Consider the following 65,643-nt stretch of genomic DNA (forward strand, 5'->3'; position numbering starts at 1 on the left):
CTTTGAGTTGTTTTACAGACCGGGTCAGGGCAGCTGCCTCCCCAGTCCAGGCGGAGGTGTTCCGTGACTGCGCCGCACGAGCCAGAGCACAGGTGGGCTCCAGCTACTTGCAGTTTCCTTCTCCCTTCTGATAACTCCGCCGCAAAGGGACAGACACGCAGCCCAGCAGCTCATTTGGGGACACCGCACGCATCTTTTACCATCACACAGGCTCTTTCTGGAACTCAGAGTAGCTTTGGGGAAAAAAAGGTACCTTTGTTTTTAGCACGATGGGTTCGCTGACAGGACGTGAAAGGAAGGTGAGAGAGAGACTTGCAGGTTCTTTTCAAACTGCAGCCCTAAGAGAGGCGACTGCAACAGAAGAAAGAAGGCTGTATTTCAGATCAGGATGAATAAGTCACAAATAATTCAGCCAAAAGGTCTGCGTAGATAACTGAAACACAGAACGTACCGAGTCAAGCGTCCACATGATCTGCTGAAGGCTTGTCCAGGCTTCAGACTGGTTTCAGATTCACTTGAACTAGCCCATGCTTAAGTCCCTTATGTCGACAAATTAAATGGATTTGTTACAAATTTTCAGCAAATTTAGGAATAGGGAGTTTGAAGTCAGGTTTGCATTAATGCGTTTTTTGGAACAAAACTCCTGCTATTGGTGTCCTGCGCTACTCTGCTCGTTGCTTCTACCCACACAACCATCCCGGCGGTGCTGCTGGCTCAACCGCCCTTTGTCGTAAGGGATGCCGGTTCCTGGCCTCTGCAATTTAGGCCACAGAAAGTTCAAAACTTACTCTGCGAGCTTGTTTCAGCACTCTGGGTACTCAGTGGGATAAGGCTTTGGGCAAACCTCGGGAGTGACTATCCAGCACGAGCAGCTGTCCAAAGAAAAGGTTCGACAGGAAAGTCCTAAGCAATTTCTACAAAAGAAGAAGATCTGGGTTGTAAAAATGTCTTCTTATAACCATGAGCAGCCAAAGGGACCTCCTTCAGCGGTGACTTTTGTTCCTTCTTCATAGGCACCACATCATGGAACAGCTTTTGTGCCCCCACGACCGCTGTGAAAACAACTCGATGCAGCTCTGGCGAAGTTCATGGCGTCTCTGCGGCCCCCACGCTGGGGGAGCACTGTCGCCGTGCCCGTGACACCGCTGTGGACGTCAACCTAGAGCAGGCTGGTTTTCTGCTCAAAACTTAAAATACAAGAAGCCAACTGACCCAGGAGCAGAAACCGCTCCCAGCGATCCAACCAGGGAAGACAACTTCTGCTCATAAATCCTTCATAGTAGGCAACGGTGCAGATGGAGTGAGAAGAGCTCCCTCCCCAGGGCTGTTCTGGTGCCATTATGTGCGCGAGGCTGGTCCCACTGCGGTCTCTCAGACTCCTGGTGCTTTAAAGAACGTTTCTTGGCTTTCTCTAACAGCAGCCACCTTGGCTTTCTGTGTGTTGGTCCTCCCAAAACACAGCATAGTGCTGACTGGTTTTTTAGTTCCCAGTTGAATCTCATTACCAGAGTGACTGGAGAAGTAACAAAGCCCTTATTGTACCTAGAAACTATTGGGATAAACGTTCAGCATCTCTGCATAAGAAGTCTTCAGAGCTCCTCAAGCTCTTAGCGCTAGGAGGAGGCTTTACACGGCCAGCAGTAAACCTCCTGCAGTGATCAACCCGTGCTTGCAACACCACAGGAAGGTGTTCCCTTCTGCCCCAGAGAGAGTGGATGCGTGGGTCCCGGTTGCTTCAGAAAAGTCCTGTGTATAAATCCTTCACCTCCTGGGCGCTGTCATGAGCACAGGTCTTATGATCTAGGAAAATCATAGGGAGTACAGCATGGGAGGATGAGCCGTTCCCGAGCACTTTGCATTTGCAGCAGGATAAGAACAAGTACAGTAGTTCCTGGGAGGCAGCAAACTGGGGAGTAGTTAATTCAGCTCTCTAGCTCACGTCAGACGACCCTTTATTTCCATAGCCACGGACCTCATTTGTTGTTGATCAGTTCACAAAGTAATTAAGTCAGTACCATGTTCCTGGGAACTTTACTCTGCGAATCTTAAAAACATGGAAGGAAAATACAGAATGATTTTTTTGAAGTCAGAAAAGCAACATGTTGGTTGGGAGCTGTAATTCGTGGCCACTGGCACGAAGGAGAGAAGAAAATAAAACTGATTTGTGCAACGCCGTAAGCAGCGATGCAATAACAGACCACTAAACATGGCAAAAATGGATAAAACAGAACTGAGTTGGAAACTTTCCAGCAGGTAAGTTTCTTCAAAGCACGCTATTACAGCGAAACTTGCAAAACTTACATTATTACAAAATACTGCGGTAAAATGTTAACAGACTTTACAATGAAACAAAATGAAATTAAAGGTGTTTTAAATGTTGCTGAACTATGAGACGGTGACGTCCTTTCTGCCCACGTCCGTTTTCACCATCAGCTACGGCTGTTAACAGCGCTGGTATTCGAACAAACTGGTTTTCAGGCGGGAGGCAGTGTGCTCGTTTGTGTTTTCGGCCATTTGAAGCGGCAGCCTTTCCGGCAAAAACAGCCAGTTTACTCAGGCAATGTTGTGGGCAGAGAGACTTTTGCCTTCAACCAGATGAGCTACATAAGGGTTTTCACTCCATTATTTACCTTGTAAATTAGACTCCGGAGGGGAGAGGGGGTTTCAGCTGTTTGAAATGCTGTATGCAAACAGCCTATACATTTGTCTCCCTTTTTTGTTTCTCTCTTTTAATATTAAACAGCATTTTTCACTGCTAGTTCTCTGCCTTAGGACAGAAAAGCAACACTTGCTAGAAACAAAAGAAAGGGAGCGGCAGCAGGGTGTGTCCAGTGGAAGGACAGAAGCTGATACAGAAAATCATTTACTGTCATGAGCGCACATGGGGTGCTGCACTTCATAAAACGAGAGGGAAGCATCGTTATCGTAGAGAGGTGGATCAATCTTCCTTCCACTTTCAGTGAACCTCCTCTTTGAGCAGCCGAAGAGACAACATTCTTTATTCCCTTTTCTTCTCTTCAGCTTGCACAGTAACTTTAAGCTTTCTCTGACACTTGCTTCCCAACTGAAGTAGACTTTTGCAGGATTTGGTAGTTTAAGGAAAAAAATATGGAGTAAATTAGCGATTAATGTAGTGGATTCTTGCCTGGGGGTTTTGGTATTCAGTTATGACTCAGTCCTCAAAATCATGAGATTGGCTTAGTCACTTAAATTTTTTTTTTTTTCCAGATACAAACACAGAACCCATTCCCACTCCCGTTATTTGGGTCAGACGCGGGCCAGCGTCGCTCTGCCAGCACACTGGCACATAGCCTACCTCTCACCTGCCAGAGCAACCCTTGGCACCCGGCCTTTTACACACTTTTGAGGCAAACCCACGAGTAATTCCCCCGGGCCAGCCCCATTACTTGTGTTTTTTCAGCTGCGTTTCTCCCCCACAGCACTGCCTCCCCTCAGCAGCACAGGCCCGCCCGTGCTACCTGGCCCAGGCTATTCCGCCGGGCCGACGCCCCCCGTGGCTGCAGCTCCAGCCGTGTGGGACCACTCTCCCGCCACCGACTCTAGAGGCGGCAGGCTCGCCTCAGCCTGGGCCCCGCCTCACGGCGGCCTCATGGCCGCCCGCCTCACGGCAGCTCCCCCGCCCCAGGCGATGCCTGCGGGCTGAAGGCGAAGTTTTTGGACAACCTCGCCCTCCTGCCCTCCTCGGGCTGCCCAGCTCTCCCCTCGGGGGGGGGGGGTGGCCCCGCGGCTGCCGCCGGGTGTCCCCCCCCCTCCTCAGCGCCCGCCGCTCCCCGCCGCCGGGCCCCTTCCTCAGGGCCGCCCCGCCCCCTGCTCGGCCTCCACTGCGCCTGCGCCACCACCGCCCGCCACGGCCGCCTGGCTCGCGCGCAAGCGCAGAGGCGCGCCCGCCCCTCCCCGCCCCTCCCCGGCGGCGCTGTGCGCAGGCGCAGTGCGTGCCGCTTGCCCGCCCGGCTGGTGCGTGCGAGAGAGAAGATGGCGGCGGCGGGGGCAGCAGCGTGAGGTGGCCGAGAGACGCCGAGCTCCCCACGGACGCGGGGCGCCATGGCTGTGAACAGCGCCCAGGTACTGGCCGGCTCCGAGCTGCCGGCCCGGGGCACTACGGGGGCCCCTGAGGGGCTCCGAGGGGCGGCTGGGCCCCGCGGCGCGGCTCGCCGAGGGGGGGAGCGTGGTGGCCGGGACTAGGCCCAGGGTGATTCTGCAGCTTCATTGAATCTCCTCAGGGCGGTGGAGGGGCCTCGCTGCCGGGCGGGACGGCAGCCTCCCGCGCTCCCGGCGGCGGCCCTGCCCCGCGGAGGGACCCAGCGTGCTGGGGCTCGTCCCCTCGCCGCGCCGGTGACACCGCGCCTTGGCGAGGGGGAAGGAGCGGGGGGGAGGAGGAGGCCTGCGGGAGTCCTTTGCGGGGGGAAGTCGGTGCGGTACCCCTGTCTGAGCCATTGCGAAGGGAGGATGGTTGGAAGGCAGTCGGTAGCTTGGGATTTTTTTTTTTTTTTGGGGGGGGAGCCAAGCGATTCTATAATGAGAAGGGAATAAGGAGATTTGTAAACTAATCCTGCCCCCTCCACCCCCCGCCCAAACACTCCATAAACCTCGGTGCATTGGGGTGCAAAGGGCTGGGTGTTGCAAGATTGCTGTGCATGGGGATGCGTGTGCAAATTCCCTGTCTCCCACTAACTAAACCAGCCAGAAGATTTGTGCACGGAGTAAAAAAAAAAAACAAAAAAACCCTGCAGTCGTGGTAGTTTTTCGCTGGAAGTTAAAAACTCGACTCCTGGTCTCATCTAGTGTGTGCTTCGAGCAAATGATTGAATGGGTTAAGGTCACTATTTCTTTCCTGTAAGGCTTTTCTCCCAAAAAGCTTTAAAGCAAAATGGTCAGGCAATGTGTGTGGTGCATTGAGATGTTTATTTGCAAGACTTCATACTACTTTGTCCTTAGCAAGAATAAAGTTTAATAGTGTTAAAGATAATTGTGTTAAGAAATCTTGTCTTTCGTGATGCAAAATATCTTTTATAAAATTTAAATGCTTTAAACAAGGTGATACTTTATTCTGAACTCTGTTTTTTTCTGAAGGATGGTTAAGGTACATATGTAATAAAGTTGTGCACTAGTGGCACTGACAATGATTTTTCTGTAAAGAAAAGTTTGTAATTGGTCAAAGCTGTCGTGACACTTCTTGTTCAGCTTGATTTATTTATGTTTGAGAGAAAGAGGGACGTGATTTTGTTAACGTGAGTTCTGAGGGCGGCTGCAGTTTCTGGAGTTCGTTTAGAATTTAAATAGTTTAAAACTTTTGTATCTTTCAACTTTTCTTTCAAAGTGGAGGAAACTCACTTAAGTTTGAACATTTTTTTTTTTTTTTACTGATCTAATGAATAATAGTTAGAGTGCACATATATCAAAAGGATTCGGTGTCCAACTAGGAAGCTGTTTTACTCATGGCTTTCCCCTCCCCTCAGTGCTAGACAGCAGTGCGTGGGGTCGGTTGATAAGACTGGGTTTTAGATTGCAGGTTTTTTCTCGATTTGGAAGAATTAAGGACATTTTTATGTCCATACTTGATTAAGTTGGTGTACCTTGAAACAAACAAACAAAAAGTTTAGCTGATGATTTAGTTTATGGCGAGCACTGCGTAACTGTAACTAAAACTAGGCTGTGAATTCATCTTTGTAGTAACTTGTACTACATAGATTATTTTAAATCAACCCCTTTTATAGGTAAAGGTAGATATTTAGGTCTCATGAGGATTGCTGCTTAAATTTATATATAATTTGGAAGCCAATCTGTAAGATATCTTTCAGTTAATGCTTTGTTCGTGTCGCTGAACACAGCTTATTTTTGTGTGTTAGGGGTTTTTCCCCCCCTGTAATGTAAACCGTTTATTTAAATGCTGTCTGGGCTTCATGTGAATACATATTCTAGAGCAATACAGTGCTGTAATGCTGAGGTAAGGTAACAATGGTTTGGACTTTTCTGGATGGACAGCCTGAAGATAAGTTCAGGGATGCGGTTTTACGTGGAGGTGTTTCCTTTTTTGATTTTAGGATGGTACTGTTGCAGATCGGTAGAAAAATTGGAGAGTTTTGATAAAAATTGTCTGCTCTGAGCACAAGACTAAATAACATTATTTAGTCATTATGTTCATGTCATAATGCAGAGTCCTGGGCAAAAGTCCTTAGTTTTAATGTGTGACTGTAATTTGAGTGTAGCATAATTGAGACATTTTTTTATAAGACAGGGAAAAAAAAAAGTCTTGAAGAAAATCATGCTGTTCTAATAGCTAAAAAGTGTAGTCAGATTTCTGCCAATTAATGGATTCATGTAATAGTGGGCAGAAATATTTCATCAGTCAGTCTGCACATGGTAACAAATGAATCATGAAACGTGACCGTATCTTGCGTTTTCAAAGGGGTGTTGATTTTGGAAGGCCGGCTAGTCAGCGAGCAGGCGTGTATGGTAACACAGTTTAGGTATTGCTGGTCGTTTGTACTTCTGTGCTCCATATCATTATTTCATAATCATTTAATGAGATATTTAAGTGTTGCTGTCAGTTTTCTGGGTGTGTTCTGAGTATATTCAAAATCTATAAAATTTTTTATTATTATTAAGGTGAGCTAGAAGTAAATCTGTTGTATCACTACAGGTTTTGTATGACACTACAGATGTTGAGCTGATCTAGCACTGGATATAGTTGAAACCATTTTTCATCAAGGTCATCTAAAAGTCTGCTTTATAAACAAAAAAAAAAGATTTGAAAAACTATTTCCCTGTTTGGAAAGAGTAATACTCTGTAGGAACTGTATAAACAGTTGTTTTAGCCACTTTTCCTATTGTTTTTCATAGAAAGAATTAATACAAATGCATCATTTATAAATCTTGTGAAAACAAGTTAAGCAGAAGAAAGGATACCATAGCAGAATGAATCATTTATGCTTGTTTTGTTCTTTCACCATTACTGTGGTGTCAAATGAACTCAGTGCCATTTTAAACGTACCATATTGCCCCAAAACCCGGCTGAAGTAAAAACCAGTAGAGTTTGTGTGCAGAAAAAGCTGAACAAGCTCATAAGCTGCTCATCCTCACCCAAGCCTGTGTCTGGCCTGGCAACCAGAATAACTGGAACTCTGAACATGGCGTGCAATCTGACTCCCTGAAATACTGCACTGCAAACTACCTCTTTTATGGCTGGCTTGGAGTCTTGCTCCCTGGCAGGGTGTAGTTTGATGTTCCCTTAAGCCACTGCCGTTTCTGGAAGGGAAAAAAAAAAAAGCAGCAGTCTGTAGGCATTTGTTCTGTGCTGTCTTTGCAGTGTATTGCCTGACGTTTGTGGGTGACCTTGGGTGGGAAATCAATCTGTCTCAAGAATAATCTTAAAAAAAAAAAAAGGTTGTTATGCAGCTGGATGAGTTTGTCGTGCTAGCTTGCTTGCATCCGTGCAGATGTGTCGAATGTTACAGTGTCTTTACAGGCAGGAGGAAACGTTTGGAGAGAGGGGAACGTGCATTCTGTCTGTCGGGTTCCTGAAATACGCTGAAAACTATGGGGGACGCCCTGACCACAAAATGAGAGGTGGCTCTGGGCGAGGGCTGCCGGTGGGTGGGTTTGGAGAGAGGTGTTTGAGTGTTACTGTAGCTGCCGGTTGTCCCCTGTCCTGCTCAGTTGCTCAGTTCTGTGTTTTAACGGGGTGAAGAAGCTGGGTTTGTGTTGTCCCGTCATCCTTACTCTCATCCTCTTTTTTTTTTTTTTTTTTTTTTTTTTTTTTGTGCAAGTCTCGCCTTCATTGCTCAGAAGGGGCTGGGGGTCATCCTTTTGCTGGAGCTTTTGCCTGTGCAGAGAGTCGTTGTTCTGGGCTTCCATGGTCTCGGGAATTTGGGCTGCAGCTGAAGCTGTGAGTTTAGGTAGCCAGAAGGTAGCATTTGCCTTTCTAAAATCCACACAGATAGAGTAGGTGAGTGTGGGTTGGCTAACTTTAAAAAAAAAAAAAAAAAAAAAGTCTGGGAAAACTGACATAGAACTTTAAATTTGGAACTATATGGCAGCATGCAAATAATAGAATGAAACCCACAGGTTTTGTGAATCACTGCTATTTATTCTGTGTGTTCTAGACTACAGCACTGATTCAAAGACTTTTTAGAATGGATCCAGCCATTTACCTATTAATAAATCCAGTTTTTTGTAGGCAGTTGCTTAGACACACTGCTTTTTCCATTCATATAGCTGCTAAAATACTTGTAAAGTTAAGTGGGGTTTTGTTTATAGGTAAACTAAGCAGGCTCGTTTCTGTTTGGTGATATATGTGCAACATGCTGTGTCGTACGAAACAGCCAGATCTGTTGTGATAGAAGTTGCTGGCCTTGGGCCATTGGATTATAGTCATTTGTCACTCTACTGCCATTTCAGCAATGTAGATGTTCATTTCCAAAGAATTAAACATGCTAGAACTGCGGTTTTTCTTTTTGATGGAAGTGTTTTATGTGTGATCATTAAACATACAACTGGGGATTATGGAACAAAGGGTTATGCTTCATAGTGAAAAAAGTGTGTGTGTGTACATGTGTGTGTATATATATACATGAACACTTTATAGTGGAATAGTCTTGATATTTTAAAATCGGGGTTCTAAACCCTATTTTTATTTTATGAAATCATAATGTATAAGTTTAAGACTAGGTGTTTTTAAGTATTCCCAGTAATGGTGCCATGTTGATTATTTTTAAAACACTTTAAAGGGTTTTGTTAGATTAGTGCTCATGTTAATATATTCATCAACACTCTCATAGAGTAAAACTTTGAAGTACGTTAGTCTTTTTCATTTTGTATTTGACTTTCTAATACCTAATTTAATTGCAGATGTTCTTGGTATTTTAAATACGTGTAGGAACTTTTCCTCCTTGTTTGACAGCGTAAAATTTATTGATCTTTGGTGTGTGCTACAAGGTCTGTTTTTCTTCACCTGTGGTTAGGTAGCAGGTAGCTTAAATCACAGTAGCCCTAACAAAGTTTGTGTGAGCCTTATTTAAATCATACACCTTATGAAAAAACACGTGTTAACATAAAATTAAGAGAGGCCTTCTTGAGATCCTATGACAGTCACAAGTGTTAGTGCTGTACAAACTGAAAGAAATATGCAGGAGTGCTTTTAGGAATTCTGCTGCTTGTAGGATTGAATGTGAATTTGTATCACGTATGGAAGTTTTAAAAGAAGCATTGTATGTTTTTTTGCATTGGAGTTACAGAAGGAAAGGAAAGGGTATGGATCAGCTTCCATTGAATGTAATGTTAACACAAACTGGAAAATCACTTAAGGATTCTGTAACTTTTTTTACTTTGTTAAAAAAGTAAACCCCTCAATTGGGGCTCAGCTTTGAGGTGGAAGAGAAAAATGCCCTACCCGTAAAGAACATATCTCTAAAGGTTGAGTCAAAAGATGCATTTAAAAAAACATACAAGAAAGCAGGTTTTCTTCAGAGAATTCCTTGTGTGAAATACTTCAGATTTGTTTAAACCAGCCTGAACGTGCTAGCAGAAATAACAGTGCTGGATTCCCTCAGTGCAGCGGGCATGTTTTTTCTTACAACGTTTAGAGCCTGCTGTAGTGATTCCCAGGTTTCCTGCCTCGTTTTTCGCCATGACTGTTGCAGGCTGGCAATGGATTTACCAGTGTAACTTAAAAATACAGGGGTTGTGTAGCATTCATGCAAAGAATGGCTTTTGTGGTGAAAATGTTTTGTCGTCTTGGAATGGGATTCCTTCGTAGTGTAGCAACGTGTACCAGTAGTGATTCTTACCGTGCCAAGGTGATGTTCTTATTTTCACGAGTACGTAACAGCTCTGCCATGCGCACGCATCTGTCTCAGCAGGAACATGTATAGAATATGCTCTTTAGCCTGTGTTGCAAAAAGACAGGCACGTGTTTTAGGTTGGCTGAAGATCACCTGCTACTACCATTGAAAACTCCTAGAATGCAGGTGACGTGACCAGTATCGGATGACAGGAGTGACTTCAGATGCGCTGACTCGCTGTGTGAACGGATCAGGACCAGATGCTGTACGTGGTATCAAACCACAGGTGTTCTCTGTCCTGGTCGTGTGGTGAAGCACAGTTCCTGTTGCATGTGGCTCGTGTTTGAACAGGCTGAGTGTAAGTTTTATAAGAGGGGAAATGAATTCAAAGCTAAGCTTCTTTACAAGGTGGGAGTTAAAGAAATGACTGACAGGAAGAAAGGGGAGCCAGAGGCAAGATATCGATAGTCCCTTTGATTCTTGCTGCAAGCGTTAGGATGGATGGAGAGGGAAGTGGGAAAAGTTCAGTTGTTTAGTTTAATGGTGGCAATGGGATTAATTGTATTTAAATAGTGGTTTTGGACCATGCTACTTAAATGGGTATTTGGTTAAAAATGATGCTATACCGGTACATAATATGGGATGGCCTTGTCATTTTAAATATGAGTACGTATGATAAAAGGAGAGGGAAATAAAGCAGAGAGGAAAAAGAGTCATTGTCAGCACAAGTTCCAGCTGAATTGCAAGAAGAAATTTCTCTGAGTTTCAGTCTACTTCAGTCTATACATTAAATCATATGGTCTCTAATACTAGCTAGCTGTTAGCAAAGAAAGTGAGAAATAGCGCTGTAATGTCCTTAAAGCATGGAAAACCTCACCTTCTGTTCCTCTGCTGCCTTTGGGGTACAAACCCAAAGCTGCCACTGTTGGAAATTTCTAGAGAGCATTGTAGTTAATTGATACCAAGTTGGAAAGAAGTCAAAGAGAACTTACTTAGGCAGTTCCCAATTCTTACTTTCTTCTTCTCAGCTAAAGGCTGTGACCATAGGCTGTTGCTCCTTTACAGGAAGTTTTAGCTTCCACAAATCACAGATTGTAAAAGCTCCATAACTTAAGACAACAAAAAAAGGGTTTGTGCAGTCGATGTGCTTTCATAGCAAGCAAGAGTGAGATACATACAATTGTCATCCTGGCATTGCAAGCGACAGAAAATGTAAGTGCAGCAGAATCATAAAAGTGTGAAAGAGGAGTAGTCAGCTTTCAGAGCAGAAGAAATAAAGCCGATGAATTTGCTCATGTCAACGGGTTTGCGTTCTTGGTCTTTTGAACTTTACCTGTGTTCAAACACAACACTGAATTGTGGTGGTCACTTTGTGTTGGTGTGAGTCAAAATGACTGTAAATACCAGATGCCGGCGTGTGGCGTTTCAGACGTTGCCAAAGACTCAGTTTCCTTAATTAGGGAGGATAAAGGCAATGGGCATGTGTTACACTTAGTACTAATGATTGGCACGTAAAGGCTGTTACGGTTTTCTGCTTTGGTGCTACATCCTTAAAATAAAGATTTCCTTGAGTTCTCGTCAGTGTTCACCGCTGGAATGATGTGTTAGGGTGGTTGTGCACGTTTTTTTTCCTTTGCTTTGTGCTGCTGCTAGTAATGGTGGGGACCACCGTCAGAGGTTGGAGTGCTCGATGCTCAGCAGCAGTGCTTGATTGTGTGCTGAGCTACACAGCATGTGCAGTACTTTCATGGTAGCGTGACTTTATAGTTAGTCTAAATTTTTCACATTTTTTTCTAGCCAAAAATCTTCGGGCTTAGCTAAGAGCTGAGGTATTTTATAGTAGTTTGGTTTGCAGACCAAATTTTGTATAAGTGTTTGTGCTTCAATTTATTTTCTGACAGCTTAAAAAAATAAAAAGTGCTTGTAATTACTGAACAACTGCTTATTGTATTATCTTTGAAGGTCAGCTTCAAGCACACATCCCATGTCTTTGCTGAGTAGCCAGAGGTTGCAATATTTGATAATGGCAGACATCACTAATTTGAGACTTAGTTCGGTTTGTGTTTTCAGTCTTATTTGCGAAAACAGCCATTTTGAACAATAGTATGAGTGAGTGATCATGTTTACCAGATGGTTTTATGATTTGCAAGCTTTTTTTTGTTGGGTTTGGGACCAAAGGAGGCAACGTACAGCCACACAAGCAGCATGTTCTTTCAAAAGCTGCCTAAAATGGTGTTGTTTGAAAGTGGAAAGTATTATAAATTCCCAATATGCAGGCTCAAATACAAGGGTGTGGTTTCATCGTTGTTGCTCAACCTTGTCAGCATTGCGGATTAGATGGCAATTTCCTAGTGTTTACATGGGGTCCCCTAAAATCCTCTTGCTCCTTTATACCGTAGGTGGATGAGGGAGAGGATAGAAGGTACTGGAGTTGCAGACGTGCTGGTGGAGGTGAGGGCTGTGGGCCGGGACACTGCAGACAGCAGCTGCTTCTGCTCTGTCCTTGCAGTGATTAAGCTGAAGGCCAGTGCTGCGTTGGGTTTGCCTCCCCTGCCATGTGTCCCTAGTCCCATTTGTAGATGGCTGGATGTGCAGGCCAAGGAGGTGGTGACTCCAACTCCTGTCTGGATGGAGGGAGTTGTGTACTCTGATCTCGGAGCGTTGTGGGCTTTGTCAGTAATAGTATGTCAGAGTATACTTGGGTTTAGTCCTTTTTTCCACCCTCGAAAAGCAAGAGAATTTCAGCGTCTTTAATATTGTAAAGGTGTTGGGAAATATCGTGAGTGCTGTGTTTTTCTCCTCATTCATATGTGTGAAAGGAATCTGAATGCTGACAGAACATCATGTATGAGGAAAGACGTGAGGTAGCGTTGCTATCAGTGTGTTCTTTTGAAATGAGCTACCTAAAAAAAAAAAAAATCTTAAAATTGACTATGTTGATATCATACATTAGACCTACTCCCATATTTATACCCAGTTTTTAATGCTGCCATTTAAAAATGTGTGTTTAATATGCTTATTATTTAGTTGCAGCAGTGTATTAATCTATGCATTCATTTTAACAGCTATCTTGCATGTACATAAAATTGTATTGCAGATACTTAAGCTCTAAAACTTCCTCAGGAGGAGGTGGCATATGTGTGGCTGTCCCAATTTTCATTTTGACTCGCACACCATTTCAAAATACAAAGTTGCTGACATGGGCAGTGCCAGATCCTCTCAGGTTTCCACCTACCACTTACCACACGTCAGGCTGGTGGAGGAGATGGATGGCTGTGTATATACTGAGAATCAAAACAGTCGATGGTGTCCTCAGTTGCTGTCTGCCAGGGGGACGTACAGCCTACATGTCTCACATGGTGGAGTAGTGGAAGGGGCTTCAGTTCCTGCAGAGAGAAAATAAGAGTAAGAACCTCTCTGGCATGACTGTCAACCTTCAGCAGTTACACAGCTTGGAATGTAGGAGACTGTTACTACATGGTGGTAGTTATGTTTTGTTTCTGTGATCCCCTTGAGCCATTGACCAATCATTGCGTTTCTCACAAGTTATCTGGTTTATTTTTGGCTGTTTCTGTATGAGGTTATAACCCATTTTTGGCAGGGCACAGCTCGCAAAGGGGAAAGTCTCATTCTTTCTTGCTCCTGGCCGTTTGCATCTTTTGCTTTACGCTGGTTCCTCATCTTCTCTTTACCCTCCTTCCCCTAGTGCAAAAAAGAAAAAAAAAAAAAAAAAGAATAAAAAAATAATCTAGATCATTTTCTTTTGGTTTGAGTATCATCATCTTGGTGATTGTTCAGTGTATGCCAGAACTGGCACAGAAGAGGTGGGATTGTGAATCCAGCAAAACAAAAAGGCGAATAAAACCTGTGTGGCCTTGCTGAATGGCACAATTGGTGCTTGGTTTTAACCATTGGCCAATGTTTTCTCTTACTGTCACCGTTAAATGTGTAGTGCCTTGCTGGGGTGGTTACTCCTGTACAAGCTCTGGGTATCATTAGCTTTTACATTGTCTTTTTTTTTTATTATTGGTGGCCAATGTCGTTTTGATAGGACTTTGCACCACATGTGGATTAATACTAAACTTTCTGGGTTAAATCTCACTCAGCTGTAGTTCTAAGTATTCAGCACTTCTGAAATTTAGCGTTGAGATGTGAAGTTAGGCCTTCAGAATAGAGGCACCAGTCCCAGGTAGGTGGGCTTGACTGTCTTCTGAAGGTGCTAATCTGTATTCCTTGTCAGGATGGAGTCCAGGTAGCTAATTTTTACCTCCCCTAATCTTAGCCATGTTAAATCCTGCCCTGAGTAATTGCTTGTGAAAAGCATTGTGTGGGTGACTTGTCTGGCTGTGGTGCTGTTGGGGACAGGTTTTAGTCTTCCACAACATTTAGCTGCAGTTATTCAGACACTATCCATTCTTCTCCTACTTTTCTTTATCTTTTAGCGTATTTTTCAGCTTGCTTGACAAACTGGAACAGTGATCTCCTTCCTGCCCAGGGTGGAGTTGTCCGCTGGGGTGGGTCCGTATTGATCCCGTGAGGTGTTAGTCCTCTGTGATGATGTGAGTAGTGGAAATAAGCAAAGAAAATATCAAATGTATGCAAACTACTGGGAATCAAATGAAGATACAAGCAGTCTTAATTTTTGTGCAGCTTTGCTTTTGATTACTTGATTTTAGAAGCATAATTTTTAGTGTAATTTCCTTGTCTTAAATAGTAGGGTGTCGTCCTGAATCTCGCATGCAGTAACTGCAAGGTTAGCACCTTTATGTGCATGGAAAGGGCACCTGCTATTCAAGCACGTGGAGCAGTTCGCAGGAGGAAGCATTATTAAAGGAGCTGAGGTACATACTGCTGTAACGGAATTAACGGGCCTTCTGACTAGCAGTAGAAGGATGATGTGATTCCAGAATTTTGGGTGATAATTCAGCTTTTGGAGAGGAGTGTGGTCTGGCAGGCACAGACCAGTTCTGTCCATTTACATTTTTTTTTTTCCTCTGTGCTGTCTCTATAAGTAACTTCAGCTCTTGCATCATCTCTTCGTCTAACTCTTGCTCCCCATCTTTGGCCTCATCGAGCCAGTTGCAGTCTCCTCACGTGCTTATGGTCAAACTTGTTTAATTTCTTGAAACTCAGGGTCTTGTGGCACTTTTTCTTCCCAGAGCTCTACTTCTCTTTTTTTTTTTCTTTTTGATAACCTCATCCAGGTCTAGATGTATTAGTTTTACTTTTTTAAATCGTGGGTTTGGTGGATAAAAGTAGTCTGTGACGGAAATGCAGGTATAGTAAGCACAGAAGGAGGAAGGCTTTGCTCTGCCCGGGCACTGCCAAGCTATCTCTGAAGCTAGCTAGCTGGAAGCCGTTGCAGGGAAAGCCTGTCTTTGTTCTGGTAGCCCAGAGCATCCTGCCTTGCTGGGATAGGAATGTACTGGCTCCTTGATACTAGGAACTGTGTGGATGGTAGAAAAGATAGTGCATGTGCTGTTCTTCCACCTGGAGGAATCAAGAGAAGCTCGTTGAAAATAATCCTTCAAAATCTTAGTTGCTAAAATACCTGCTAAATAAAGATTTTGTATGTCTCAGAAAAATGCTGATTTATACAGCATGTCTGGAATTTGGGTGCACTGCTGTGAGGTGTTCAAAGACATTTTGTGGCCAAAGCAGCGTTCTTTAGATGCAAAACTGATTTTCCTACCATGTTCCTAGAAGTTTGTTCTGCTGTAGGTATCTGGCACAAAAGGTTGCAGCCCTAATGATTTTAGTCTGGCAGAGAAAAAAATGACGAACACCAAGGTTTTTCTGCTGGGAAGTATTAGATAAAATTAGTAAGAGATTGTTTTGCCTGCCCCACCTATCATAAAATAGTAGTTAAACTGGCTGGATTCTTGAGTAACTTCATGTTCCAACCTCTCTCTCCTCAGTCCTTATCATGCTGTAGTGAATCAGAATAATTCAGGTCATAATTATTTTTGTTCTTCATTATAGGAAGAGTTTACAATTTGCACATTAGACTCCGTAGCTAGTTCAGTGCAAACAGAGCTTGCAGAGCTTGAACGAAGTGTGTTTGCTCAATTATAAGCAACCAGCTTGAAGCTGGTATTTTCAAACTCTTCAAGGGTGTGAAGATAGAGGCTTAGCAATAGGTGTTTTACCGACCGCTGTTCTTGAATTCATGACTGAGGAAGGACGTAGCTGCCCATTTTGGAAGTATTTATGTTTCTTTTGATCTTTGCAAGGACTGCCTGCTTGGAGAATTTAATAGGAAAGTATTTTTGTTTGGCTTTTATTTTGATTTAACACTGCAAGAAAATAGATTGGAAAATGTTACGTCTCTGAATTACTGGCAGATGTTCTGTGGGCTTGTAGTGGTGGAGCTGCTGGTGGAAAGGTGTCGGAAATTCCATCTTTTACTCTCCAAAGAGCAGCAATTTGATGTAATCGGCGCTCACAATTCAGTTGTTATCTTCCCTCTTGCTGGCTGTCTGGAGTGCACTTTCCAGGTATTCCTGCTGTAGTCCCACTGCTTTTCACTGTGGCTTTGGTTTGTGTAACACATGCATGTGTGTTATTACCTTGGGTTCCAGTCAAAGGTACAAGGAAGGTTTTTTCTTAGCAAGATTTCCTGATGCTTTCTCATAGGATGCAAATTAAAAGGTGTACGAAATGTAGATACAATCCTCCTGTCACTGGGCCACTGCTTTATGATCACATGTAAGTGATACAGCTGCATTGGCTTCTTTATACTATTATTATTTACAAAAGAAAATTGTGGCTGGTTTTGGGTGTGCGCTTTTTTTCCTTGTTTTGTGGAACAGAAGAAAAAATATCAATTGGGGAAAGTTAAATGTGAAACAGCAGAGGTGTTTTGCTGGGGCAGTCCTGCTTTGGAGATCAGAAGGTGTGAGAGGCTGTCTCTAGCTGGGGAAGGTATGCCGCACTCATAAATGCAGTGGTGTCTGTGGAACATAATGGGATGGGTTTTATTCTTCCACTCCCTTTCCCCCCACTACCATAGATAATGAGCACTTTATTGATGGATTCCTTGGGCTGGTTGCACTTAGTGGCAGCTGCTCTTTGTTTGAAATAAAAGAATGCCAACAAGCACCTCATTTTTGATAAGAGAGGAAGAGAGTATGTAAACAGAATTTGTGTGTAAGAAATGGTCTGGTGTTTTGGCAGTTTTTTGTATGGTTATCGCTTGGTGTGTTGCCCTTATTTGAAATATGTTGTGGAATTGATGAAAAGGAATAATAATGAAAGAGCACAACGTGCTCTGCTTTGTGAATAGTTGAATTGCAATCTTTAGGATTAACTGTTCTGATCCACGTTATGCCCCCATGGTCGTGTCAGGCTGTGGGGGCCGTTTATTCGTTAGACCTGCCCTTCCAGCAGTGCTACGGCCACAACCGAAATTCCACCAACGCGTGCTTTCATACTAGCCAGTGATCTGGTTTTTCCTCTGCTCAGAAAATGAGCTTTTGAGAATGATTCCCCTCAGATTAATTAATGTAAAATGTGTGGAAAATGTCTAACTTTCTTCAGCTGTACGAATTCTGTAATAGCATCCAAGAAACCCTGAGTTGGGAAAAAGAAGGGGTGAGGGGAGGTACAGTCATGCACTATATTTTTGAGCCTTTGATTGCTTAAATGGTCGGTAGGCAGAGTTGCACTGACTCATGGGCTTAGTTAACCTACATTTACCTAGCTCTGATCTTTCTCCAGGCACTATGTAGATTTGTTAATGTTCTAGTTTTAAGCTGCAGGCTAGTGATAAAGGGCTGTAAGTTGTACTAAGGGTTTGCTCATGAGTCGTTGCAGTTTTGACTGTTAAAAGCTTTAATATGCAACGCTCTGCCTTTAAAGTACAACTTCATTTCCATACATTTGTATTGGTAAAAATGGACTTTATTTTTCCGTAAAGAGGATATATTAGCATAGGATTTTTTTTTCAGAAACTGGTTTGCCTAAAGCACTATTATTTAGGCTGTGCTGCAGGTGTAAATATGTGGCCAGTGGTCTTCATAGCACCTGGTTACAGGTTGTTGCTTGCAAATTCAGAATCTTAAAGAACAAAACACACACAAAAAAAAAACCCAAACCAAAAGAACCTGTTTTTTCAGTCTCACAATTTTATCTGTGTTTTTACAAGCCTTTTGGCAATAGGTTTCTTGGGATTTGGAAGTTCAGAAAACCTGTTGTATCAAATGAGATAATCATCTGTGTACTAAAGACCTGATGGATTTCTGCTCAAAAGGAGGGAGAACCTGAGGGAATGCTGCCTTTCCCTACATATCCCAGAAGAAAAATTGACAAACCTTGGCAAAACGAAAGAGAAATGAAGGGTGAGGGACAGCTACCTTATTTGCTGCTGGGATGATTAATGTGAGAGCGTTTTCTCTGCTAATAAAACCCAAGTGCAGTCATACATGTGTGCCCCTTTTTCCTTGCCAGAAAACAGACTTCTGTCTGAATGGGTCATCATCTTCCTCTACTCCAGCCTATCCTGATGGCTTTAAGAATAAGTACACTTTGTGGAAGTAACTTGGGGAGCAGATTGTGCAGCTTACGGTATACATATCAATTGAAATGATGAAATAGTTTATGTGAACTAGTTTTAATTTGTTAGGCCTTCTGCTTGGGTACAGTTGAATTATTCCTTGCCACCATTAAGTAAAAGCTGTGTTTTTTAACTCATTTGTGGAAAAGCAGTTGAAGTGGGAGTTTTTGCAGTTTATAAACTAATTTGACTGGAATATCTGAAGCTGTTGGTTATTAGATGAAAGCCACGTTAATGCTTTTTGAAAGCAGAAGTTGACACTTCATTTTCTTAGCTTTCTTGTCGCACAGGTGATGCCAAGCTGATGATGCATCAGCAGTGCTATTTCTACCCATTTTTCTAGGACAAGCAGCTGTGTAACACGTACTCCTCCTCCTTGTATTCCTCCAGGAGGACGTTCGTGCTGCTAGACTGGAATACCAGTGGAGATTTCATTACAGGCAATGGGGTAACATTAGCATTCGGTTTTTTAAGTGGTTAAGGAGAGCACTGCAAAAAACAGTCGACGTGGGGGAGAGTGCGCAGGTCAGGCATTTTAGTCCTTTGGGGTCTTCAGAGAACTGGTTTTCCCCCTTCTTGGAATTAGTTCTGTTGCTGCTGCTCTCGTCTGTGTGGTTCGGATGCCACTTGGTCAGTTATGGTAGTCAGAGTTCTTGTGCAAATATAAAGTGTTCTTACTTTCGTTCTGGTGTGGTAGGAACAAATTTTCTTGTGTAGATTTATTTGGTTCGTTGGTTTTCTGTAATTGGTGTTATTATCTGGATGCAGTTTTATTATCTCAAAGACGTAAAGGTGATGTCATTGGTGAAATGTTTTGTTCAAAGTAGCGTAGAATCTGCTGGATTGGAGATGTTACACTGTGTAATCGTATTACTGAGATTAACTTAGAAACTGATGCCAGTTTTGTTGTGACTGGGAACACCAGTGACTGATAATCAGGAGGGTGTGGGATGTTGCTCTGAAAGAGGTATTTAACGTATTTTTTTTTTAAAGAGAACTATGTTGGGAGGCAGGTACCCAACGCAGGGAAATTTGATCCCTTACAGCCTGTCAGCTTGAATGCCAAAATTGGTGACACCAGCTCACTAGTGAGTTTTGGAAATGCAGGCTGAAAGTCTTTTCCCCTGTACCAGCTTCAGTAGTCTCATTCATTCAATATTCTGAACTTGTATTACAGAAAAAATACATTGCAAATATGATATACTTAAAAAAAAATAATCTCACAATTTTAAGTTCTCCAAGAAGGCGGCAAAGATACAGATCTTTTGATGTCCTCTCTTCAGTCACGTAAGGAGGAGTTCAGAACTACACTTGTGTCTGGCTCTGTCAAACGTTTTCAGGAATTTAGTTGTATCTTTTTTTGTTCCTCTCCAAAGCTGTATGAGAACGTTTTGAGTTCAGTCCCTGAACTTTAATTGTAAAATCTTGATAGGTGAAAATAAGGCAAATAAACCAGAAGAACTGCTAACCTAAGAAAATTTTTAATTAAACTGGAGCACCTGTGCCAGCCGCAGCTTCATGTGAAAAAAGGTACCATTTTAGAATTGCACAAAGTATATTTAGTTTTGCATTGATTTTTTTTTTTAATTTACGTGCTAGTTGTTAGTGTCAGCATCTGAAAGGAGGCATCTTGTGTATGTCGTGTACCATCCTGCCTATGTCATCTCGTTTTTAACATTTATTGAGGTATCGTTTACTTTTATTTTCATCCTTGGTCTCATAGATGTGAGCGTTTGCAAGAAGGCATTCCCATTGGAAAACTCCAAGTTCAGAACTTGTGTATCTGGTCAGTGGTCAAATTGGGTTTAGTTGTGAATTGCAAATTGGAATAGATCCATCAGTATGTTTTAGGTTTACTGTTTTGTTTTTCCCTTCCAAAGGAGAGGTTTGGAAACACTCTGGAGAAAGTGGAAAGGTAGTAGAGGTAGATTCCCACCCCCCCAACAGCGCCAAGAATTCCACAAAGCCTTGTCCTTTCCATGTCCCCCACCCCTGCCTCCCCCCAGAGGAGACCATTATTTTCTATCTTTTTTTCCCTCTACAGCTGCAAGTGTTGAAATTCATACGATACTGTTTTGACATTGCTCTTAATCTGTGGCGGAAATCAAGCTTACCAGACTGAGGTGTCTTTAAGGGATCCTCGTACACACTTAATACAAGGTTAATGACTGCTCTCCAGAGTGAAGCAATCTGGGAGCAGTGGGAGAAACGCAATGTGAAATACGTGCTCCTGGAAAAGTGCGAGAGGATTCCTTCCCAGGAGCCAGCACAGGAAGCTTCTATGTAGGTTGCAGAGATGATTTGAGAAGGGAGATCAGATTTGACTCTGAATTAAGCTTCTTAGGGATTATGTATCTTTAAAAGTAAGTCTGGGGAGGGTAACATTATAATTGGAAATTTAAAAAACTCCCCCCCCCCCCCCCCCCTAATATTCTTTTAGGGTTTTTTTTCCAAATCCAGTGTTGGTGTAAGACTGGACTCTCTCTTCTAAGCATCATTCCTACTCTACCTTATGAGTTACAGCTTAAACCGTCGACTACTACTTAGCATGCTTTTCCAGCAGATGCTTTTTTGCCTGAGGGTATAAATCAAAATTAATTTTTGAAATGTGTAACTGAATGCTAACCAGTATTTTTGCTTGATTTTTGTTGCCCTAGAATGAAATCTGTGTAGAGCTCCGAGTAATTAAGCTTCAGCTTTTCACTGGCAACATTTTTTAGCATTTGGGGGTTGTATGTTGCTGTATGTAGTTTCGTTTATGTATCATCGATGGCAGTAGGCATGGGTTTTGCTAACTGGGCCAATTCAGCTGCGTTCACGTGCATGGTCATGGCAATCGTGCTCGTCCTTTGCTCAGGTAACTGTACAGTTGTAGTTACCGTAAAGTAGGAGGTGGCTGATGCAGTGACACGTCGGTAACGGTCGGCACGGCAAGCAGCTTACCTCCGAGCAGAGCTCAGTCTTGCCTGCGTTAGGGCTGACCGTGAGCAGTCCGGGTCTGAAACCCACTTTTTCCTCGGAGCTTGGGTGGTGAAGTGCCAGTCTCTTATCTATGATTGATGCCTTGAAGTACTGTGGTGTACACACAGGTTTAAAGATTGATGCAGTGTAGGGTAGATCAGAGTTTGGCATTTAAAGGAATCAATTTGTTGTAGTCCTGATGGGTATGTTTTTCTTGCACAAATGCGTACCCGAAAATATTAAAATTGGAAGTGACACAGTCTGAAACAGCTTTGGCAGAGTTTTAACACGTGCTGGTGTATCTCTGGTGTGTGTTTTAAATATTATTTACAGGGTGTGGGGTATACTGATGCTGATTGTGAGTAGCTTGTGTAGGAATTGTGTAAGTAATTTAATTAAACTGTTGCTTGATTATTCCAAGTATTAGATTTTATTTGTTAGTTTGAATAAAGAGAACTTTGAGACCTTTGAAATTACGCGAGTGTACAAGCTGGGACCCCCAGAGCTTATACTGATAACGAGATTATTCCTTGCAAGGCTGTATTGCTTTTATAAAATCTCAGCACTCTTGCTTAAAAACACTTACTACTTGGGCATTTCACTTGCAGAAAACCCTTTTAAATTTGAATTAATGGTTCAGAGTAAGTACTACAGTGATGTCATTCTGAAGCTGTTTCACGGCTAAAACAAGTATTTCTTACACAGGGATCAGTTGTGTAACACCAGGCACATGGATCCATTGGGATGTAGGATGGGCGGACAGCAGGCAGGGAGCTGGTGCTTTATTTCAGGTTGCTTAAAATGAGATGGTTCCGCCCGCCCCCCCCGCCCCCCGCATCTGTTTTTTGGTAGAGATTATTATACTCACCCAGTGATGCAATATCTCTGTTCTTTTTCACTTCAGCATGTAATTGTGCTTTAAAAAGGGTAGAAAATTCTGTTGTGCTTCAGAAATCTGTTTCTTGAGAGACGAGGCTGACCTGAGAGGCAGAGGACAGGAAGGTCAGTTAAGTTGGGTACGTTTAATGTCATCAGCGCTATGGCCTAATAAGTTCATTTTGAAATATTATTTTACTCAGTGTTTTTGTATTTGCAGGTATAAGCATTCTTAAATAAAGCCTTATAAAATGAGATCAAATTCTGTTTTCTTCAGGTCCAATTGGGATGGGTTTTTCTGCACTATAGTCTGACTAGGATTCTGTCTTAAATTATGAAGAAACAGTTGTATAGACGCATTTCCCTCTGTGAATACTTCATTATCTGGTAAAACAGTTCCGTTAAGGTAGTATTAAAGATCACTTTGTTTAACTTTAATCTTGTGTTTCCTAATTAAGAGAAGCGCTTTCTTTTGGTCAGAAAGTAGTACCAGGCCTGTGATGCTTCGGTTAAAACCGTTGGTAAATGAAAAGGCTGTATTATTATATGGAGGAATTAGGGCTGGATTTCGGTAACTTTTGATAGTCTGTAGTTGAGATTATCATTTTGTTTTGTTGCATGACTGCATAAAAAATATCTCTGAATAGCATAATGTTGTTATGATTCAGCAAGTGTTTTTCTTGGGCATGTTTTTGGAATGTGGTAAATTCTAGCTGGTATGTAACTGAATAAAAACGACTTGTTATGTTGAGAACATAAGCCAAGTTTGAGTCCTGTGCCAAGAGCTGTGAAGCCATTCACTCCAGTACAATTTCAGGATCCTGTTCTGTTTAGGGGTTGTGCTGTCTCACTTGGCAGTTAGTGGTGGTTATGTGAAGGTTTTTTAAAGCGTAAACTGTTTCAGTTGCTTCAAACGTTTGTATCACAGATGTTCCAGTTTATTTTGACTGTTAGAATTGTTTGTCGACTGAACCAGATTATGTTAATATTTGTTTAAAAACACTGAAGGGCATTGAACTGGTTAAACTCTTTCTACACATAGATCATATAGGTATAAATCACTTTATATGTAAGAAAACTACATTTTGTAATTGCTGTGGAATTTAGCTTAAACTTACACTTTGAAATTTATGAATGTAGATGGCTGTGAGTCATGCAAACAGCAAGTACATGAGTTTTATTGGAATAAACCACCTGAAGTCTGAAAAAAATACTGTGAATTACTGTATCTACAGTTTGTGGCAAGAGCCTGCACTTAATTAGAGATGACTTTTCAAACTGTTAACTTTTTTCTGTGGTTCAACTCCCGGACTAGTTAGCTGTGTCTTGATACAGCCAAGCTGAGGATTTACTGTGAGCAAGGCTTGACAGTGCTGAAAAACGTTTTGTGGTGGAAGGGTGGAGGATAGCGAGGAACGGTCTGAAATGGCTGTCAGGCTGCTCTGAAGGTGAATGAGAGTGGTGAGCTGTGAGGTCCTGACCAAACCGACCTGCTTGTATCCATAGCCATAACGTTTGTGCCTGGTGACTCTTAATGTGAATATCCTTCCACACGCCAGGAATGAGTTATTAGTGGTATTTTCCAGTCCTCTTGTCTGTTTTGTCAGTTTATTCAACTCCTTGTTCAGCTGCTTTCTGTCCCAGTGTCTCTCTGCTGTCCTAAATGTTCAGGTGCTATTCTGCTAATTGCAGCTGGGAGTGGAAGTTTATAGAAACTTCTGGCTGCTATGAAATGCCAACATGTCAGGCCTTTTTACTGGGAATGTTTTGTTTTCTTTAAACTAAATATAAGCTCTCATTTAAGTGTGGGGATTTTTTGTGGTCTTCTTAGGTACTTAGGTATTTTTTTCCATAGAATAACGTTAGGAAAAGACATTTCATCTTAGATTTGTTAGGCAGAGTTTCAAGCATAGGGATAACAAAATTCATAAGAGCAACTGTACCCAGATTGGTGATGTAAGATTCTTGTGTAGCTTTCTAAACCTAGGCATTTTCGGTTCTGTGCTTGTGCACTCAGCTAGTGGTACCGTCAGTCTGGCGTAACTCAGTAGTTTAGCAGAACTCTGGAAAAGTAATTCTTGGTTTTTCTGTTCGAAGGGTCGGTGTCTGTGTTGTTTTAGAAGGTAAACCAGTTTGTGTCTAGGGCTTATGTGAACAGATGCAACTTCTCATGCTGCGTGTTGCTTTAAAACTGGTCACAGGATGAGCTGCCGTTTGTGCTGTGATTGCCTCTAGTGGGAATCTGAAGGGAAATGCATTGTATAGTGGTGGAACTCAAAGTACTTTGCTAAAGACTTGGGAAGGAATTAAGATGAGAGTTGGGATGCAAACAGGTGAGTTTGTCACTCCCAACACACAGGTCTTTTTGAACACTAGTATCTTAATAGATTTTTGTCATTAATCTATTAATTGTATTGAATATAAATCCTTCTTTAACAAAGATTCTTTTCTCTTACTTTTAGTATATTTTTGGGGAGTTCAGCCCTGATGAATTTAATCAGTTCTTTGTGACTCCACGATGCTCTGTTGAGGTAAGATCTACTTTCAAATTCTTTTATAAATAAAATTTTAAAGCTACATATCTTTGTGTGTATTTGAAATATAACAATACATTTTTTTTTTATCATTCTCTTAGCTTGCTAATTTCCAAACTGAAGATACTGAACAGGAGTCTTCTTTCCATCTATGTGGGTGTTAAGTCAATTTTTAGGAATAAGAAATTAATTATTCCACCTTCTGCTTGTCCTCTTTCAGAGCTGGAAGAGCTGACATTGTAGTGGAAGGGTGTTGAAAGTGAGGTGCCCGGCCCTATTACCTCAGCTTTGCTTTTTTTTTTTTTTTTTTTTTTCCCCAGAGGTGGATTTAGAGAAAGCTTTGTCAGCAGTGTTCTTGTTGTAAGTAAGGTGGGATTCCAAGTCTTGTGAGCCTTTGGAAACACAGGGATTCTTAATATTTTTTGCCAGGTGGAGCCCTGCTAACCATCAAAGCTATGCTTTGCAAGGAAGACTGTGTGTGAGGGCTGAGAAATGAGAAAGGGATCAATAATGAACTAATTACCGTGGCAGTGAGAACCACAGAATGGCAACAGTTGTCTGTGTGTTTGAGTTCATAACATGCTGCAGATAGTATTGTACACCCTTGTTCTCTGTAGTTCTCGGTAGAGAACAAAGAAACCATATTCCTTTGTAGGGAAGAGCATTATGCCATTGTCCTAATCTTCAGACTTGAGAAATAATTTCCCTCTACTCAATTTCCATGTTTTTCCTCCAAACATTTCCATTCAAACACTTCAGTCATGTTTCCGTCCTCCCCTCTTGACATGAAGGAAATGAACAGTTCAACTGTAGATGGGGAAATCCTTTTGGCACATTTTGCAAATCTGACGACCATTGTTAATGAGACTTAGTTTCCTGTAACTTAATTTTCCAAGTATAATTAGTACAGTACACTGCTAAACCATCAAAGTGCGTGAAGGGAATGGGGTGGGGCAGGGGAAGCTTCTGCTTGCCTTGAGGGATAGCTTTGTATCTTCTCTGGTAGGTGGGAAGTAATGCAGAATAGGTCTTCAGGTAACACATGTGTCTTCTGATTTTATTGCTGTTTTCCCACCATTACATACAGTAGCAGCAGCGTGACGTTTGCATCCTGTGTAGTGTCACCTTCAGTGTCCTACATCAGCTATTCTGGAGCTTACGTTGTGGAAGATGAAAATGTCTTCTCTTCAGTAAGGCTATTCTCATAAAATGTGTTGAGGAAACCCGAACCTACGGCTTTAGAACCAGTCTTACTTCATTGTGTAACTCTCTCAAGTGTACCACTTACTGGTTAGCTATCAACATAAAAAACTGTGTTGAACAATGTTCCGTAAGTTTGTCCTTGATCTGGTTCAGTTCAATGTTTTAATTATCTGGATGATGAAATAAAAATTATGCTTATTAGTTTTACACTGTGCAGATATTTCAGAGAAGAGTGGTCTGAAAAAAATAAGGTGAAATTCAAGAAGGGCAAGACTGAGACTGTAATACTGCAGTGGCGTTTGACATACATTTTTGGTGGAGGCAGAGCCAGTTCTGGGAGTCCCAGCATCTGTTGATGCTGGTGTCCTTCTGAAGTCCCCTGTTTGTAGACTGAAGGGTGGACTGCGGCAAGGGACTAGTTGAAGCTAAAAGTTGTCTAGAATGTCTCTTTATACATGGCATTTTTAATACATGTTCTATCAGATACCTGTGAACTGAGATGATTCATATGACCCAGTTGTACAAAGCAGGTGAACTCATGTAAGTCTCTGCTTCACAGAGGTGCTGTTGGTTAACCAGATATGTAGGGGACCAACAGGTGAACTACTTAGTTATTTATTCCTTTGTATTTTCTTAAGCCTTTTGTGCTGGAGAAAAACAAGAATTACAAGTTTTATTGTAAACTGTTGACTGTAGATTTCTAGAGTAACTTTTTTCAGTTCTAACTATAAAATGATACTGATATGTTCAATATTAGTATGGATAATAGGTTCTTAACAACTTGGCACCTCTTTCTGACCCGTTGCTTCTCAATTTTGACCTGGAAAGTTGATGTATTAAGATGTAGTGAGGTTTATAAATGAATTTACAGTATGTGTTTTTATGCACTTTTTTATAATGGAATTTTAGGAATATTTTTCTTGCCACTTCTGATGCACTCTTGTCTACAGTGCTTTAAGAAGGCAGTATGTAAGTATCTGTAACTTTAGAGAACTGAAGGCTTCAGTGGAGAAGTCTTTGGTATTTGTTACCCCGTTATAATTAAGATTTAGAATAGCATTATAAAACTGCACTGTGCTCCAAATGTTTGCTCTCTGACCGCAGAAGCAGTTCAGCTTTTCTCCAGGCAGCTGCTGGACTGCGAGGTAGCAAGGGCTACCAGTTCAGGTAGGCAAAGGAGAAGGCTTTTGGCTGCTGGTGGAGTTTGGGGGCAGGCAAGAGGGATTAGAAATTGCCCACCTGTGGTTACACAATAGCAGAGGTTCTGTCAACCACCGAGTCCATAAAATGATGCCAGTGTTCTATACCAGACGTATTTACGATCCAGACAGAAACTACATGCTGTGGTTACGTTAGGCTCAGGCTGATGATCAAAAATTCTTGGTTTTATGAAATAGAATCAAGACTACACCTTAGCTGAAACATTTCAAGGGCAACACTGTAGCTGAACCAGGTTGAGGGTCAAAAGGTTTAGGCGTGAATATTATCTCTGCAAAACTTTGTTTCATCCTTTCACAGGTAATTGGGTCTACAGTTTTTGTCTAAAAAGAGGATATGTTTCTCATTTTAAAATCTTGGTGAGCTACTGTCGATGAAGGAAGACCCTGATGCTGTGAGGTGAATTGCTTGAGAAGTTGATGAGCCTATGCTGTGTAACCAAGATAATCTTTATCTTTCAGTAATTGTGGTAATCTGCAAGGACACTTGAAGCTACAGTGTGGGATTTGATAAATATAGAAGCCTGAGTTCAAGACATACTCTGAGAAAGTCAGACCTTAATAATGATGTTATTTTTTAAAAGGGTTCAGACGCTTCAAATGAAATTGATATCAAATGTTAATAGAGTTGCTTTGTCTTTAAATAAGTTTTATTTCTTTTTTGTACAGCTCCCCCCATACAATGAAACAGTTTCATGTGGTATTAAGTCCACAGGTGAGTTTTGTGATGGTAAGAAATCAACATCTGTTTTTTTTTTTTTTTAAACTTAAAGGTTGTGATGCTTTCTGTAGATTTACTACAGCCTCTCTTAAAACACAGTCTTTACAACTTGTTCAGCAGGTATATATGCATGTATTTGGCACGTTGATTTTTTCAACAGCTGCTTTGAATGAGATCCTTGAGAGTATTTGAAAATACTTCATTGAACTAATTAAGGTGGACGTGCTTACTCCTCCTTGATTGTGCTACCACATCATCTTCATGTGTTGCTGAGATGTTGCAGGATGGAGCTGTAAAAATGGGGGGGGGGGGGGGGGGAAGGACACGGGACGGACACTGAAGTTTGCTGGAGAGCTTATACTGGAGAAACAAGGAACTGGTGTGGCTTTCAGCTGGCCCTCCTGTAAGAATCACAGCATGAGGTTTTTTTTTCTGGCAGTTGCAACCTGAAGACAGCTCTGCAAGCACTGCTCTGTTCAGTGTTCCCTTTGACTCTTGTTCCTGTCTGCCTCGGCTGTTTTTCTGGAAAATACTCCCCCCCCACCTTCTTTTGGTGAAAATATGACACTCGATGTGAAAAAGCATTACAGAGTTCCTGTTTTAAAGCTGTAACAGTCACATGTCGACTCTGTCTCAACCCATGCACCTTACAGCCTGCCCTTACTTCATAGTTCTATGAAGTTGACACTTAAGTAGGGATTGCCATTTGATCATCACTCCGTATAGTTTAAAGCAACCTTTTACAGTATTTTAAGCGGCAGGTAAATTAGTGTTTGGGCCTTTTCCCCGAACCAGGGGAGAGCAAGGAAGCTGAGACTTACCCAGATGCGTATGAGAATGTTACAAATGACATCCAGATCTCCTTCAAAATAATGCAAGTGTCTGACTGGACATTTCTCAAAGTACTTAAGAGGACCAAAATACACATATTAATGTTTAAGAACAACTGATCATTGTGCTTAGCAACTTTGGCCTTGCATTTAGAGGTAAATAAGATGGCCAGTCGTAAAGAAGGACAGCAGGTCCCATTTGAAAGCAGATATGCAACTTTTCTGAAAATTCAGGAGCTTTATTTAGTACAAGATTAGTTTTAGAACCCTGAGTAGTTTTAAGTAGGAGTTTGAAAAGTTCGTGAAAAGGACCGTATGGTGTGAATTGTCTGCTGTGGATGACAGGGGTGTCCAGTCATGTATTGCTTTGTCTAACTATGAATTTAAGTTCTCTTCTTTAAGGCTGAGATTTTAATTTTCACAAGCCATACAGAAAGTTGGTTTGTACAAATGTTTTTCAGATCATTCCTAGACCCTGAGAGAACCCCTCCCAGCCCTGAGATTAGGTAATGACAGCAAATTAGGTTTTGCCTGAAAAATGTCTTTAACAAGCTTGCACTGTACTGTGCATGCGTATTATCACTGTGATGGCTACGTAAGAAGCTGTGGAAACTAAAATGGAATGCTGTGCTTATGCAGAATATTTATAATTATAATAAGATGGCATACACTGACCATATTGTCACTCCTCGTGGTCTAATTTTTTGTATACTTATCTTCAGTATTTAACTTCATTACGGAATTAGAAGAGCTGTTAATAGGAATAATCAGATCATGGCTGAAGCTCTAATATGCAGAACTCTGTTCAGAGTAATTACTACTGTGTATTCACAGCTTTTGCTATTGTACATAGACTTTGTCCTTGGAACATCTGTTGATACTTGTTTCAATATGCATGTCATATTCTTCTTGACAGATAAGTCTGTTTCAGTCCATTCAGAAATAGCGCTGTGATCTAGATTGCAATGAAGATGCCTGGAAGCAAAGTGCAAAGTCATAACAAATAGAAAAAATTACCTCTCTTTTTTTTTTTCCCAAACAAACTTGACACAATCTTACGGCAAACGAGCTTCTGCCAGTCATTCCAGAGACTGACTATGCGGTAGCTACTAGTATTTATTATTCTAATCCTGCTGTGAGGTGTAAAGTTTAATTCCTCAGCTGTAACTTCGCAATTTGTGTGGTAAATGCTGGAGTATCAGTTAGGTTCTCAGCAGGATTTCAGCCTGTGAGGTTCATGTCGCACCTTCAGCTAAATTACCGTTGTGCCATAACTGTAAGGGATGTGTTTTGTTTTCTGTTCCGCACTTGCCCTGAGTTGGCTCTTGTGATTGTCTAGTGTACAGCAGTTTGCCAAAACCAGAAAAAAAAAAAATCCTTGCTTGGATCTGTATTTTTTTGCTAGCTTCGCTTTTGGTAACACTAGTGCTGGAAGCTTGCTGCAGAGTAGAGGAGTAGGAGAGGAGTGCAGAAGTGAGAACTCTCACTTTTGGCTGCGGTAGGCTTAACTCACCTATGAAGGGAAACCACGTTCTTTGTTTTGAAGCAATTGCTATCTTTAACTGGGATTTTGGAAAAGAAGTAGAAGTCCCACATTATTTTGAAATGACACAGATTTCAAATGTGCCCAAGAATTCATTGTTACTGTGGTTGGAGGAATATTGGGTGTTACCAGTTGTTGCTTGTGCTTTTCACTGTTGTAAAGGACTAGCTTTTGGTTCGTGCTTGAACTAACAAGTTGCTCCGTAAGCAGATGAACTAACAAGGATGAGTTTTGTTATGGATTTGTCCTGTATCCCTTAAAACCCCATGCCCTGCATTTGCGAGCAAACAAAGCTGTGGCTGGTTTCGAGCTGTGTGTGTCCCGACAGCCAGCGTGTAGCGCTGGCAGCCAGTCCGTGGTGCTGCTGAACAGTTAGGTGATGCCTGAGATCTCCCAGCGCTTCCCTCTTAAACGGGTGTCAGGCAGCAGCTTTCCACCTCCCTGCCTCTAGATTCCTGTTAAAAAAATCAGCAAACTTAAGCCCTCTTTTCTGCTTGGTCCTAGCTAGTCAGTGATTGCAGAAGTAGTTGGTGAATGGTGGATTGACAGGCATGGTGTTATCAAACGCTTTCCCATGGGTGTAGGGGAGAGGTGAAGAACATTTGAAATTCCGGCTCTTGTTAACACGATTTAGAGAAATCAGATGTGTGTGGAGAGTTTCTCTCTCTCTTTTTTTTTTTTTTTTTAAGGTTTCCTTTAGTCTGGCTGGCAGTAAGATTGAAATTGATAGGCGAAATGTGTTTACTTCTCAGGTTAATAGATCAAAGCAGAAAAGCAATTAACGTCTCTATTATATATATCTTTTTCATTAATTCGTAATATGTTGGTATTGCATGTGTAAGTCAGACCTCAACACACATTGAATGTTTTTTACTCGTTTGATATTAAAAAACATGTACCCTGTAGATTCTTGTTTCTTTCACATTTTTTTTAAAGCTAAAATTTTTAAAGACAAACAAAAAACTCAAAAAAACCCCACACCTCATTTTTAGTGAGTGTCTGTGGTGTTCTTGAAAGTGTGTGTTTGTTGACATGTCGAATGTAATGTAAGTTGCACAAAATCTTTAAAGTTTAGTGGTGTGTCCACTTGTATCCTTTTGGGAATAGTAGCAGGTGTTTGGTTCTCTAGTAAGTTGTAAAAATTTGAAATGTGTGGGTTTTTTTTTGCCCTCCATCATTGAGGAAACGGAAAGTATTAAAATTAATGTCTTTGAACCAGTAACATACATAGAATAGAAGGACCTACAAAACAAAAATTAAGTACTAAAACGTGAGCTTACCTTTAACATTCCTGAGACTGATTCATTAATTTTATCTCTTTATTTGATAGTTGTGGAAATAGTTGTAACTGACGTATTCAGTATTACTAGTTAGCACGCATGCATTATAAAACTTAAGTTTCATGAAGTTGCAGTACTTTGTGACTGACAATATTTTATGATACTGCAGCCTGCCATGAGAATATTTCTTAAAGTTTCTTTAAAGAGCATGTCAAAGTTCCAAGGCACATAAATACACTTAAAAAAAACCCAAACCAACACCCACAACCCAAAGCCAAATCGTAAATTTCTCAGTACTGTTTGTTTGTACAAGTCGGACACTGATTATGTTGTGGCATATCTTGTCGTAAAACCACAGTCATGTATATCATATTCTCCCATACTAATAAATTCAACTGTGATAAAGTTAAATAAGCTATTGCTGAGCCTAGATTCAAAAGCTGTAATTGCAGTGTTTCCATACAAATATTTTTCAATTATTAAGGATTATGTTAAATTTTTTCACACCAGAAAAATCAACCCTCCCAAAAATCAAACTCCACATGTAGAGATGATCTGAAAAAGTTAAACAGATAAAGGCTTGGATTTTCTAATTGTCAGTGGAAAAGACTGGCTTTAGAAGAAATGTGGAGTTAAAATATTGCACCATATTTTATACACAGTTATCCAGTAATTAACTTGATGCAGAATATTGCTAAAGTCATTGGGCTTTAATAGTTTTTCTTAGTAGGTGAATTTAATAGGTGTTTTTTGCAGGAACTGTGCAGTGATTTGGAAAATTACATACTCTGTTTAAGAAAACCTGAATCACACTCTGTTATCTTTAAGAAAATGATGGTTTGAAATAGTCTTCAGGATTGAGATAGAGAAAAAGAATTTTCCGTTGAGGGAATGTGGTTTGTTTTCTGAGTTGCAGGAAAAGATGGGGTTTTTTTCCTTGATCTTGTAGCCTTTTAGTTAGATGTCGTTCACTAACTCAGGTTTGCTTTCTCTTGTCCAGGGGAAGAGTATCAGAGAATTGAGTTTGGTGTTAATGAAGTTATCGAGACGCAGACGTCTGTACTAAATAACACCGACTACAGTATTTCAAGTACTCTGAATCCTCAGGCTCCAGAATTCATTCTCAGTTGTGCACCCGCTCAGAAAACCCCTGATGATACTCTCAGTGAAACAAACTACAACTCCATTGACTGCCAGTTCAGTGATCCAACCCTCGCTTTGGACAGCGGTTCTAACGCTGAAAACGATGGCTTGGCTGGAGGCCTTGGACAAAGGGAGCGCAAAAAGAAGAAAAAAAGACCCCCTGGATACTACAGTTACTTGGAAGATGTCAGTGATGGCATCGCTCCCCCAGAAGCTCTTGTAAATGGCCACGCAAATTCCTCGGGACTAAACAGTATAAGCACGGAGGATACGGAACTGACAGGAGACATGCCCTCCCTGGCCACACCAAGGACTTGCAACAGCCCGGACAACTCTGTGGACTTCATTAATGAAGCTGTCTCTGATGATTCTGTTTCTAGCGCACTAGACAATGCCAGGACTGCAGGGCAGCCTGAGGTATGCCGTGTTACTAATTCTGAACAGTTTTGCATCCCCTCAGAGACCGGCAGAGATAGCCCTTTAAGGACAGCTGTTGTACAGTCTTATGCTGGTACTGATACTACTGAAAATCTGGGCGTTACTAATGGACAAACACTTGAATCCTCTGGTGAGGACACAGCTGCCAATGGGGTAGAATCGCACACTGTGGAAAGCACTGACTCAGACCAAGCTAAGCCTGAGGAAGCTTCACCTACTACTGAGGCAACAGTCCCGGTTGCAGGATCAGTCCCTGTTAATCAGCCTGCAAAATCGTGGGCTAGTCTTTTTCACAATTCCAAGCCCTCTGCTTCCACATCTGTGGTCTATGTTGAGACTAAGTATACCCCTCCTGCCACATCTACTCTGGTCCCTGAAAAACAGGTTGAAGTCAAAGAGGGACCTGTTCCAGTTTCAGAGGATCCTGTAGCCATAAAGATTGCAGGTATAGTTAATGCACACGAGTGGATGTTACACTGGAAGGGTATTAACTCCGCTTGTAAACAGGAACATGCAGTATCGATAGAGAAGATTCCTATGTTAATGTTCTTAATAAGATGACTGTTCCCACACTGCTGTGGCAGATGTAATTTAAATAAGCTAGTTTTGTATCCCCCTGAGTAGACATTCCAATGAGATGTTACTGTGTCATTACCCCAGATGTGGTAAAACTATTGCTACGTGTCAAACTGTATGTTTGTGACCTGTGATTTTTAAATAGGCTGGCTGCATTCTGCTGTGTGCTATTGTAATAAGGAGACTACATTAGAAAAGTTTGTTCTGGAAATGGTGATTATATTATCCAGTATTTACAACCTTGTAATCCGTTCCCATTACAAGAAGGGAAGAGTGTTAATGTATTTATGCTGAAGTAGCTGAAACTCCTGGACACTCAAGAGTAGCTTCAGTGTAGTATCTAAATAGGTCTTGATTCAGAAATTGTAATTCAGGAAATAGTTTTTATAGTTATTGCTTTGCTGTTTGAGAGCCCTGTCTTTCACGTTTTGAAGAATTACCTTTAGCCATTATAAACAATATTAAACAACGTTAGCTATTGCCTATTCAAGAATAACCATAAGAAACTGTCCAGAGGGCACATCAGGAAAGGCAGTGTGTGATAACAGAGGCTCTGACCGTTGGTCCTGTCGTATTCATGGCTCTAATGAGAAATGCTAGAATGTGCATGAGGTCGTTTTTGCAGATTCAGTCAGAAAACATGAAGAAAAATATCCAGCTAATTGCATTTTGTCACTCAGTCGTGAGTCTTGGAACAAAAATAATGATTTTAAATTTGTGAAATACTCTGTATGTGAAAAGGCTTGTGCAAAATCCTGCTATTTGTGCTGCAAGCCAGTTGGCAAGTACAATGGCGCTTCGTGTGTGACAGCTTCAAGTCAAAGTTTTCTACTCCAACCAGAAGCTGACCTGGAGATTTCTATTCAGAATACCCAGAAGTATATGTCTGCATCTCGTCCCCTCCTTACTCAGTAATCCTTTCATTACTTAAAATTGGAGCTGAGGGGAAGCTGTCAGAATAATTTATATTTCTGTGTATTTTTCACTTAGGGGTCATAAATGCAGTTGACTGTATTAAAAAAATGTGTGATTATGGTTTATATGAACCCATATGTGTGGAGTATGTTGTACTCTTAAAATCTTAAGCTATCACTTGGTAATGAATTTTATCTTAAAGCTGTTTTGTGACAACTGTGAAGCTAGAACTGCTTGCCATAGGTGAAAAAGCTTTTTTTGTGTCTTGTCCAAGTTGCTTCAGCTTTAAGTTAACTTTCTAGACTTTTGCTGGTTCTGTACTATTTTTTGCCACCAGGTGGGAGCAGAGCTTTTTGGTTTGTCTTTCATGTATTAAAATATCGATGTAATTTTTATACAGTTTTCTTCTGCACCTTCACCATTATCTTCACTGTCCTTGCAGAGGAATAATCTGAGTACAGATCCTTTTCAGTGAAAAGGAATTTGTCTTCTCATTGTAGCTGGTTTAGGTGGGAGTTACATTTCCTGTAATTCAGATGGTACTGATTTCTGTATAAAACATTTACTTGAACATCTAAATGCCATGTAATCAGTGCTTTGCTCTGTGGAAAAAGGTGACTTTCTTCATTTGTCTGTTCTTTTTTTAATGTTCTCTGTCCTGTTTGGAAAATAGGTACATTAGTGCTTTGTTCATACACCCACACTCAAAAATGTGTGACATGAGTTTCAGTTTGTGATTTCCAGACACATCGTTTGCTTTGTTCTGTACATACTCAGTTTCAAATCTTCCGCCTGGGTTAAGATCATTGTATAAGGGTGTATAGCAATCCTGTATGGTTTTCAGAGGTAGCTGCTGATTGTGTTCCTTGTTTTCTGAGTTGAGATCCTGGTGTTGGATTTGCTGGGAATTCACCAGTTTCTGCTCACGCCAATGGGAATGAATTTTTGACCACAAGTGCCGTAGGTTGCTAAACAGAGATAAAACCTAGTCTTAGAGTATCTTGAGTTTAGCAGTCACAATTTGCGAATCTTCTGACTTAACGCTGGAGCTCTGAGGTCCTTCTGTATGGTTTTTATTTAGGACAGGCGCTCAGGACACAAGAGGATAGGTTACTTGGATAGGTTACTTTTCCAAGGACAAAATCCAGTTATTACAAGGGAGGTTAATGATTCGCAAGCACCTTGAAAATAGTTTAATGCTACTTCAGTCAACCTGCAAGGTCTGTGGTTTCATAGTCCTCAAATTTAAATAAAAGCTACACAAGATAAGGAGATGAAGTCCAGGATTAGAAAATAAACAAAACAGCCAAACAAATTTCATCTTAATCTTGATGAGAAAAAAAATACTGAAGAGTTAATTAGAATTACAGGATCGTTTAGGTTAGAAAAGACCTTTAAGATCATGAGTCCAGCAGTTAACCATGTCCCTAAGCACCACATATGCATGTCTAAGAAGTACCTCCAGGAACTGTGACTTAACTACTTCCCTGGGCAACCTGTTCCAGATGAAGAAATTTTTCCTAATGCCCAATCTAAACCTCCCCTGGTGCAACTCAAGGCTATTTCCTCTTGTCCTATCACTTGTTACTTGGGAGAAGAGACCGACCCCACCTCACTACAACCTCCTCTCAAGCAGTTGCAGAGAGCCATAAGGTCTCCCCTCAGCCTCCTCTTCTCCAGACAAAACACCCCCAGGTCCCTCAGCTGCTCCTCATCAGACCTGTTCCCCAGACCCTTCACCAGCTTTGTTGCCCTTCTCTGGACACGCTCCAGCACCTCAATGTCCTTCTGGCAGTGAGGGGCCCAAAACTGCACCCAGCATTCGAGGGGCGGCCTCACCAGTGCCCAGTACAGGGACACGATCACCTCCCTGCTCCTGCTGGCCACACCATGGCTGATACAGGCCAGGATGGTGTTGGCCGCCTTGGCCACCTGGGCACACTGCTGGCTCACGTTCAGCCACCTGACAGCCAACACCCCCAGGTCCTTCTGCGCTGGGCACCTTTCCAGCCGCTCACCCCCAAGCCTGTGGCGCTGCTGGGGTTGGTGTGACCCGAGTGCAGGAGCTGGCACTTGGCCTTGTTGAACCTCATGGCCTTGGCCCATTGATCCAACCTGTCCAGACCTGAACAGCCTGTCTACCCACAAGCAGATCAACACTCCCACCCAGCTTGGTGTCTGCAGACTCACTGAGGGTGCACTTGATCACCTTGTCCACATCATTGATAAAGATAGTAACCAGAACTGGCCCTGATACTGAGCCCTGGGGAGCACCAGTTGGGACCACTTGAAGCAACTGGCTAAGGCATGTGGTGAGAAGCTTTACTGGCAACACTAGTGAACAACTTAAAGGAACTTCAGAAGCAAACTATGAACCGGTGATGTTTATTTGGCGAAAGTCAAGGCAGGTGACAGCAGAGCTGTAGAGAAGTACAGGTACAGCACTTGCATATTTAGAAAGGGACAACTGTACTAATTATACACCTTGGCCTAATTTAGATGCTAGGACAAACATTTTAATAATTTGTCCTAATGGTTAATAAGGTTATAAGTTGTCCATGTTTGTAAAAAATAAGAGTGTCAGGCTTCGGAGTTCTGTCAAATTTCACAGTCATTACCCTCTGATGCATAACCCAGTGGTACTTTATAATGCCTTATACAATGTTCTGTGTAAGTTAAGGAGATAAGTGATTGGAAAACTATTCTGAGTAGTCTTTTAGCTGTTCTTGGTAGCTTCAGGAAAAATTTCAGTGGGAGAATCTAAAAAGATTTTCTGAATCATCTTCTTGCAGTGTTTTCGTTGTGGATGATGGAATTCACAGTGCATGTAAAATTTGTTTACAGCAGGCAGAATTTCAAATGAGTTGAAGAACACAAACATTTAAGATCTGACTAAATCTGGAGTGATTTCAAGTTAGAAGGAGGGGAATCTGATAAATGCAAGTATGGAAGGACATACCAGAACAGAAATCAAATACAAGCATGTGCAGTACGTAGCATAAATGGCTGGTAGCTGTGTTGGATGCTAAAAGGATCTGTAAGTTCTAGGCAGTTGATAAGAGTCCTTTGTGAAACAGAAGAAGACAAAGGTTTTTTTCCAGTGTGTGTTAATTCCATTTTACGTGGAAAAGCTGGAAGATAATTATAATTCTTTTGTTGCTGTTGAGGACTTGATGAAAGTGCCCATCTTTGGGCATTACTTTTCAAGGAAGATGCAATAGTGCAGCAGCGAAAACAGAAGTAAGATTTGAAAACCGTACTCTTTTGGCAAGCCTGGAAAATTTGGATTTACTTTGTCTCCAATGAGATTGTTGGAGTGATCGTGGATGTAACGTCAAATATGTAAAACAATTCCATAAAGATGACGGTGGTTCACTGCTCTCCCAAGACTGTAGTGAACCAGACAAGAAATTACTTAGTTTAATTTGTAGGAAAGGTGTTTCACTTGCTGATAAAGCTTGGTAAGCACAAGAGCAAGTAGTTGTGGAATGGAGACGTACAAGGTTTGGGGTTTATGAATAACTTCAGAAATTTAGCTGGTTGTGCTACCAAACTGCATTCTTGGAGAAACTGGTTTTCTGTAGGGTTGTCCAGCAGAATTGTCCCAGCATTCTTTATTAATGTACAGATTTGAAGAAAGAGCTGAGTGACATACATAGTATTTGCCAAATAATGGTCTCGAGCTCAGTGTTAAAGTGCTAACTTGTGGCTTGCGGCCCGTCTCTCTTCAGTGTGGAGACTGTATCCTTATGGTTTTTCTTTCAGTAAACTTGGGATTTGTGTTGATTAGGGAATTACCATTTTTTTTGGTAATGTGACAGGTATTTGTTATAACTCACACCTGGTGAATGAACTGTAGCAAAATGTTTTCTGTTTACTGACAGAAACTTCTGAACATGGTAATATTGTTCTAGATATGTTTTTGAATGAAGGCCACGTTTTACAGGTCCAAAGTCACCAAAGGGAATGTGAATTGTTTCTGGTTACTCATGTGGGCTTTATAACAGGTTTTGAAAACTTAAGGTTTTCTCATGGTTGTAAGTGTATTTTTCTTCTGATACTCTTGTAGAAGTTCTTTTAGTTACTGTGTAAATGTGAGATGTGAGGTGAAAATATGGTATTGAATGTAATTGCTGTACAGAAAAATAACTCTTTATGTTAAAAGAAACAAAACTCATTGTAATTGCTCTAGACGTTGTTTACAAAGCAGTTCTATGACCACAAGAGGATGCTAAAGGTCCTCATAATATTTGTATTTAGTATGATACAAAAATGGGGAAAAATACAGTTAACGTAGAAAGTTACGGATAGCTATTAAAAATAAATAGGTTTATTATTCTTATCCTAATTTCCATAGTGCTTAGTTATATTAACAGAAAAGTTGTACGTGTGCACATTTCAAACTTTGCTGCTTTAACAGTATATTCTGAAATAGTTGCACATTAATAATTTAATAACAAATACATTTTAACACTCACAGAAGAATTTTCATCTGCATCTGTGCTAGGTGCTGATATCTTCCCTTTCACATCTTTTTGCTATCTGCCCTTTTGGGTGTCAGGTTCTTTATGTAATAGAAGTCTGATTTATATATTTTCTATTTTTTTGGCATGTTTTCATTTGGTTAGAACTGGTGGTGTCAGAAGGAAGTATGATCTTATAGGTAAAGAGATAGTTTGGAACTAGAAGGACATGGATTTTGTTCGCAAATCTGCCACCTCCTCTGCTTAGTTACGGCTCTGTGCCTCTGCTTTTCCACCGATGGGTGTTGCCTTGTCTGTTTCGATAGTCCTAGTGAACAGCTCAAACTCTTTACATTTATGCAGTGTAGAATGTAAGGGCTTTAGAGGCCTTCACATTTATTACATAAATGAGTAACCCCCTTGGTAGACAATTTCTGTGTTTATTTGCATTTTTTATTCTGTGTTGTATACCTCTCTTCCTTATTTTGCAATTTAAAATATACCAGATCCACTATTTTCCTTAAACAGTGTTTATTTAGGTACCTAAATAACAGGTCAGACTTCCTGGAAAAACTTTCCCTGTTGCTCTCAGTTTCATAACTGGGACAGACTTACTTATGTGCCATGGTTTCTAGTTTTTAAACTTGGGCCATTGCTGAAGTTTTTGGGAGCAGGAAAACAGGAGGCATTGTATTATGTAGTAAGCCTGTTATCTTGTAGGCTTTGGAAGTCTTAAACCAGTAAATAAAACATACTGTTCAGAAGACCACGTTAACATCTCTCTGTCCTGCTTGCACTAAGCTATTGTTGTTGTAAGATCGAGGATGTTGAAACTTGTAAACTTAGACTGCTGTCTCAGTTTCATCTCTCTTCAAAGCAGAAGAATGTGGGAAGTACTTCATGGAACCGGTGGCAAGGGATTACAGCTAATGGGATTTCATAGCTATATAGGTATCTATATAAATAAAAGTATCTGACTTTAGGAAAACAGAAATCAGTAGGTCTTCTCAGTTTTGAAATTACAATGATTAGTTTTCGTACCAGAATCCTCCTGACCCAGATTCCAGGATGTCTTTGGTTGAATGGTATGTCTGATTTGAAAGATGAGCAGTGTTTAAACGGAGTGAAAATTACCTGCTAAAATTTCTGGGAATCTTGTTAATTGATTTGAATTGTTTTGTAGTGCATCAGCAGATACTTGTTTTGCTGGCCAGTATGTGCATTTTGTTGATGCTTAATTTACTGTTTCTCGTTCTGCAGAAATACTGGAAAATGTAAGACTAATACATAAACCAGTGTCTTTGCAACCGCGAGGGCTGATCAACAAAGGAAACTGGTGCTACATCAATGCTGTATCCTTATCTTGGGAAAAAATAATACACTTAAGTTAAAATTTATATATTATATCTATCAGAGTTTTTCTGGAATATTCTGGTGAGTATTTTATAAAAGTCTTTGTCTTCCCATATCCTGCTACTGTGGTTAAAATGTTTAAGGGTAGCATCTAGAAATCCTGGGGTATTTTGGGTCACTGAACCTTGTGTCCAGGGTTCCCATGCAGTTGTTTGCACAATCCTGTTTGCAATTTGTCTCTGTTACCTCTGTCAAAATATTTCAGAACTGTACTACCTTTCTTGTGACTGAAAACCTTCCTGTAATTTCTAGTTATGGTTACTCATGACTCTTTGTGCATCAGTTCAAGTGGTTATTACTCTTTTGTACTCGAAGTGATTATTCTATTCTTACTCTTAGGGTTTATTTTGGCAATTTGGTAAGTGGATCGTTTGGGTTTCTGTTGAGCAGGCTGTTGCTATCATACCATCTGTGTAAATGCAGTGTTTAAAATAATCCTGTTACAACACGGTGGAAGGTTAGCTTGCTCTTCATGTATTAGAATTGTGTTCCCCTGCAAACCTGAGTTTTACCTTGGGTAACAGAAATCTTCCTTCTTCAGTGCTGTATTATGATAGATCTATTAATTTTTTTTAATAAAGGTATCTGTATCTCCTATGTTAGCAATGGCTCACTGCAGTTGACAATTAGGGTACTTTAACTGCTGGTACTGCAAGTGAAAAATATTAAGACTAATTTCAGGACTGATCATTGCAGAACCTAATAAGCTATTTCGAGACCAGCAGTTGCGCTTTAAACTTCAGCTTTTGTCTAACAGAACGGGTTCTGCACTCATCTGATTGTATGTATTAGCTCCCATGTTTTCACTCTTAAAGTGTTACTTGGGAATTTGTTACTCAATTTTTGCCCGCTGTAGGGATCAAGTTAATAAGTCTCTCCAGCTGATGAGATCGCTGCCCGTTTTGTCCTTTCCCTGCCGCTCCAGTCATCTGATGCGTTTCCTCCGTTCACTGTTCTTGCCAAGTAACACGGATTTTGATGTTTTTAAATTACTTTCTCCCAACGTACACTGTAGTTTTGCTGGTTGCTTCAAACCCTTTTTTTTTACACAGCAGAATGTTTCACAGCACAGCAGGTTTGGTTGGGTTGGGTTGGTTGTGAGGGTGAATCATCAACTTCTTTAACTTGAAGTCTGTCTGCTGGCTTCTTCCGTTCTTTTCAGAACACGTGTTACAAGTGATCACTTGCCAGTTTTCAAACTGTTACTTTTATAAAGTCTTTCCTATGAAAGTTCCTTTCCTCTCCTGCTCCTAGACTAAATGTTTCCTTCCCCTTTTATGAAAGTTTTTGGCATTATTAAAATGTCACTGAAATCACTGCGTGTTACAAGATGCTGGGGTTTTTTAGTATGACTTCTGTACTTTATTAGTTAATGTTGTGATAAAAGTCCATGCATCTGCTCCAATTTAGTTATTGGATTGGTCAACATAATAAAGAGTTAGCTTTATTTTGCATAGAGTTGTAAATATAATTGAGTGTTTGGTTGATATGTAGATTACATTTTCTGAATGTTTCCTTAATGCCACTGCATAGACCCTGCAAGCCTTGGTTGCTTGCCCTCCAATGTATCATTTAATGAAGTCCATTCCAATGTATTCAAAATCGCAGCGGCCGTGTACCTCAACACCAATGATAGACAGTTTGTAAGTAGCTTGTTAAAAAAAAAGTAAAAAAATCTGTGATCTGACTCAGTTTATTGAGAAATATGTAACAAAGTATAGTTTACTGCAGTTGTTGAAAGTTGATGTGTATCCAGGAGTCTCTTTTGTACGGTTTTTTTTTGGTGATACATGGCTTTTACAATGAACTTGTTATTTTAGAATTGCTTGACTGGTCAAGGAATATACGTCCTGTTGCCTGAGGAGTATCAGTTTTAAATACTGATTAATTCACAAAAGTGAATCGTGAGAGCTGCAAAAACTAACCTAACGCCTTGGTTTCGTTAGCAATGGCCAGGTTAATTTTTATGTCTGAACTTCACTCAGATTGCAGTATGATATTCTTCAATGTGGGGTTTTTTTTTTTGGCAGTCAGTAATGACAATGATCTAATTTTATTATTTGTCCTTCCAAGTCTTAACTTGCTGCTCATGTCTAGCTGTTCCTTCCATTCTGTTTCAGTGTTCGTTTAATGAATGAGTTCACTAATATGCCTGTACCTCCTAAAGCAAAACAAGGTGAGTGGGAATAGGGGGAGAAGAGTCTTAAAATCATGCTAAGAAGGCATTGGGGTAAGGATCTGCATTGTGTGATGTTCTTAAGACCTTTAAATACTGGTGCTTGATCCCCTTCATCACTCTTTGGACTTTTGGGGTTTCTTGATGCCTTAAAGAGTTTGCTGTTGCTTTTCTGTCAGCGTTTGCTTTTTCTTACTGGAGACTCATGTCAAGTAGTCATAGGTGTTGCACCATACATTTTTTCTTCTGTTTGGTAGACCAAATGTACAAGTGCAGTAAGACTAGTTCTTGTTGAAGGTTAGCTTCATTGTTAAAATGTTGTCTAGGCATTTCTAACAAAATCATTTGATACTTGCTGTGTTTTACTCCGCTTCCTTCCGTACGTATTTGCAGCTGTTTGGTTCGTCAGCTTGCTCAGTCCTATCATTCTTCCTTAACTACTAACCACTCCTCTGCATTCAGAACAAAACGGGCCGTGTCATGGTTTAACCCCAGACAGCAACTAAACACCAGGCAGCTGCTCGTTCACTCCCCCCCCCCCCCCCCCCCGCAGTGGGACGGGGAGGAGAATCGGAAAAAAAGTAAATCTCGTGGCTTGAGATAAGAGCAGTTTAATAACTAAAATAAAATAGAACAATGACAATAATAATAAAAATATAACGGTAGTAATGAAAAGGACTATAACAAAAAGAGAGAGGAATAAACCCCCAGACAAGACGAGCGATGCAAGGTGCAGCTGCTCCCCACCCGCTGACTGGTGCCGCGCAGCGACCCGCCGCTCCCGGCCAGCTCCCCCCGGTTTCTGTGCTGAGCCTGACCCTCCATGGTACGGAATATCCCTTCGGCGGGGTTGGCTCGGCTGTCCCGGCCCTGCTCCCTCCCAGCTTCTGGCGCAGCTGCTTCCTGGGATGCTGAAGGATCCTTCGCTGAGGATGAGTGCTGTGTAGGAACAGCTAAAACATCCGTGTGTTATCAACGTTATTCGCACACTAAATCCGAAACACAGCCCTGTACCAGCTACTAGGAAGAAAATTAACTCTATCCCAGCCAAAACCAGGCTAGGCCATAATAGGTCTCTTTTAGCAGTTAGGGATTGCCCGCAGGCCTGTTACCGTGGCTTTTAACTCCTCCCCATCCTATGCAGAATTCCAGTGTGAAACCTTCAGAAGTGTATGATTCTTGCTAACACGTGTTGTGGGTCAGTCATGGTTATGTAGTGAGGAGTAAAACATTTTTTGATACAAATAAATTATCTCACAGGTTTCGTTTTTTAATCTCTAAACCAAATCTGAATTTGTATTACGAACTTATAGAAGTGGTTTCAGGAATGTGTTTATGTAACATTATAAGAAAATAGCGTGAGGAGCTGGTTGTTCCAGTGATTTCCAAACAGTTGAGACATTTCTGTGGTTTGCTGCTGAAGTTTTGTTTCTGTGAAACAAATATTACTGTCTTATGCAACTTATGATACTTCTAGATCATTTTATTGTATTGTGTAGTTTTCAAATACCGTTTCTGAGGCCGTGTATTGCCGTGAGGTTGAACGTTCTGTCAGATCGTTTCTTGTTTGTTTTTTTTGTTTTGTTCTGCAGCGAGAAAGAGTTATCTGTTATGAATTACAAATATATGAAAGATTTAAGGAAGTGTTGTTTGAATACAAAAGCAGTACAAAAATTTAGACAGACTTGTTTGTTCTTTTATGATGGTTGTGGATATTCTTGTTGATCTCCAGAGTGTTGACCATAAAAAGAGTACTAACTTTTCCAGACCATCTGTAAGTGATGTGAGATGTATTTAAAGAAAGTTTACAGGTAGAAGAGTTGTATCTTACAAATTCTGAGATTGAGTCACTAAAACTGTAATAAAACTATTAGAAAAAAATAATTTTGGATTCCAAAATCTAGTGATGTGTGAAGAGAATGTTAAGGTATAATGCAGAAAAAACTTCTGTATCTTGTTATTTATATGTACTTCTCTTTTACCTTGCAGCTTTAGGTGATAAAATTGTGAGAGACATCCGACCAGGAGCTGCCTTTGAACCTACATACATTTATAGACTTTTGACGGTTATAAAGTCAAGTCTGTCAGAAAAGGTGTGACTTAAAAATCTTGGACTTTTGTAATTGCGTTGCAAGGCAGTCACTGTTGGTAAAACAATGTAAAGCCATGCATCAGGTTCTGCACCTCGATACCACTAAAATCGACTGGTTGATAGTTCGTTATAATGAAGCTAGACTGTCTTGGGACTTAAATTATGGGAAGATGTTAATTACAAGTTTAACAATTTGGTATGTCAGAATAATGAAAAAAATACTGTTGGAATGGAACGTCTCTTTTTATAAAGAAGATAATCTGTTGATTTCTATTTAAGAAATGAGCAGCTGTTGGTTTCTGCATGGGGTTCGGCTTGGAATGGTTGAAGGTCCACAGAGGCTTCAAAATACTTTTTCAGGTTGAGTTTCAATTCAAAGAAAAGATAATAGTTCAAACCATCTTTTTCTTTGGCCATGGTTTGACAGCAACTTTTAATATTACTTTTAAAAGAAATAGCAAAAACCAACCCCAACCCAAACCAACCAACCAAACAAAAACGAAACCCAAAGCCAACTCACATGTTGAATCAGATCTGTACTGAGAGGAATGCAGAAATGCTTGTATCCAGGTCAAGCTTATGTCCGTACTTACTGCTTATGGCAGGTTCCCAAGTAACGTGTTGGTTCTGTTTGGACTGGTTAAAAATGAGGTGGTGTTATAGTAAAAATTAAACTATTTAACTTTAAGCTTAGGCTGAGAAGTTGCTAAATTAATAGGAGCAAGCTAGATGTTCAATTTCATGAACCTTCTGTTAAAATGTCATGTTAATTACTATTTCATAATAATTGAAAAACCCCATTTTATTCAGGGCAGGCAAGAGGATGCTGAAGAATACTTGGGATTTATCCTCAATGGACTGCATGAAGAAATGCTGACCCTAAAGAAACTTCTCTCTCCACATAATGAAAGTTAGTGGATATTTTTTTTTAGCTAACTTAATTTCTTTCAAATATTTTTTTTCTGTGGCGAATCTGTAATAGAGAGTAATGTTTGGAGTAGATGTTGAGATAGGGATAGAATGCCATGTTTTAGGGGACTCAAAGGTGTTAACAGCTAACCTTTCGTTAAAATCTGTCCAAAGGATAAAATTGAGTCCGTTCTGTCCAATTTACAAATGATCTGAAGTGTTACTGGGTATTTGAAAAAAGCGTTATCGTTCTGTAAATACTCTGAATGACAATAATGATGTCATATGCCTGGTCCTCCTAAACAAGAAATTTCTGTATTACAGATTTTTACTGAGCTCCACTCAGCATTGTTTGAGGGTAACTCAAGTTGACTGGTCTGGTCTTAAGCATAGCTGTGTCTGCCTGCCGTCCGTAGTACCTGCAGTGTCGGTTCTTTACTGGGGTTTCGGCTCTCTCCATGGTAGTTCAAAAATGTATCAGTGTGGTTTTTTCACTGATCTTTAAACCACTTTTAAGATCCCTTTTTGAAGTGGAAACTTCTAGACTAATGGCTGATTTATATCTAATAGAAACCAGAACATATTATTTTAAAAGTCTTACTACAAGGTTGGAGAAAAATTGTCTTTGGGAGAATTTGTATGCAGAGTAAAATGCCATTTTCTTTATGTTTGAGTCCCCTATTAAAAATGAAACAAAACACTGTTAGTCTTAGCCAAGTATAGAATTAGATCGCCAGTTACCCAGTTTCTCCTTAGTACAGTAATTTTTTTATGATACGAAATGATCGTTCCGTATTTTGTTGTTAGCTGTGTGCGGTTTATAGCCTCCTGACTCTGGCCACTTGCAAAGAAAATATTTGCTAAGCCTTGGGTTCCCTGTAAAACCTCTGTGCAGAAAAGGAGTTGTATTTAATAATGGCATAATTATGTTTCCAGGATAACACTTGACTTTCTAATTTTCTGCCCCATAAATTTACTACTAAAAATATATCGAACTTTACTAGAAAACTACATCTGTTTACATACAGTCATCACTGAGCTGCGTTCTGTTAATACTTGGATATGTCCAGCTATGAGTGAGCCTGGAATATACTTGTTCTCATTTACTTTCTCAAATCTGTGATCTGTGAAAGCATTTTATCGGCTGAAAATTATTCGTATTGGGTTTTTTGCCTTTCAAATTCTTCCTCTGTATACATGTTTTATTTGTAAAAAAAAAACAAAACAAAACAAAACAAAAATGCTTTTTCCTCTTCATTTTAAGAACTCTCAGTTTCCAATGGCCCTGAGGCTCAGACTGTTCATGAGGAAGAGGAGCAAGACGAACAAGGGGAAGGCAGCGAGGATGAATGGGAGCAAGTGGGACCTCGCAACAAATCGTCAGTCACTCGACAGGCTGACTTTGTGCAGACTCCAATTACGGATATTTTTGGTGGACATATAAGGTACTGACACTGTAGGCTGCTCTGCCTTTACAGACAGCTTTTCCCTCTGCTTTGCTTTCTGTATTTTTCACCGTTATTGGGTAGTTGGATGGATACGTTTTGTTCAGGCCAGAAGAGCTGAACATTCTACCATGAAGCGTTTGTTACACAACAGAGAGTTCAGAAGATGAGTGGGAATGATCAAAGGACTGATCAATGATCAAATGATTCTGTGGCTTATTGTAGGGTCTGTTTAGAGAACAAAAGCCCTGAATTGCCTATAGAGAAGGAGTTTGAAAAATACAGGCTTTAGATATTACTGTCTTAAGAATTCAAAGAACTTTAGAGCTACCTCATTTTTGTCAGCTCTGAGGAGTCTTGACTCATGTGGTGAATAAGGAGACTGAGGAATAGTGACATTTGCAAAGAGTTAAAATTTGGTCAGTGGAAGAATGAAATAAAAAATTGTAAACTTTTGGTTGTTTAAACATTGAGGCTTCCCAGAGGCAGGAAAGTTACCTGTAATAGCTAATAAAGGTTAAAGACATAAGAAGTCTGGAAAGATGTAGGTTACTGCAAGATGTTACAGGAATTAAAAGAACGTGGTACATTACTTATATTCACTGATACCAGATGAAGACAGAAAGTAGATACTGAAAGAATGTTTTTTGGAAAGGAAGCCTTGTGACTTGTTTGAAGAAATGTGTCATTTAAAATGAAAGCAAGGTAAAGGCTTGCTAAAAATATATTCCAAAACAAAAATGCTAGACTCGAAGAATTATTTTTAAATTGGAGACAGACACGTAATTGCTAGTGTTTGCCTCCCTGTGTTGCCAGGTATTCGGTCTAGAGGTGTGAATCATGTGGGCTAGTGCCTTCTGCCTGTGAAATGCGCTGAAGTTATTCGTCTGGGATTTGAGTCAGCTGGCAAATAAAATTATATTTTCCGTAGAAATCAGCAGACAGATGTTTGCAGTTTGTTTGTTCATGTACCCAAGGTGTTGTTTAATACCCTCAGTGTATTTATCGTGGTCAGAATTGTTGAGATCTCTATGTGATTCCACTAGTTTTTAAATTAACGCAGAGAACTCTAGCTTCCGTAGAAGTCCACAGAAAAGGACGTAAAGCAAAGGTGATACTGAAGAAAGGCAAAAACTTGCACTCAGTGACAGAACCACAGGGTCCAATCTGACATCTGCTGCCTGCCCTTACCACACCCACTTTATTTAGCCTCCAAACCAGGTCACACAATTCACCGCAGAAACAGTGTCACATGTTGTGATGTTGGAAAGCTTCATCCTCTGAGGCTGAGGGTGGAGATAGGAAGGATTGAATACAGAATTGCCAGTGGAATTCCGCTAAATGAAAGCATCAGAAACGGGAACAAATCAAATGGAGAAAGCAGCTAGGAAAACGTGGTTTGAATTGGCATCTTTGGGCCTGGGAAACTTTAGGCTGTCCTCTCGAGGCTTTAATTGTCTACTGAATGCGTATTTAGGCATAATTGCTTAAAAAAAAAAACAAAACAAAAAGTCTTCCTTGAGCAGTGTGGGAGTTACACGTGTCAGTATGAAGATACACAGTTCTGTCAGGATCTGGTTTGTTCACGTGCAGGCGTCCCTTTTGCCTTTCAGCTTGTGTGAATTTCAAATATTTGTTACGGGAGCTAGCTCGCAAGCCAGTTAGGAGTTGGCTAAATATTTTCCCAAGTAGTACCAGCTTTTCACTTCAATGCACCGTTATTTGAAAAGGAAACACATCAGTTATGTTGTTGTAGTTTAAGCAGGGTAGCAGTGGGCAATGCCTCTTTTCCTGAAAAGCTCTTACTGTAGGGTTCGTACAGTACCCGAGAGTAGTTATTCCTTGAAAATGACACGTTTTCCCTTGACCAATTGAAATTTATAATTATTCTAATAAGTGAAGTTGCCATACAAAATCATAGTCCAGCAGAGGTTTTTGTTATCAACTCCATTTCTGCATATCTTTTTGAAGAAATGTTACAATTTAATTTCTAATAATTAAAAAAAAAAAAAATTCCTTAACATTATCTTTTCACAATATTATCCATATTATTAATTAAATCTTTAACACATGGACTTGAAAACAGTTGGGAGTTGTTAGGATTTTTCTGTTGATCATTGCACTAAATAATGGTTAGCTTAAAAAGCTAATCCAAAAGCAGCAAGACTTCCACAGTGAAGGGTTGGTTTGTTGAAACGCTGCTTGCCATGTGCTGAAGGTTTTGTCCTTAAACACAGCCGAGGAGGAAGTGCTAAACTGAAATAAAGATGCTACTGTTCTTCATACGCTCCCTTTCCTCTCAAGGATATATATTTGCCAGTATAAAGATGCATTGGCTTTCTGCTGGTGCTTCAGGCTTTGCCCGAGTCAAAGGGGCTCTTTTGCCGGCAGTTTGCAGTACAGGCGTCGAACCTGCCTGTTAACAGTTTGTACCTGACCTGGAGACGTTTCGGCATGGCCACGTGGGTTAGAGCTGTGCCAGCTATCTGCTGCTTTCAAGCTTTGTAAGGCACTGTAGCGAGTGTAACAATCTCATACGTGAGTGATGTCTTTGGCTGTAAAAACCCACGGTTTTAGTGGTTTAGCAGCTGGGGCGTCTTTAATGTAAGTACTGCTTTTAAAATAAATAAAAAAAAGCAATAATCTTGAGCAACATTTGATGGTTTTAAATTTTCAGCAGAGTTTAAGAAAAATGAAAGTCGGGAAGAGTCCGCTTAGTGCAGCGAGGTCGTGTGTGAAGGGTGTGCTGTCTCATTGCACAAAACAGTGATCACCAAGCCAGGCTATGTAGGGGCTGCAACTGAATCCACTTCAAACAAAAAAACAAACCAAAACAAAAAAAACACCCAAAAAACCCCCAGGAAACACGTTCTCATGCCCTAGATTGTCACTCCTGCCAGTTTTCCGAAGGACTCCAATTTATGGACAAAGAGTACAAGGACAAAGTCTGAACACAGAAAATTACGTGAGGAAAAGGAAATGCCAGTCCTTGATGGAGCGTAGTTTATATTTCCTATGGCAAGATTTAAGCAAACAATTTAAAGTCACTGTGAAATTGGTCTTAGTGAAGTGACTGAAAAATTAGTGTACTTTTATTGGAGAATCTGGAATCAGTTGTAATTTTTGCAGTAGAACATACAGTTAGATCAGCACTAGTGTTTTGCACTTCTGAAAATCTGCTGGAAAACATAATTTCAAAACCAACACAAAAAGAGTCTGGAGGTGAATGTTTTTAAATGCAGTATCAAAAATTTCATTATTTTCTTTAAACTTTTGATGCTTATTCAATAACCATTTTAATCCTTGCATAAATAAACCGGTTCAAATATAATCCCGTTCATTATGCTCGTAAGTGGATGTGAGAATCATTTAAATTGCAGTAAAGTGGATTCAGGTTGTTGAAAATTACACTTAACCTTTTTGTGTGCGTTGTTTTGGATTAACTATGAATCGAGTTGCTAAAGTAGACTTCAGTCCTGTTCTTACTTGAAGGCTGCGTAGTGTTGAAAATTGCCCTGCTTTATTACATTTTAACTTTTTTGTTTCCACAGATCTGTTGTTTACCAGCAGAGTTCTAAGGAGTCTGCTACGCTGCAACCTTTCTTCACCCTGCAACTGGATATCCAGTCAGACAAGATACGCACAGTTCAGGATGCGTTGGAAAGTTTGGTGGCAAGAGAGTCTGTCCAGGGCTATACCACAAAAACCAAGCAAGAGGTGTGTTCTGTTGACCTCTTTTTATAGTCAAATACTAAACTTTTTCAAAGGGTTTGGGCTTTTTTATACAGCTCTTGCTTTGCAAGTAGTTGCTTGAAGACTATTACTTAGGTTAACAAAAGAGGCTCTAACCTTTTCAAAGTGTCCTGCAGCAGTAAAATGTGTTGCCCTTGACCACAAACACTGAAAGGAGGAGAACAAACTCAAAACCATGCCTGTAAATAGGTGCGTTTTCTGAGTTGGTCTAGTAGTTGGTTGGAGATTTAACTGGAGTGTATATTAAATGAACAGGGTGACCTGTGGTAGGAATCCATACTGTTATGAGGAAAACGGCTTTTAGCTGATCCTAACCTACTGGCTCCTGGGGACTGCCAGATGTTCTTACTAAAGGAGCAGCTCTAGCTTTAAGAAGAAAACTCTTGTAGCAGAACACTTGCATGATTGTGTGGCTGTCCTCGGTGAGGTTTGATTGACACAGATCAAAAATGAAAATACTCATTGGTGGTAGGCCTGGCAGAAGTCCATCTAGAACCCTCACTAAGTCGTCTGATGATAGCTATCTTTCTCTCTGGAATAATAATCTGAAATGTTTCAGTAGCCGGTAACACCTCCATTCGCTGTGATCATCCACTCCAGATGAGAATACGGTCAGCCAGCGAAATGATGGACAGCTGAGATTTGTCTGCCTGCTATGCTCAGTAGGAGTGTTAGGGAACATTTATTTCTCCAGTTGTCTTCCATGTGAAAAACATTTGCAGTGCAAGCTCATCATGATTTACCACATAGATTTTGTTTTGCCAGTCATTCATTTTTTGGTTTTCACTGCAGATGGTTTTAACTTCTTTACTGACAACCCAGCGTTCAATTATGGGGTTTGGAAGAAATGGGTGTTCCAAGTAGGTGCTGGAGGTTTGGTCTGGCTTAAATTTTAGCATCTGAATGGAAATGCAAGCATTCGCAATATCTTTTAGATCTTTTTTCAAAAGAAATTCAAGTTGAAATAGCTGTTCTTCTATTAAAATTGTAGTGAAAACATTGAACACGTTGACTGTAGAACAAGCGTAGGACTGCAGATAGTAATTTTCAGGATGTATTGTGAAGAAGTATTTGATCTCCGTTTTACAGAAGCGGAACTCAGGACTACTGGTAAAGCTAAAAATCATAATTATGTTATTAAAAATTATTACTGTCTTCTGATTGTTTTAATCTGGATTGTATTCTTTACAAGTCGTGGGCATAAACGATAGCTATGAAAAGAATAATCTTCCAAATATATGTGAATGATTTCTCTTAAAGTGTGTTTTTTAATCACTTTGAGCTGATTTTATGTGTGTATTAATATAAAAAGGAAATCTGTCAGATTTTCATGCCGTTTTTCAAATAATTAGGTGTTTGAAATGAAAATAGGTGTTTAAAGTGGAGTGGCGTTCTCTTGCTGTTTCTGACTCTATTTTACTTGCTCACTAGCATTTGAAGAAAGTTCTTTTGGTTCCTCCTGGTCTTGCAGATCAGTTTGTTAAATCTTGAATATTTCATCAGTTTTTTTTAAAGGCCTTAATATTTATCCCTCACTGAAGTGATTTTCTTTTCAGTGTCTTATTCCTGTTTGCAGACCTGTCCATGTTTTCTCACAAAAGTGAAGACTTTTGAGTAACGCTGGCCTTACCTCATTTACTTTTCCAGGTTACCTTCCACGTGCTCCTTAGAAGGAGCCTTCCCATCCCCTGGAGTTTCTCAAACTGCTCCTTGAGGATCTTACAAATATTTTCTTGGGACTCTGACTCACTTTCACTACAGAAACATTTGTCGGCCCCTTCAGCTGGTAATGTTGCTGCCAGAAGCCGGGGCCCCTTCAGGCAGTCGGGACAGCAGAATGTGCTGATCCCTCAGCCGCTGCTCCTCCGTCTGGCACCGTAACACAGCAGCGCTTTGGTCGGCAGTTTAAGCTCACACGGAGCCGCGCAGCTGAGGTGGAGGCATCTGTTCCCCTCCGCCAGCTTGCTTACTGCGGGGGGGGAACAGCCACTGCTTAAACCACAGGGATGTTCCTCAGCATCCTCTGTTCCCCGGCTGGGCTGGGAGCTGTTAGGTTCTTTTTGCACAAAACTCTTGAATTCAGAGACTTCAGATTTGAGATTTAGAAAACGGAATATAGGGAAATCTTGAGGTAGTAATAATGGGGTGAATCAAGTGCATATTTTTTTTTCCCTCCATATAAAACCTCTCTGGATTTACTCCAAGAAGCTAAAGCTGTTCCATGCGAAGGTGCATGGAGGATGCACGCTGTTGTGAGTTCATGGCAGAATTGTGTGAACCTCATGTCGTCACCTTCACTTTCACAGTTTGCCTTCTCACTTCTTACTCTGCATGTTGTTTCCTGCAAATCGAGGAGGTGGGCACCAGCAGGACGTCCGTGTTGAACGGAAAAGAGCAGGGTCCTGTTTGGCTTGCTGGCTTGAAAACAAAACAAAAAACTTCTCGGCGCTCAGTGAAGCTGCTGCTCTTGCCGGGCGTTTGGTGGGTTTTGGATGCAGAAAGGCATCTGTTGAACCCTTAAGATGCAGGTGAAATTTTACACAGTTCGTAGAGACTGTTTCTGCTTCAAGTGTAGAATTACTTCTTGTAAATTGGGCCAGCTCAGATCCATGAGGAAATCAAGTACCCTACAAAATCTGCTTCCTTCAGTGTCCTAAGAGGTTTCACTTCTCAAGCTTGGAAAGAGACAATAGTTTTTTTCCCATGAGTTTCTATTCCACACTTAGTAGGTTCTAGCAGAATCAGGCCCTGTATTGAAAAACAACATGCTGATGATGTACAGTAAGGAGACTTTTCTCAATAAAAAAAAATGAGAAAAACCTAAAGCCGTTATTTTGAGAAATGTTTTTATGTTGTAATTTCTAGGAAGGCAAAATATTTTTTTCCTGCAATTCCGAGTTCAGTTTCAGGTTTTTAGACAGTAAGGTTGGGTATTGTTTGGTTACAGTCATACAAAAATATGATATTTAGTAGAAAAAATGAGGTTATAACTTTTTTTATGACATTTTTCTCTTTGGATTTTCTTCAGAACCTTTCAAAGGACCTTTTTTGGATAGGAAAAAACTTTAATTGCTGATCTCTTCCATAACAGCTGATGGCTTCCTCATTTTTAGGTAGCCTACATAACTGCTCGCTTTCTTTTTCAAGGCGCTTGAATGACAAATATCTCCTGGTTAATGCAAAATAATTTTTGAACTGTTGCGTGCTGGTCTCTTAATTCCCTTTGTGAATAGGACTTTATTTTAATGATGATGCTGTGAGAAGGTGGTTTTCAACAGTGATTTAGGGTTGTTTCGGTGAGAAGGGGTCAATAAAGATAGCACCAGTTAAAAATGGAGAAGTCCAGTGCAGAAACCAGTATTTCAGTGGGGGGTTGCAAGGTATGCTCAGGGCACTCTTCGAAAGTGACACAGCATTCGAACTTTTTAGCAAAGGAGTTGCAATACTGCTGTTGCCTTTCAGTCAGTATTCCTGGAGCATTCTGTGAAATTTCTCAAGATGAATGTAAAGTTAGGTGTTTACACCAAAACCTTCATTTTAGGTTTTTTTTTTTTTATAGAGGTTCTGTTTTGATTATGGTTAATTTACCTATTGAAAATTGAGGAGAGATTCGGTTTAGTTCCTATTTTTCCTCTGGTCATCTTTTTCTGAAAAGGTGTCAGCTTCTAGAGATGAAAACAGCTTTTCACAACCTTTCGCATCAGGTGCTGAGGTGTGGTGCTGTTGTCTTCTGCAGCTCAGATCTCTCTGAAATCAGCATGTGTTACAAGTCATTGACCTTGGATTAGAGTAGCACAGCTTGCTAAGAATTATGAATCACTAAACTGTCAGGAGGAAGGATCTTGAGCAAGGTGCTTTTAATACTGTACTATCTAAATACATCTCATTCTAACACATTATGTTCTACTAAAAGTACGTAGTTTTTTAAGAGAGCACTTTGGTTGAAGATCCAGTGTGCTTTTAGGCATAAACTGCAGTGCTTATCGTAAGTTAATATTATAATAACAACCACAGATCTGTGCTTTTTCTGCTAAGGTGTTTAAAATTACTTGTTCCTCGATTAAAGGAGTAATTTTGAGCAGTTAACAAAAAATTACAGGTTTTCTTCATCTTTGTTCTGTGTTAGGTGGAGATCAGTCGAAGAGTGACGCTAGAAGAACTCCCCCCTGTTCTTGTTTTACACCTCAAGCGGTTTGTGTATGAGAAAACTGGTGGATGTCAGAAGCTAATCAAGAACATTGAGTATCCTGTTGATCTGGAAATTAGTAAAGGTAAAGATTTCAATTTTTGAGCAGAATTTTCCCCTCTTCAGAGAAAAGATCACGTCGTGTTTCCTTGCGGTATCTGTGTTTCAGTTTTCTTCTTCTGCACAAGATTTCTTCTCTCTTCAACAAGTTGTTGTCTGGAAACTTTTTGGTAATTTGGATTAATACCTTGTATGCTGCTTTTTTTTTTTTTTTTTCTCTTTCATTAGAAAGGTATATTTGGGTTTCTGAGTTCAGTCTTGCCAAGCTTGACATAGCCTGGGTATGATTTTGTGTATCCATTTTGTAAAGGACATTACAGCAAAAGACCTTGAAACCTTTGGCACATCGTAGGCATTGGGTTAGCCAAATAAGAGCTTCCCGCAGATTTCAGGAGTAAGGTTATAGACTGCTGAGGACAAATCTTGGAAGTGATCCTGTGGAATGAGGGGTATGTCCCTGTACAAGGCTGTTGCCAAGTAATAATAGGTATTTTTACCTCAGATTTCATTCAGAGAAGTGGCAAGTTGCTGTAATAAACAGTGGCTGAGGAAAGGAAACTGGCGTTTTGTAGGAAATGCAGCCTGCGGGTAGGCAAGGCGTGGTTCAGAGCTTAAGCAACAGAGTTCTTGCACTTAACAAATAATCCTAAGAGGTAATGATTTTAAAAAGCGTGAAGAGCTCGCACGTTATCCAGGATCTGAAGCTTGCGTTTTGTTTGGATCTTCCAAACTGTTAGCCAGCCAGTAGCTCAAATAGGAAAAAATAAATAAAATTAATGATTACTCATATCTCAAGTGAGATACGTACTTTGTCACACAGTACCCTTTAGTTTTACTTCATGTTTTATCTAAAAAATTTCCCTAAAGAATGTAAATTTGTAGAACTAGTTCAATTTGCCTTGACTGACAAAAGTGATTGTTGTGTGACTTGGAATCTGGAATTGATTTTGTCATTGTCTGACAGCCGGAATGAAAGGAAAAAAATGAGTAGTCTGATCTTTTGCCCTCTTTATTCTTTCCCCCTCGCCCTCTTCAGGTTTTTTTGGTGGTATTATTCAACTTCCCGTAAGTGTTAAGTGTTCAGCAGACCTCAAAATTCATTCCCTTGGTTACCAGGTGTCAGAACCTGACTATTCTTTAAAGGCGGCGGCAGATGTTTTAATTAAACTTTCTCCTTTATGGTAGGGTTGGTTTCTCTGAGAAATAATTGATCCCTTTGAAATTGAATTTCTGAACTTGCTAACTATTGCCTTTGTGACTTTTTTTTCCCTCCTCCAGAGCTACTCTCTCCTGGTGTGAAAAGTAAAATTTTTAAAGGCCAAAGAACCTACCGGCTCTTTGCAGGTATTTTATCTCTATTTGCCTCTAGTCCCTGTATTGCAAATGCAATTTTTACATGCAGGATTCTAGAACCACTGCAGTTTCCTGGATTGTATAAAATATTTTCTTTTAAATTACACTGCGGTGGCTTGTGGGTGTCAGTTTTTTGTGTTTAGGGGGGTTTTTTGCATATATGCATATACATATATATTGTTCTAGCTGTATTTACGTATCTCATAGATCCAGCTTTGTGCAAAACGAGAGTTCTGTAATAGAGCCACCCTGAAAAATATCAGTAGAAGCTGAAATAGAGCTGTATATTCCATTATACCTTGGAATAATGTTTCAAATGTCTTTTGAAATGGCTGTTTGAACGCTGGCTTTGCATCCCTTTGAACCCTCAGGAGGGGTGTTGCTGGCAGGGTGTGAATAGCTTATCGTAGGTGGAGAAGTTTAATTCGGAGGAGATGATGATTTTTCCGTGGAGAAGCGGGGTTTGTAAGAGTGTCTGCGGTGGATGTGAAATACCGAAATTGGTAGTTAAGATTGGAAGCTCACGTAAGAGGAATGCAGAAGCAGCATCTTAGCGTTGAACAAGACAGTCTCTGGGCAGCAATGAATTTCCTGCAGTTTAAAACTCCTGCACAGCTGAGGATTTGCACCTGCTTGTTTGCGTTGGCAGCGGGTGAACGTAACAAACAGGAGAACCGGAGGTCTCGACCTCGACATCACCAAATCCGTGCCAGTACTGGTGGCCTGATGTGACTTGGTGGTTTGGCTCCAGTTTTGTGACCGCTGAGGTTACAGAAGGGATTAACATACCTGTCTCTTGTGGAAATTCCAGACTGGTTCTGGCAGTGTAACCTTTTTTATTGATAGTGGTTCTCACGGGACAACTTTAGACAGCGTAGTTAGGGTGGCTTGAAGAAAATGCGTAAAAACAGCTGTAATTTTTTCAGACTCCTTCTGTGGAAAAGTACAATATTTCACTCCTGTCAGTCTAGGACTTCTCATCCACAGAAACTGAGCTTGTTAGATGAATTTTAAATGACTAAAATAAGCTTTTCAAGAATTTAAAGTTTCAGATATCATCCAGGATTTGCCTAATTATCTAACAATAAATTTTAGAAAACCAATAATTCAAGTTTAAGCTACTGTAAAAAAAAAAAAATTATTTCCTAAATTCCCATAGATAGATAGATGTGCTATAGTCTGCCTTTTTGCTTTGCTTAAGTCACGTTATTCCAAAAGTGTTTATTTTCATAGAAGTGTGAAGAAAGTCTCAGTAAGCTTGAAGTGTGACTCTAGTCTGAAAGAGTGTAAACAATGTCATAATTTATATTTCTGCTCGTGTGTCGAATACGGCAGTTCCTTCTGGTTTTTGTTTGTTCTTGTTAAGTACATGGTTAGGGCTCACGTGTTCCTAGAGGCAGTTAAAAGCCATTTCTTGAGTGCGTCCTCAGAATTACGTACATAAAAGATCTCTTCTGTTTGGGGGCGGTTGCCACGCCTGGCACCGCGAGCTCAGCGTGAAGCTTCGAGTCCCGTTTCCACCAGGCGAGCTGAGAGGTCTGTGCTGCCGGACGCTTCTGGCCTCGGAGAGAATTGAGGGAAGGAACCAGTTTGATTCCCTTGGAAGCAGCAGTGTTAGCAGTTAATCAGAGGTGCTCCGTTCCCAGGTTGCTAAGGACCTTACTGAGGAGAACGACTGAATGTGAAACTCGTAGAGCCTTGTTTCAGAACACAGCTACAGTTAGGACAAAATGGAAAAAAAAAGTGACCAGAGGGGGAATAACTTTGGCTTTTACATTTGTCATCGGTGCAGTTTGGGAGGTGTTCTGTTGTGCTGGGCTGCTTCATGTCATCTCATTTTCGTCTGCAAAATATTAGTATTTTTGCTTATAAAGGAAAGTTCTATGAGGTTTTGCCCTACAGAATATTCCATAGTTTTGCCTGATTTTTATAGACTAGTACATAGTTATACCTGATTTGGTTTTTTTTTTACAAATAGTTTCAATAAAATACTGCTGTCATCAGCAGGCAGAGCGACTGGGTAGCTCAGAGCGTCTGGCTGAGCGTGGCAGTACCCGTCGGCAGCTCCGAAGTGCGTGCTGCGCTGTTGCAGACGGCCTTTGTGAGGCAAATCCTTTCCCAGAAAACCCTCTGGGAAGTTAGAAAAAGCCGTTTGGCGCTTCCAGTTCTTAATTTACCTACACCTCCTTTTAGAATCGTGAGACTTGATGTGCTGGAGGAACATTGTTAGCACCACATAGCATCAAGGGCAAGCTTGATCCGTGCTCAAGCCAGACGGTGTCCTCTGGCCGAGCCGCCAGCGGGCTGTGGAGCAAGCAGGACGTGGCGCTGCTGCTGCCGTCACCCCTTCAGCGGCTGTTGCTCTGGGGGTAGCGCGTGTGTGTGCGCGCGTGCGCGCGCGTGCCTGACGGGATTTCTCTCTGCAGTTGTCTATCACCACGGAAACAGCGCGACTGGCGGCCATTACACTACGGACGTCTTCCAAATCGGCCTCAACGGCTGGTTACGCATCGATGACCAGGCGGTCAAGGTGATCAACCAGTACCAGGTGGTGAAGCCGTCGGCAGAGCGCACAGCCTACCTCCTGTACTACCGCCGGGTCGACCTGCTGTGAAACCGCTCCCTCTTACGCTGTGTGTGCAAGATACCTGCTTTGTAGAACGCCAACTATCACTAACTTTTTTTCTCCTGTAAATGCTCTTTTGAGTGAATCTTTTTTCCTTTTTTTTTTTTCCTTTTTTTTTCCTTTTTTTTTTTTTTTCCTTTTTATTTCCCTTGCAACTATGGGATAGAGTGGTAAAGGAAATACCTTGGGTTTGTGCACAACATAGTTTGTGTTGACTTTTGACTTGGCAGAATGAAGTCACTCGGTTGAAAGACTCACTCTTGTGAATCACAAAAAATAATAATTAAAAAAAAAAAAAAAAAGTAATCAGAGTTAATGCTGAATCCTAAGATAATAAAAGGGGATTTGCATTTAATTCCCACTTTGTAATTGCGTAGTAGAAGAAAACCCTGCACCAGCAACAGAACTTGTAGATTTCTGTGAAAATGTTTTATCTTTACTTAAGTAAAAAAAAATTTAAAAAAATATATAAAAAAAACCCCAAAAAGCGCTCTCTGCTTCCCCAATAGTTTTTGATAAGTGGTAAAATATGAGCCGACGTGTATGAGATGGAAATGGTCCTATGTGCTTCAAAAAATGTACAAACGTACGACATGCAGAGTTGCTGGTTCCTGATAGGAAGACACATTTTAATAATTGTGCGATGAGAAACTGCTTAAGTACACATTGCAGATCAAATATTTGGAGTTAAGATGTTAGTCTATATAGATGGGTGATTGTAACTTTATTGCTATTAAGAAATTTCAAACTGCATTTATGCTTCTGTGTACATGAAATTAAAAAAAAAATGGGCAAAAATAATTAAGGTTGATATTTCTTTAAGTCTGCTTTGTTTAATTTTGCTGTCTGCTCTCCTATAATGTTGAGTTCCTAATTGTACACAGTTTAGTGATATCTAGAAGTATAAAGTTGTCGCCCATCAATAAAAGTCACAAAGTTGGTTTAAGGTGTGTGTGTGGGTTTTGTTTTCCCTCCAGTGTAAGTTCGACCCTCGGCAACTCGAAAAATTGCTGTGTGGCCCTTGGAGGAGGTGTGGACAGCGTTCCCCATGTGATGGGCGGATGGCTTTTTTTGGTTTGGGTTTTTTTTTTATCTTTTACAACTTCTTGAAACTTCAGAAATGTTCCCATTCGGCCCTGAGATGGAACTGAACTTGGAGGGCAGAGGGAAGGGGAGAGGAGATCAGCCTCCCGTCCAGCGCAGGACGTGGCAGTCCCGCGGCTGAACCCCCCTCGGCCAGCAAAGGGCACTGAATCCCTTCTGTGTCCTGCGTGGTTGTTTTTGAGGTGGGTGTTTTGTTTGCCTTTGACTAAAATATTCCCTTCTTTAGCCAGTTGCCATTTTCATTGAAAAGCAAAAATATTTCCTCAAGCTTCCTGCTGCTGAAGGTGATACAAACCCCTTTTGTTTGGTCCTTAATTTGATGATAGTGGCGTTACGGCCTTACTGCATCACTGGAGGATTGTTGCCAGGGCTCACTGGAGCACGGATTGTCAATAAAAGGTTACTCTGCATCTCCTCTGACCAAGCACGCTTCACTTTTGTAAGATGACATTTAGGGGGGGGGAAAAAAAAGGTTACTTTCCGCAAAGTAGAAGTTTATTTCCTGTGGGAATAAAATGAGCTGCTCTGATGTTACAGGTACTGCGTTCCAGTTAATTCCTTCAGCGTTTCTTTAAACTGCTGGTCTCCTTCGAGTGGCTTGTCTGCCCAGGAGAGAGGTGCAGGTCTTGGGTGAAAAGCGCTGTTGGCTTCTTCCAGAGGAGGGAACGGCCCTGCAAGCGCCTTCGGTTTCAGCACCTCCCCATCGCCACGGGCTTCCCTCCGGCACGTCCTACCCAAGCCGAGCGGCGATCGGTCGCTTTGCAGACGAGGGGAAGGTCCTTCACGGCTGCTTCCTCGAGATGTTAAACCCCTGGCTGTGATTTGCAGGAGTTCCCTGTGCCGGGCGGTCGCGGGTGTGCGGCAAAATTCCGTGGCCGAGCCGTAAGAGCTGCTGAAGAAAAAGCCCTCCTGGTTTGCCCTCTGACTTTCCTACCCTCTCCCCGGGCGGTGGAGGACATGCCTGCCTGTGAATCACTCCTGGGGATGCTGCTGCTGCGTCAGGGATGAGGGGGCTGCCCGGGGCTCCGGCAGGGAGAGGAGTGAGTCCAGCCCCACGGCTGGGGTGAGGCTGTTTGGGCTGGGCCTGTTCTCCTTGCTCAAGGTTGGGACATCTTCAGATGGCTGGTCTTCTGTTTCTTCAATAATAGGGAATGTTGACTTTATAGCACCACCCCAATCCTGCTGCTGAGGAAGCTCTGTGGTATTTTGTCAGTCGTTCTGCACATCCAAATGTACAGTTACTTGGTTTTGTCCATCAGCAAATTTTATTAGACTTTCCTGATCTGACAGTTGTGACTGAGACACTGTTCTTCGTTTTGGTGACATTCCGCCAACTCTGGAACAATTTTTTGTCCAGAGCTTGTTTTGGGTTTGGCCAGTTGCAGGGAAAACCTCCGCTCCTGGCTGCTCCCTGGGCACGGTGCCCCGAAGCTGGGGCTACCGAGGCAGCATGCCAGGGTGCTGCTGGTGCTTCCAGGGTTTCCCAATGCAGGGCCGCCCATGGTGGGAATTACCCCAGAGTCAGTGCTGGTGAGGCGTTGGTTCTGCTTTGAGTTGGAAATCCGGGGGGATTGTTCCAAATAGGAAAGAAACCAGATTTTGAAATTCCTGTTCCGTACTGGTTATTATTCACGTCCTGTTGCTGCACCCCGGCTGAAGGAGTTCAGGTACTGCAGAAATCCTTTTTTTTCGTGCGTGTTGTTGGGGTTTTTTTTGGTTGGTTGGTCAGGTTTTTTGAGGCTGTGTTGAGGATTTACCTGTATCTCCAGTGGATTGTGACAAGGTACGTTTGTGATCGCGCAGGCGTACCAGAATAGTCCAGGTCACATGGCAGGTGATCAGGAATTGGTGTCAGGCCCTTGCAATTATCTTTGGTTTTGACTGGACAAGAGGGTTGGCTGGTGAGTTTTGACTCACGTTACTCAAAAATTACGAGTCCGAGTGTGCGGGTAGGACACTTGCCAGGTATATTTAGTGGAGACAAGTTGGACCCCACGTGGTCGGTCTGCTTTTGCACCAACAGGACACCTCACGGCGAGGGGTTTTTCTGGCAAAAAGCTTTTACTGTTTCCAGATGCCTTAACCCGTTGCGGATGGCTTTGTAATACAGGTGTGTTAAAAATATAGGTGTAACTAAATACTTAGTCTTTTTATTTGGGGGGATGGTTGCTGCTTGCAAGCAGCCCTGCAAGGCTTTCCCAGGGCTTGGGAGCAGGCACTGGAATGATGTGCTATCCAAAGTCTGGCATTTTGTTATCTTTTGGAAAAGAACCACTGCCTTAGTCTCAGACCTTCCTGTGGATAACGAGACGAGTCTTCTCGGTTATAGGGGACTCATCTGCTTCAGGAATAACTGTTGGACCTGGAGCGGGTCCCTCCTTGTGATGCGCAGTTTCAAGTGGAGTCCAGCACAGCAGAAACCGCTTAAAAAGGGCAAAGTGAAGAGGAGAGGAGGAGAGGAAGAGATGAAGAGCAGGATGAGAAAGAAAACTGATGTATGATTAATGGGATTTGAGTATTATTTCATTTACCTGTGCTCGCTCTTCTGAGGTTTGCTTGGAGTCGCTGCGTATGTGATGGCTTAATACAGTATTTAAATTACAGTTTAATCACCCAATATAGTTTTACCTAATACAGATTTGGCCCTAAGGATATCCTATCTGATATTTTTTGCTGTCAGGAGGTTTTTGGTGTTGAGACACACGGTTCTGCATTCCTTTGCAGCTGTGGGAGCTCCAAGGGTTTTTCCCATGTCCTGTGCGTTATCCCCTGGGGTAAAAGAACAGAAAAGGAATTTCCATCACAACTCAAGTTCTGGTTTGCAACCTAGACCTTTCCTGTTCATAAAGGACCTGTACAGGCATCTTATAAAAGTTGTCAGAGAAGATGTTGAGAGGAGCTCCTGCTGCAAAAATCAATTCGCTCTGTGTCTGTATATTCAGTTCTATGTTTCACTTGACGTCACCAGGTTACAGATGTTAGTAATTGTTTTACAGAAACACCAATGAGTAATTGCCAGTTTAAAAAACAAGTGTTGAAATCATCCCTTAGTATGAAGTGGAGGTTATTCAGATGGTATTAATTTTATTATTTTTTTTTTTTTTACTAAGGATATTACAAATGCACTTGTTGCTAAAATCTGTCTTCTGCAGTGTGTTGCTCAAAGGAAAAAAAAAAAAGAGTAAAAAGTATGTGGCAACAGTCTGATGTGAGCACATAACCACAATTTTTATTTTCTGTGTTAAACTCGTCCCGTTGTTGGAAAACAAGGGGTTTGCAGCCTTTTGATGGTTTCCTTTGTCTGTGAGTGATTATGTAAAAGAAGGGGAAAAAAAAAAATAACCTCCCAAGACAGCCCCCTCTCCAATACACCGTGAATCTGGTGGTTGTTTACTGACGTTTAAACCAGGTTTTAAGAAGTGGTTTTTAAAAATACGCACGTTAAGACCCAAAGTTTTCAAAACCAGAAACTTGGGATGTGCGAGGCCAGCAGACCCTTACAAAAACCTTACGCCGTCAGCCAGGTCTGCGTGGGGGATGCTTCGGTGGGGGAGAAAGATTATCAAAAGCACGAGGTATTTGGGGGTAGGGGGAGGACATGTGGTTTTTAATGAATCTCTCCTGTTTTCCACAATATCCCCCCCCCCCCCCCCCCCGAACTGGTGTCACTCCCGAGGCAGGACGGGCCCGGGGACGTGCTGCGGCAGAGGGCAGTGGCGGCACACGCCAGCTCCGTGGTGTTACAGCTCTAAAGCTGCTGCCAAAATTGCTACCCGGACTTCGGGGAGCTCCCGGGCTGTTGGCAAGGGGTTTATCGTCATATATCTGCTATAAATCTCTCCTGTTTCGGACAGGAATGAAAAGCGCCTTGGACAGGCAGCGGATGTTCCCAAGATGTTTGGAGATTCACGCAACTGGGGGGTTTATTCCGGGCTATTTCTAACGACCCGAAGGGTTTTGAAAAGAATTTCTGTTGGCAAATAATCAGGTGTAATGGCTGCGGAGCTTGTGTTTGCAATTCACCTGCTCCGTCTTGAGAGTGAAGAAGTCTCTAAAAATGAGTCTTGGGTTCATATTTCTGACCCGTTTCAGTCTGCAGTTCTGTACTGGTTACTTTAGTGTTAGAAAACTGTGTTTCTACATCTCTTGCTGCCCATATAACCAGGAAATGTGGTGAGCTGCAATAACAAGGTGAGGGGTTTTGTAGTGTTTAGTTTCACTTACTCTTACTGCGGTCAGCGGTGCCCCCAAAGTTTTCTAAAATTGCTGCTGCTTGTGCGCTTATTGCCTTGTCTTGCCTCGATTTTTACCTGGGTACTCATGAAACAGCACAGGCTTTGGGAAATTTGGTGGGGAGTTGTTTTCTTGCATATCATCAGCAGATTTAATGTGTGGGGAAATGTTCTTTATCATGAGGAGGAGGAAAAGAAGCTGCAGATGAAGCCAGGCGGTCGCAGTCCAGGCTGCCCCGAAACAGGAGAGTAGCAAGAAGGAATAAGTGCGGTTCCCAGTGCCAAACATTAGCTGTGTTTGGGAGTAAATCTATAAATGCCTGGCTTTTGCTCCAGCGATTCAGGATCCCCACGCTGTTAATTCATCTGCTGGAGGAGCCCCCGTGTGATGCCAAGGCAGGATCCTGCCGTAGGGCCAAGTGACTGGGGCACCTTCATCTCGTCCCCGCAGAAGGGTACAGCGGGGGTTTGTTGGCCACCTCTACCCCGCTGCGTCCTCCTCCAGGAGAGACAAAGCCCAGACAGGAGGGGAAATGGGAGCAGAGAGCGAAGCCGAGGAGGTGGTTCCCCTGAACACGAGCATGGCTGTGCTGCTGCTTGCCCGGTGCCCGTCAGGGGTAGCTCACGGGCTGCTGGTCTTCTCCATTACGCTCTCATCATCCATGATTACAGCCAAGTTTCTGCACGTTTCTCGTTGCCACCGGGTTTGCTTCATCCCCATTATTCCCCTCGTACCGGAGCAGGAGTCAAAACCAGGTTGTGACAGGGGTCGGCACGACGGCGTTGAGCCTCTCGCCCTGCTCTGCCCCTGCTCGTGCTCGGTGCTGTTCTTACTGAGCTGCTCTTTGAACAGGGAATAAAAGGGAATTTAGCTGAAGTTGAAAATCAAGACATGCTGTCTGCATGTTCAATTAGGAGGGCATAGTGAAATCTGTGTTTCTTCCTATTTGTTGGCTATTACATTAAAAGCCTTCTCTCCTAATATGTACTTACATATGCAGCCTGCTTTATGTGGCTTTTACCACATATGAAATGGAGACGTTATAATCAAGGCGGTAATAACGCGGAATGATTAAAAGTAACTTCTGATTGTTTTGGCTTTGGTGAGATGTATGACCTGAAACTGCTGACTCGAGACAAAAGGAGCTGGATAAAATGTTTCGTTCCGGGCTGTGCTCATCCCTAAGCGCAACCGTGCTCCGTGTACGACTTGTACAGTACAACCATACTGGTGTATTTA

The 65,643-nt window shown here is 41.3% G+C and overlaps 1 protein-coding gene across 3 annotated transcripts; it reads left to right on the forward strand.

Moving 5' to 3' along the window:
• The first annotated feature begins 4,024 nt into the window (after window positions 1-4,024).
• On the forward strand, window positions 4,025-60,009 carry USP10 (ubiquitin specific peptidase 10). Of its 3 annotated transcripts, XM_086468947.1 has the most exons (15): window positions 4,025-4,083; window positions 24,654-24,722; window positions 27,815-27,860; window positions 32,520-33,545; window positions 40,315-40,406; window positions 42,001-42,110; window positions 42,588-42,643; window positions 44,633-44,736; window positions 45,546-45,645; window positions 46,909-47,089; window positions 50,641-50,806; window positions 54,969-55,113; window positions 56,367-56,432; window positions 58,868-59,051; window positions 59,298-60,009. In XM_086468947.1, exons 1-15 carry the CDS (start codon window positions 4,063-4,065, stop codon window positions 59,314-59,316), a joined length of 2,385 nt encoding a protein of 794 aa, XP_086325073.1. In that variant the 5' UTR covers window positions 4,025-4,062; the 3' UTR covers window positions 59,317-60,009. The 3 variants fall into 3 exon arrangements, with proteins under 3 accessions (XP_086325073.1, XP_086325072.1, XP_086325074.1); XM_086468946.1 differs by lacking the exon at window positions 59,298-60,009 and having other exon boundaries at window positions 58,868-59,158; XM_086468948.1 differs by lacking the exons at window positions 56,367-56,432; window positions 59,298-60,009 and having other exon boundaries at window positions 58,868-59,158.
• Window positions 60,010-65,643: the final 5,634 nt, after the last annotated feature.

The sequence above is a fragment of the Leptosomus discolor genome, chromosome 8 (assembly GCF_034619465.1).
Source record: "Leptosomus discolor isolate bLepDis1 chromosome 8, bLepDis1.hap2, whole genome shotgun sequence".
NCBI lineage: Eukaryota > Metazoa > Chordata > Aves > Leptosomiformes > Leptosomidae > Leptosomus > Leptosomus discolor.

Bases quoted from the DNA above. Each gene is read 5' to 3' on its own strand.
- USP10 (XM_086468947.1), top strand. From the start codon at position 4,063: ATGGCTGTGAACAGCGCCCAG. The intron at 27,861-32,519 runs GTGAGTTTTGTG...TCTCTTGTCCAG, and splicing joins ATGTGGTATTAAGTCCACAG to GGGAAGAGTATCAGAGAATT. The intron at 56,433-58,867 runs GTATTTTATCTC...TTCTCTCTGCAG, and splicing joins AACCTACCGGCTCTTTGCAG to TTGTCTATCACCACGGAAAC.